We start from the raw sequence: 61,937 nt of genomic DNA on the forward strand, positions 1-61,937 counted from the left end.
CAACCAGCGCAAATAGCGACAACAGCAATGGGAACTGAAATGTGATAGCAAAGAGAAGTGCAGCCAAAACGACGAACCATCGACGATGCAACAGCAATATGAAAGCAGCAAGACAGTAAAAGCTATGAAAATTCAGCAACAACGCAGCGGCAACAGCAACGATAGGAAAGGTAGTGAAACCGCTGGCAATTTACTGGCACTATTATGGGTCAACAAAACGAATGGCGCTCGTAGGCGAAGCCAGTAGCTTGAGGAGTGCCAAACAAGAATACAAGAATGTATTGTCTACGGAGAAAAGCATGGCACACAACGAGTGTGGGGGTTTTAATTGGGAATTGTGAATTCGAAAGACGGTGAATTGTCACACGTAGCAATGCAATAAATCACACAACTTGGCACAATTGCGACATTAGATGCCTCATTTGACAGGCACTGCAATTGCCGATACAATGTCGTACAAATAGACGCCACACCAATACGATAGAGCTACACAGCCATGTCTACAAGCAATACTTATTTACACAGAGTCAACTAAAGCTTGTGAATATTTACATCAACGTGCATGCAACGCTCGTTGATATTTGATGAAATGTTGTTGTGTATGTAGTTCGCCGGCAAGAACTGATGATATCCTGACACTTTTGTAGTACGTGGCAGCTTGGTGGAATTTTAGAGCAACAACGTTGGTGCTGAAGCTACGTAGTATCCACTACACACTTGCGGTTATAGTTGTTGTTAATTTAACTGCAGTCACTTGGATGTGAAGGTGTCAGGCGTCACATATATTTGTCTGCAAATACATAAATATATACAAATCTACGAGGGCGGTACAATAATGACTTAGCCTCGTCAGCCGATAGTGCCACTATCTCATAGTAAATTCTTGTAGAAGACTAACTTCAAAATTTCAGCCGAATCGTGTCCACGAAAGTGAAATCAAAAAGCAATCGCATGCTATATACAGTAACTTCTCTCGTTTCATACAAAAATTGGTATAACGAGTTACAACGTGGTCGAATATCGAATTTTGATGAGCCGAAAATGCCATGAATTACAAAAGTAAACGATCTCGTGTCGATAATCTATATTTTTTATTTTAATTGAATATGCGCAAGATAGCTGAGACAGTAAAGAACTGTATGGATCATAGTATGAACTGTTGAACATGAGAAAGCAATTTGCAACAATCAGAGAACAAGCTACTGTCAGACGGTGGATTTAACCGGCAAACCCGCTCCGTAGAAGGCGAAGACTAGCCTGTCGGAAATGTATGCCCATTTTTCCATTAGTTTTGTTTTTATTTTGTAGGATAGATGTTTATTGGACCATCCTCGTACACTTGTGTGTTTGTGTGTGTCTTGCAAAACAAACTATCAGCAACGGCGTTGGCAGCTTACAAGCTTTCTACGATCCCCTGCTGTGTATTGCTTGCTCACCTTCTCATTTACTACAACGAGCGGCTTAACAAGTCTGTATGACAAAACATTTTAGCCTTTTCAGCATCAGTTGAACGTGTGCTTTTGAGTTTTTGTTAGCTGGCTAAGTGCCACACAACAACTGCGACTAAGTTGAAAGTGCTGTTGCAAGCGCATACACCCATTCACACTCATATGTACGAGTATGCGCTATGCTTGTGTTGCAGTTGTCACGACTGCCACATAACTGTTGGCATTTGCTGCTAATGATGACATTGAAGCCGTCGATGACAATAATAATGATTACACTCATTTGTGTGCAGTATTTATGAACGCATGCAGTCGTCGGTAAGCTGTGAATTACCAACTCGGCATCAACAGTGTCATGTGTGAGCACGACAAAACATATTAAGGGCATATTGAATAAACGTACAGTAATAATATATATTAAGCATTATTTAGTTATTATGTGTTAATGAGGTATTTCGAAATATATTAGGTTTATTATGCGACAGGTGGATATGAAAATTTTGCAATAAATTCCTACCATTGGAAGCTGTATACGTACATAATTATTTGAAAGTACACTTTGTATGAATGGAATTATTAAACCAGGAGATTCCCTAAAATGATTCGATGAGTGTCGCCTCGGCTTTGCGTCAAGATGCAGCAACTATTTGCTAATATAAGGTTGTCAAATATCTCCCTTCCGCTTTTTTGCTCGTCATTCAATGCTTTATAAAAAGTGTTACAGTGATCGGATTTAGTTAAAATATGCGCCGTTTTGTTCGATGATCTGTTTCCATCTAGACGGCAACTTCATAATACCTTCCTCGTAGAAGCCCTCTCCTTATTTGCGAAGAATTCGGACAGCCACTTTTCACAAGCCTCTTTTGAGTTCAACTTCACACCACCAAGGGCATTCGCCATGGACAGGAACAGGTGGTAATCACTTGGCGCTACGTCCGGGCTATATGGTGGATGCGATAAAACCTCCCATCCGAGCTCCCGTAGCTTCTGACGAGTCATCAACGAAGTGTGTGGTCTGGCGTTGTCCTGGTGGAACACTACACCCTTCCTGTTGGCCAATTCTGGACGCTTCTGGTCGATCGCCTGCTTCACGCGGTCCAGTTCTTCGCAGTAGATGGTAGAATTAAGCGTCTGGCCATATGGGAGCAGCTCATAGTGGATGATTCCCTTCCAATCCCACCAAACACACAGCAAAACCTTCCTGGCCGTCAATCCCGGCTTGGCCACTGTTTGGGACGATTCACCGGCCTTCGACCACGACCGTTTTCGATTGATCTTGTCGTATGTGATCCATTTTTCGTCGCCAGTCAACATCCGCTTCAAGAATGGGACGAGTTCGTTCCGTTTCAGCAGCATATCGCAGGCGTTGATTCGGTCCAGAAGGTTTTTTTGCGTCAAATTATGCGGCACCCAAACATCAAACTTTTTTTTTGTATCCAGCCTTCTGCAGATGGTTCAAAATGGTTTGGTGACTAACTCCCATCTCCTGGGCGATTCGAAGTGATAGAGTACCATCCCCCAAAACACCATTAATCACACGGAACGTTTTCTAGCGGATTTGCCTTTAACGAAGGAAAACTTTAAAATAGCGCGAATTTCGGCGTTAGTGAACTCCATGTTTACACGTCTATAACTGTTGAACGCAATATCCAAACTAATCATGCATAGCGTTGTTTTGTAGGTTATGTCAAGACCTTTCAAATTATGTATAGTGTTGCCAGATACGAGCTCTGTAGCGCTTTGTACATAGCCGCGAAATTTAAAAGACAAAAAAGCGGGAGATATTTGACAACCTTATATTTTGATAAGTCTGTGCGTGTCATTTGAGTACCAAAGACGATGAACTAAATGGGTTGTAGAAGAGAGATTGTTATGGACAAATCCATTAGGACTCTAAAAAATGTTTCAAAAAACCGCAAAATTGCACCTATGCCAACGTATTTTCAGGCATCACAAGAATGCCCACTGGAAGGAACTTTGAAAACATTTAAGAGGTAATGGCAGAGACTGAAACCTATTTTGAATCAAAAGACAAATCGTACTAAAGAATAATAACGAAAAGTTCGACAATCTCTATAATTTTAAGATACCAAATATGCTATATAATGAAATGGAGTTTCGCCAAATATATCTTTATATCGAAGTAAACAACTAATTTGTTATGTGAGAGTGATTTATCGAAAGGTTGAAACTTAATCTCTAGGTATGTCTCTTTTCGAGCTATACACTTGAAACTTCCACTGGTAATCATGTTCGCTGAAAAATTAGTTATAAATAAGTTGGAAACATCTTAACAAAGACTACTTAATACATGCACGTATATGTAGACCCTGTAGACCAACAAGAAAGATGTGTTTTTGTTATTCAGACAATCTAATGCCATTTATGATTTGAACAAAATGTCGGCCAAATGACCACCACGGCTCCGTTTGCGTATCTCCACCCGTTTACGCCAATTTGTATTGATACGGTGCAGCATTTTTTCTTAATGGAAATAGAGATCGTCCGCGTCGATTTAATCAAATTCCGGAAAGAAAAGTCGGTCACATCGTGCTATATCGATCGCTTTTAATAGTGAATTCATAATGATGCCATCATACCATAATCCGCAACAACGGTCAATATTTGGGGATGCAATTGCCTTTCATGAACCCCACCAGGATTTGAGGATTTGATTATTACGTCAAGTAAAAAGTGTACTAGTGTTACGTCGCATCATGTCATACTATACGGCGCTGAAAACGTGTTTATTCGCGCTAAAAGTTTGCCTTTGACAGTTTTTCGATTGATTTACTCAGTTCGTTGTGAGCGCTCGTCAAAGCCAAGGCGGCTGAAAATATTAATTTAGTTTATGGGCCCGAAACTGTAAACGAACGTGTAGCACAAAAGTGGTTTGCTAGGTTCCGTTCCGGTAATTTCGATGTCACAGATGCACCACGCGTCGGGAGGCCTGTCGTCGAAAATTGCGATAAAATCATGAAAATAGTGGAAACAGACCGTCACGTGAGCACTTATTTAATTGCTGAGGAAATAAAGATAAGCCAGAAAACCGTTTGGAACCATTTGCATAACCTTGGATTCAAAAAGAAGCTCGATGTTTGGGTGCCACACGAACTAACGCAAAAAAACATGATTGACCGAATTTCCATCTGCGAATCGCTGCTGAATCGCAACAAAGTCGACCCGTTTCTGAAGCGGATTGTGACTGACGATGAAAAATGGGTCACTTATGACAACATCGAGCGCAAACGGTCGTGGTCAAAGTTCGGGGAAGCGGCCCAGACGGTGGCCAAGACCGGATTGACGGCGAGGAAGGTTTTGCTGTGTGTTTGGTGGGATTGGCAAGGAATCATCTACTACGAGTTGCTCGCCTATGGCCAAACGCTCAATTCGGCCCTCTACTGCCAACAACTGGACCGCTTAAAGGCAGCACTCATCCAAAAGTGGCGATCTTTGATCAACAGAGGCCGAATTGTTTTACATCAGGACAACGCCAGGTCACACACGTCGTTGGTGACGCGCCAGAAGCTCCGGGAGCTCGGATGGGAGGTCCTAATGCACCCACTTTATAGTCCGGACCTGGCGCCAAGTGATTACCATCTTTTCCTGTCCATGGTGAACCCGCTTAATGGTGAGAAGTTAGCCTCAAGAAAGGCCTGTGAAAATTGGCTCTCCGAGTTTTTTGGCAATAGGGACGCAGCCTTCTACGATAGGGGTATAATAAAGTTGGCATCTCGTTGGCAACAAGTTTACGAACAAAACGGCACATATTTGACTTTAATCGGACAAATGCACACAAAGTTATCATCTTTTGAAAAATCCATAAAAAACCGAACGAACTTTTTACTTTACCTAATATTATAGTAGCCATAGGACAACGGGAATTTGCGTAATAATCTTGTACAATTTAAAAGCGTTGTAACAAAGTGAAACGTGACACGATGAAATGCCGAATCTTACTGAACACACTGACAAAATTTGACACAAATCCGGAAACAAACACCACCAAGCCACGCGCTGTCAAAAATACGTCATCCCCAATTAATATCAGATAGCAATATATTTATATGTAGATACCATCATAACTCAGTGTTTATTCAAAAATTCAGTATTTATTTAAAGATTTAAAACATGTTAGCCCCGTTTATAAACATGGGCTAACTTGCTCAATGCTGTCAAAAAATAAAATAGTCCCTCAGTTTTTGACTTATCGATCAGAAATTTTGCACATGTCTTTGTACCACTATTGGATATACTTGTAGCTGCCATAAAACCTGATTGATCAAAATCAAGGTCTTGTATGGAAAGCTATTTTATGTGACGAGATATTTTCACGAAATTTGGCAAAGAAAAATGTCCAAGGATATATAGAGTATACAGGTTGGACGAAACTTGGTTGGCCTCAGCAACAAATAGCACTACTAGATCCAAATTTTTTTCTCAAGTTGGTACATTTTTCGTGAGAACACACTCAAAGTTACAAGTCATTCTGTCAATTAATTCTTTGTTGAAAAGCCATTTGAAGTTTACGTGTAAGAGTATTTTTTTAATAAGGAAAAAATTTAATACCACGCAGTGGTTAGATTCTTTGTTTTGAAAAGTTTAAAACCAAAGGAAATTTATGAACAATTGTTAGTAGTGATTAAGGAGTCACCTTCAAAATTCACCGTTGATTTTTTGGCTGGTGAATTTAAACTTGGTCGTACTAGGCTTGAAGATGATTCACGCGAAGGAAGACCAAAACCGCAACCACACCAGAAATCATTGAGCAAGTTCATAATATTGTGAGTGAAGATCTAAGTTTGCCTAAGCGTGAAATTGGTAATGCCATAGGCATTTCAGACGAACGAGTACTTCATATTTTACATGGAAAACTACAATACATATGAAAAAGCTGTTTGGAAAGTTAGTGTCGCACACAGAATAAAACCGAGGATGAGATCTGGATCTACCACGATGATCCTAAATTGAAACAAGAACGTTTACAGTGGACTGAAGGTGGTTGTTCAGCTCCACAACAAGTGATTTTCTGCAAAAGATAAAACATTCAGCTTTGAACATTATTGCAGCCTTTTGTTTCAGCTGGATGAAAATTTTGTGAGAAAAGACCTGCTTTGCAGCATAAATAAAATCATTTTTCATCAAGACAATAAGGTCACAAAGGTGTTTGAACAATGACAAAATTTAAGGAATTAAAGTACGAATTGCTTGATCATCTACCGTATTCACCAGATTTGGCCTCCAGCGACCACTACCTCTTCAGAAACCTGAAGCAATTCCTTCGTGGAATTTCGGAAAGTCATTATAAGGATGGCATTATAATTAGAGGATCATTAGAATAAGTGTATGGAAGTAAAGGGAGATTATATTGAAAAAAATAAATAAATTTCATTCCAAAAACTGTTTTTTTTTATTTCGAGCGCAGCAACTTTTCAACCAACCTGTGTATAGTTTTTTATGTTATAAGAAATACACGTGCAAAGCGTATAATAATTTTGGTGCAACTGATGTTAACATTTTTGCTAGTTTGATATAAATTTATTATAGCAGTAGTTATTTATAGTTAAATTAAAAGGGCTATTATATAAGAGATATTCTAACGGCATTACACAATAATTAAGGACTCTCTGAATCTCACTACAGAAGGACTTTAGAATAAAATAGGTATCACAAAAACAAACGACGGTAAAGTTATTCCATCATTTTGGTTCTCCTCAAGTTCGTCAAAAAATGCTCTGTAAAATGTCCCCACTTACCTAAAGATAAAAACGTAGCACTATAGCCGATATATATATATGTCGGAAGTATGAAATATATATATATATATATGAAATATATATGAAATATATATATATATATATATGTTCCTTTAAATGGGCTTAGATCACACCTATATGAAGGCCGAAGGCATAAAAGAATGTAGAGAATGTCAACAGAGAAATATTTCATGCTTCCGAATTTAGCCTACTCGATTTGATGATAGTTCGAAGATCGTCTATAACAGTTAGGAACATTCATAGCGCAGGGTTACAAAATAATGGAAATTGTAGTGACCAACTTTATCTTATTTGTATAATAATAATAGTGTACATGTTTAAAGCTTTGAAAAATATATAAAAACATATCAAAAATCAATAACTAAATGCGTAAGGGACATTGTGTTTTACATCCGGATTGGCACAAGGGGGTTCTAAAGAAACCGTTGTCAAAAGTGACGATGGGCGTGGAACCGAACGCATTTAGGCAAAATCATATTTCTACGGAACTACTTAATCAATTCCAATAAAATTTTGTACATAAAAGTATTTAACAATGTCATCTCACAATGAGAAAATTAGCGAAATCGGGCTACAACCACGCCTACTTCAAAATTTAGCACAATTTTAAATGTCATATGTTTAGGTCTTTGATAACAAATCACAGAATTTTCAAACATTCAGTTGATTTTACTCCATGTACGTTGGTGATGATATGTGAGGTGCCTTAATGAAACTCAGGGAACATTTTATTCTGTTAATAGTATGTTGTATTGCCCAAAATATATAAATTCGGGGCAATATTACCCCAATCTCTCATATACCTAATATAAGATTTCAAACTTCCGGTTGGCCTTATGCCATATATAATAGTCCATATGAAAGATATCTTAGCAAAATTAACCGAATGTACAATATTGGATTTACTATAGCTTAATGTATAATATTTAATATATGTAGTTTGGTGCCGGAAATATACGAATTTCGTCTGCGAATACCCCAATTCCCAAATACTACCTACCTTGATTTTCGTTATTTTATCAAACCTTATGCCGAACATGTCATTCAATGTGTGTATTATATATTTAGAAAATTTCTCGAAAATATGATATCAAGTATACCTTAGCAAAGTAAAAATTAACACAATCAGCCCATCTTGACAAAATGGTGACACACTAAAAATTGTGTGGGAAAATGAATGAAATTTGTATAAAGATTGGCCAAACCATATATCCCTAAAATAATGAATTGCGATCCTCTGCTTGACGTTTTCACATCAACTCATTATATAAAATTTATCTTTTACAGTTGAGTTTATATCCCATATATCTCATTTGAAGATAATTTTAATAAAATTTTAGCTGACAAGAAGTAAAAAATAGTAATAAAACTAAGTGCCTATATGACCTACAAGTATAATATAATATAACTTAACAAAATAAAAAATTGATTGTAATCCTTTGACGATTTCAACCAACCAACGTAACACATGCATACATAGCAGCAATGAAGTATGCATATAAAAGCAGTTACGGGGTGAGTAGTCCGATGGTTTGACGGGAAAGTTTGGAAGGTGCCAACAATTTAAAGCGCATGTTTTGATTGGAACAGAAAGCATTTGTTTAGTAAAGTTTTTTAGGTATTCTGTTTAACTTTTTTCATACTGGTGATAGTAGCTGTGAAATAAATTCGCATTTAAGTATTTTTATTGTATGTATTTAAACTACACCTGCGGCCAAGTACAACTTCCCATTAAAAATTTTGAAGTTTTTAGAAATAAAACTATTAAAAATTAAAAAAAAGTTGTAGACAAAATCATTTGAAAGTTAGTGAGACTTACAAAATGAACTCGCAATATAAGAGACTGACACGAGATGAAAAATGTTTAATATTTTTACTCTTTTATTTTAATTTAACTTATACTATTGTATTTATAATTAAAATTCATATTTTATTTTATTTCTTTAAATGTAAAAGCAAAGTTTAGTCGTGTTATTAATTTAAAAGCAATAAATCGAACGCTTTTGTTTAAGCAGCAAAGAAAAGCTATTTGGTATTTTATTCATTAAACGAAATGAATTAAAAAATTATAATTAGGTAATGTAATATTTTTTGAATTTGCAAAAAACCCCTAAAGAACGAAAAACGCCGAGAATAATTTAAGAAAGCATGGTAAGTTCCGCGTGGCCACAGGTGTATGTATGTATACGATGTAAACTTGTCTTCTTTTAATATTGAAAATTTCTTAAAAGTACAAAGCAAAGACCCCAATGTCAAAAATAATACAGGCTATTAATATCATACATGTAGCAAGCTTTTTGCTGCCGCTGCTTCTTACAATTTGTTGAGGTATACTCGCCGTGTCCAGGGTTTGCTACAATAAATTTGTAAACTATGGGGCCTTCTATAAATCTCATTTTATTTATTGTACAATAGTATAACTTTACAAAATGGTGTCTTGGATGTTGATGTTTTGCCTGATGATCGGCCTGCTAGCTTTCCGCTATGCCGTGTGTTGCTTGCTCGCGCGTTCGCAACATGTTGCTTTAGGATGGCGTGTGTTTCTAGAAGTGGCGTGGTTTTCCCGTTGCAGACCAATACTTGTTGTGTTGTTTACGTGGCCTAATATTACTACTAATATTACTATTATTATTATATTTTGTTAATATTGCTTTGCAGAAGAAGAAGAAAGAGCGCAGCGATCAATAAAAATAAGTTGTGGAAGAATTGTTCCGTATATATTATGTAATAAAAAATCACCAGTATAATTATTATCATTATCGATACTGGAAATGACAGTAATATTACAGTTTAAATTCTACTTGCAACGATATATCGCTGAGCAAACAAGACACGCTCATTTGAAGATAATAAATGATATGTCATGTAGTGCCTGGGTGAAACTCGACGTCGAAGGATGTACACGAAATATTTGTGTCTGTAAAGTCATAAATCAGTTGGTAAAGGATGTGCGAGTATAATTTAGTAAGTAAGTAAGTAAGCCTTTGAAAAAATAAGTAACACTTAGAAGGACTGAATGTGCCGGATGATTAAATTCCCTCTTAGTTTCTATTATAATATATATGACACGTCAACGAAAACTTCTTTATAAAAAATGTTTACTGAGCCGATGTGCTACTCTTTGCCACCGAATCGCCGAACTCATTTTCCAAAGTTTGCTACCTTCCATTCATTAGTATTCTGCTGTCCATCCGATTAATTAAAACTATTTTATTCTTTAAACTGAGGATTTTAAGGGTTATGTTCTTTAAAACTCAGCAGGAACTATAAATTGTAGTGGAAAGCTAATTTGCTAAATTATATTACATCAGTTTACCGAAACTTTGTCGAGTATCACTGTTTGTTCTTAATTTAGTTCTCCATTTATGATAAACGACAAATCTCATTCGTAGTTCACTGACTGTAGGAATAAGCATCTCAAATTAAGGGAGATATCAAAAAATCGCTTTTTATTTTTTTACATACTCAGGTATCTCTCAGATTTCAATCTGTTAAATTACGAAAGTTATCGGTCGTTTGGAGGAGCGGAGTCAAGCTCGCTGGTTCGCCATGGCCTGGCGTAAACGTGCTTTTCTCAAAACCATGCTTTTCCAACTGACGTAAGTCCTTCAGGACGCAAAAATTGAGCAATCACATTTAAATTTTTTCACACGTTCATTAGCAGTTTGGTATCCGTGGTACTAACAGTTGCAAAAATATTGAAAATTGTTCATTAAAAATATAATTCATAACTATGAAGTTCTAACTTCGGGTGTAACCGAACATTTTATACTCTCGCAACTTGCAAGGATCAAAGCCCGAGAAATTACTTCAGGTGTTGACAAAATTTTATATTAAAGGAAGTATTAATCCGGTTCAACCCATTCTCGACACAAAAACTTGCTATTATCGAGAGTTTCAACACTTTATTTTATTACAAGAATTTCAATTATATTATATCTTCTACATTGACCGATATTTTCGGTAAAAAGTCAACTATAGGCGCTGGGGTCCACATATTCAGTACCTAGGAGCGTGAACAGTTTTGATTCGATTTAGACAATACTTAGTCACAAGGTGGCATACTTTAAACGCATTGTTCATGCATAGTGGAATGTGAAAGATCAGATAGAATTTAAAATGGTGTTACATGGGAAATAGGCGTGGTTGTAATCCTATTTCGACCATTACACACTATAATATAAAAATATGAGAAGAATGTTATGTACCGAATTTGGTGAAATCGGTTAAGCAGATTCCAAGATATGGGTTTTCACCTAAGCGTTGGCGGTGCCGTGCCCACTGTCTAATTTTGAACGCAGTTCCTACAAAGTCATCTCATACCATCCTAGAGATAAAATTTAATGTCTCTGACTTGTTTAGTGCTTGATTTATCGCGCTTTTAATAGTTTTTAACAATACCGTTGTATGGGAGAGGGTGGGGTTGTCACCAGGTTTCATATATTTTCACACTGTCGATAGATGTACTAAAAACGCTTGCTCCCAGTGAATTTTGTTATTGTAGCTTTAGCGGCTTAGGAGATATGCACATTAAACCTATTAGGGGGCGGGAAGACGCCCACTTTTTAAAAATATTGTAAACTGCAGATGCCCCTCCTTAATGTGATCCAGTATACCAAATATCAGTCTTGTATCTTATTGTGTAGTTTAGTGATGGCAATTTATTTGATTTGATTAATGGAGTTTTGTGGGCTAGGCAGTGATCCGATTACGCCCATCTGTAATGCCAACCGTCTCACGATACCAAGAAAAATGTGTACCAAGTTTCATAAAGATATCTTAATTTTTACTCAAGTTACAGCTTGCAAAGCCTGACGGACGAACGGACAGATAGTAAATCGGATTTCAACTCGTCTCTTAATCCTGATCATTTATATTGTATATACATACCCCTATGTATAACTCAATTAGTTTCGATTTTTTTTAAAAAGCTCAAAATTTTTGAATATTTTATGTTTTCTCCTTCGCTCTAGTGTTACGGATGGAAAAAAGTGTACAGATTGAGAAAATATTTTTTGTTTGCGTTTCAAGTTTTATTTGCGAACGCTAGGACTTCCATTAAGCGGACGAGTTGCCGCCGACCTGCCGCCATTGTTCGTTGCACCCCATTGGATCACCAAAAAAATATTTGCGAAGCTTCAATAAACTTTTTCCGATAATTGTGCAAAAACTTGATCATATTTTTCGAGGAAAAAATTCCAGAAAAAAACGCAGGTTTTTGGGGCTACAATTTCTTAATGTTGATAACAACTAAGGCATTCAAGGAATTTTGGTCGAGTGGTTTTCGTTATACCGTACAGAACCACTAACTTTCGGTATTTAAAACCGATTATAGTCTTCTATCAACAACATCGAAAAATTACAACATTTTACTAGACAATTGCTAGTTTTATGATTATTATGACAATTATTAAATATTTTAAATTTATCTACATAAAGTTTTAATTCAAATGAACACAACAGTTGTGATGCAACATTTTTGTAATTTTAACATAACAAAACAAAAGTGTTTAACAAAGATTTACTACTTGTACTTACTTACTTACTTCTTCTTTACAAACTCATCAGCAATATCTATCAAATGATAAGTTTTTATGTTGATTAGTTCATATAACTGAATTCAGTTCAGAGCATTATAAAACAGAAAAAACATTTATATGCATTTTATTTTGCCTTCACTCAACGTCGCGTTGAGAAAAAACTAAGAATTGTAGGAACTTTTGTCTTATTGCAAATCTTTTATATTGAAGCAGTAAACTAATTTTTATAGAAAGCCACGTGGAACGAAATTACTCGTAACCATCAGGGAACGGTATTTTGGGTAGTTTATTACAGTAACAATAGAAAATTGGAATCATAATTTAGCATACTCAGCTGAAAGTGGACCAAGTCGTTCAAATTATTTTGAAGTACTTTTAATTATTCATTAGACACAAAAATCAAGTTAATCGTGTTATTTAAGTGTTATTGTTTGCGAAATAACACCATGTAATATAAATTTTAAATTTTCGCTTTGCAATCTAGATTCGTTGACACAAAAATAAAATATCTAATTAGTCTAATAATCACAACGAAAATGCAGATTTAGCCGGGTAATTAAAGCTGCCGGTTATGCGCATTTTCCAACCGATTGAGCTGATACAAAATTAGCCTCGGCAATTACGCAAACACCCTCACGTGTAGAGTTAGTTGACTTTTGATTATTTGCAATTAAAAACAATTTTTGGTTAACTTTTTTTGGCTGTAACAATAAGCAGAAAGAAAAAACGAAAGGTTAATTGACTTAAATATTTATGAAAACAATTGTGTGTGTGTATTTATTTGCAAAACGTAACAGAAATTTTTTTGCATTTGCTATATTGATTGTGCAGTCTATGTATTTGCTGTTTTTACAGCGCATAAATGTTATTTTAATGTTTACCCCACCGTTAGTTAGTTGTTTAATGAACATTTAATTGTAATAATAAGCAACTCATAAAGCAAGTAAACATTAATTGTGTTTATATTTAGCGTAAAATGCAAATGATTGCTAAGCAAATTTAAGTTGCAAGTTTGCAATAAAATATTCAGCTTTTTATTAAAATGCATAATGCAATTGTTATTTTATTGTTTGGCATAGAAATTACTTTGAGTTATTTTGCATAATACAATCCCTCCTAATTGGCTGCATAATTTAATTTTAAAAATAATATTGGGTATGTACATATTATTAGTTCGACCATGTGGTGTAGCTGTCAGGAATGTCTCAAATATCTAACATCACCCGCCGAGATGTGATCGCTGTCAGAAAGAGATCATTTCTAAAACTATAGATTACAGACGGCGATGTATGTCAATCTCAGCATAAACATATGAAAAAGTCAACTCTGATTTTAGTCGCATCGTATTTAAGCAAAAATGTCTGCCAATGAAAACGAACCTTTCCATATTAGTTAGTTCCGTCATATAGTATGAAGTGGTGTGGTTTATGTGACGATACATTATATATTTTACTATCTAAGTCAAAATAAAAACAAGTAAGGAAGTTCTGGGTTCGGGTGTAACCGAACATTTTATACTCTCGCAACTTGCAAGGATCAAAGCCCTGGAAATTACTTCAGGTATTGGCAAAATTTTATATTAAAGGTAGTATTGATCGGATTCAACCCATTTTCGACACAAAAGCATACTATTATCGAGAGTTTCATTTATTTATTTTATTATATGAATTTCAATTAAATATCTTACACATTGACCGATATTTTCGGTAAAAAGTCAACTATAGGCACTGGAGTCCAAATATTCAGTACCTAGGGGCTTGAACAGTTTTGGTTCGATTTAGACAATTTTTATCATAAGATAGCATATTTTACACGCATTATTCGGGCAAAGCTTTACCCCGATACAATCATTGTTGCTTTGATAGTGAAAAGTGCAAGAATCAATAGAATTTAAAATGGTGTTATATGGGAAATAAGCGTGGTTGTAATACTATTTCGCCCACAACATGTGCCGAATTTGGTTGAAATCGGTTAAGCGGATCCCAGGATATGGATTTTCACCTAAAAGTGGGCGCTGTCACGCCCACTATTTAATTTGGAACGCGGTCCCTATAAAGTCATCTCATACAATACCGTTTTACCGGGGAGTGTCACCCGATTTCACACCGTCGATAGAGGTGCTAAAACATTTGTTCTTAGTAGACTTTGTTATTATAGCTTTAGCGGTTCAGGAGGTATGCACATTAAACCTATTATAGGGCTGGAACAAGCCCATTTAAAAAAAAAATTAACTACAGATACCCCTCCATAATGTCACATAACAGTATTGTATCTTATTTTGTAGCTTAGTTATGGTAATTTATTTGTTTTTTATTAATGGCGTTTTGTGGGCGTGGCAATGGTTCGATAACGCCCATCTGCAATACCAACCGTCTTACGGTACCAGGAAACATGTGTGTCAAGTTTCATAAAGATATATCAATTGTTACTCAAGTTACAGTTTGCACGGACGGACGGACGGACAGACAGTCACCCGGATTTCAACTCGTCTCTTCATCCTGATCATTTATATATGTATAACCCTATATCTAACTCGAGTTTTTGGTGATACAAACAACCGTTAGGTAAATGTGAGAGTATAAAAAAGGCGATTAGAAGCGACATAGTAAGCATGCATATGTAGCCGGCAAAGTATCTATCGTGTTCAACAAAAACACAACATTGTACCCTGAACTGGATATGTTAGGTTTGGCGAGAAGTTTTTCCACCTTGAAGGAAACTTTGGAGAGTATATGTCATTATGAATGATCTGAGTGACGAAGTGAGTCGATTGTCTTAATTGTCGCTAAATTTCTGTTTCTAAGAATGTGGTGGTTAAGAAGCTAGTTGAAATGTAATTTATACAACTTTGTTATTGGTTTCATTGGTTTGCGACAGGTTGTATTATCTTGAAAGTGGGCTCGCGGAAGTGACTTTGTAAAGAGTTTTTGAAGATCGAAATGTATGTGGATAATATGTCCAGGAAGTTTAATTGATAGCGTTGAATTGTCAGCGGCCCCAGTTGGCCTTATTTTGAGGTCATCCAAATTAATTATGTTCATTTCTTTTGACGTTTTCATCCGTAGGGTTTAACAAGTCTCTCAGGAATGATTGTTTGACCTGGCACAAAATCCGGATCATACTATCTATACATCAAGTCGTTTTTGGCAGCAGCAACATTTTTCTTCAACCATAACTATTGTTCCGTAATAAATATTTGAAATTCTTGCTTTCCAAAATACTAAAACTTTTGTCGATCAAAATGCCGTGTAATGTTGCAAGCGTCTTTTGAAGGTTAAGTCTAATTACAAAATATATTTTGCTATCCGAGTGAATGTTTACATTTGTCACGGGAATAAAACATTTTAAGGCTTGCTGAGCGGCTTTGAGAAGTAGTTAGATCATTCAGCCCAGTTCTCACTTGTAGGAAGGCTAACAAACACTCTGATTTACGTGGAAACTAGGTTGCACTTTAATTTATGACATCAATCTAATCATGCTCACAACTTCTAAATGTCAAAGCTACTACCAGACCTATATTTATTTTCACTTAGCGATAGTTACAGCGAAAGCTCCTGATCCCGCTGTTTACCTTTTATCGTCAAGTAAGTGAAATCAATTAGCTTTCTAATTGTGATTCAATGCCAAATTAAAGTTTTCCAGCTAACTATTGCCCAGGATATCCATGTTCAGAGGGATTGTCAAAAAATTTCCATTTAACCAGCGATCTCACATAAGCCATTTGACGTCCGTTTCAATTAATGTAATAGTATTTCCGTTGCTTGTTCGTTAAGTCTACCACTTTTTTAAATTTTGAAATATTTATAACTACCTTGACAATATGAGTCAGCTTTGTGTTAAAAAGTGTTGTAATCAAGTTACTCAAACACAAACTCATGAAGACTGGGGAATACTCCAATTTTATTGCAACAGAATTTATGAGTACGAGCATATTAGGTTGAATGCTACAAATTAATAGAACTTTATGTGCTTTCACATACACATATAATTATGTGCATATATATGTTATATATAAGCTTTGATATCACATATGGGTGTTTGCGTGGGAAATTCAGATTGTGTTGTAATGATTCAATTTAAATGCAAAACAAGAGTTTACATATACAAATATGGTAAGTCACCCACTGACTTGACTACTACTCAGTTTGATTTCAGCTTTCAACTATGTACACAGGAAAAGCTATTTCTATGCACACACACACACAAATTCATATTATGTACATACATTTGTTGGCAATTCCTTAACGACAACAGCACTAGCGCACTAGTGTAGTAAACATACATTTGTGTTAGATGAGTGTTTCACTTTAGATTTGCATGTTTAAGTGGCTTTCTAAATGAAACAACCTGTCTGCCCAGCTGACTGACTGCCTGACAGCTTGACTTATTAACAAGGATTTTTGGTTATTGTGTACATTACAACCCTTTAGACATTTCTTCCCCTATACACATACACATACAAAGCTCACTACAAATGCAGCTGTCTCCGGGTTTCGTCCATTAGCTTTATTGTGTACATTTAAGCGCTGAGAAGTGTCAGTAATTGAATACAAATATTTACCTAAGGATATGAAAACCAAAATTCAACAGTAAATTTTTCAAATATGCCACACATGTGTCAGTGTGCAACTATTCAGTTTCTTGTTTGTGGCAGTGAAATTAATTTTTGTACCAAAACAATAATAAATACTGTTGTAAATTCGTTAAGGTATTTTAATACTAGAACGTTTGTGTCGGTTATTCCGATTGTTTATACAAATATACATATGACAACTAAATAATTTAGATATTTACAATTGCAAATATGCGTATGCAAATTTTGCTCACACTTTTACTGAAGGAATTTCAAAAATACGACATACACATTTTCACAAATTCCTAAAACCAAAATAACACATACACTTTTTTTTACATGCAGCTATTGCAAGTCAACGTTGCACATTTAACACAACCGTATTTTGGCAGCATCGTAATGAACATAAATGCTCTTAGCGGAAAAACGTTCAATTTCTTGAATATTAATTTTTTATCTATATTTACAAATATTTTCAGTTCCTTGCGGTTTTTTAATTCCATTCAATAAATTTTATAAACCATCGCAGAATAAACAAATTTGTTACTGGTGAATACAAAATTCCATCAACACATTGATCAAGATGGTGATCAAAGAATTGTCTTTCCATGAATTGTCGGCCTAAATTTTGAAGTTCTTTCGACTTCAAGATTACACAGGTGCTAGTTCTAGTACAAGTATTGTATTATAGTGATTTATTTTGCAGTCTGATTACAAATTATTTGTATGAACTGATATTAGCATTTTACGAAAATAACACCCTTTTATGTGAACTCTTTCTACGCTCTCGATTTCCTCAACACTCTCAAAAATAATTTGAGCAAGCTTATCTGCCTTTGAACTTGTAGAAAATATAATTTTCTTTTGTTAACTTCTTTGGCACTCTGAATGTTTTCAACTCTCCCATAAATCACTTAGACTTTGTTCACACACGAAGATTTTTGCTGCCCACCAATGATTTATCGCGCTTTTAGTAGTTTTTAACCGTACCGTTATATGGGGAGTGGGCGGAGTTGCCACCCGATTTCAACTATTTTCACACTGAAGTAGAGGTTCTAAAAACATTTGCTTGCAGTGAATTTTGTTATTATATATTAAATGAAGGCGCATATATCGGTCGATATGTAAGCGATCCTAGCGAAAACGAGTGGAGTGTTAACAATATAACCGTTTGCCTAAAATGGATAAGATCGGGTCAAAACTTTCCCTATTCCTAAATATAATTAATATCATGATTTTCGAACATTCGGCTGACATAACTCCATATATGTATATTGGTGATGGTAAGTGATGTACCTTAATGGAACTCAGCATGTTATTAGTGTGTGGCATTTTAAAAGTACCATATACATCATATACAATTTTCAAATATCCGGTTGACCTTGTACCATATAATACAATGATTTTCGTTTTTCTAGCAAGGCTTATGACGAATATGCCGTTCAGTGTGTGAGTTATATATAATATTTATGAAATTGCTTGAAAATATATATATAATATATAATACATATAATAATATAAGTATACCTGAGCAAGGTGAAAATTAATGCAATCGTCTATTCTCTTTCTCTGCCCCCAATATCGTATGTGCATCTAATGATTTCCGACTTTCCACCTGACTTTAAACCGTGCAGGATGGTCCAAATGTGTAATATTTTAATGGAATTTAATAGACAAGTTTCTTTGATAAGTATGTGGTTTACCAATGAATATGAATAAAATTGGTTTAACCTCACATCACTAATATAAAGAATTTCGATGCTCTAGTTGACATTTGTCATATTAACTCAATATCTTAAATTTAGCCCCTTCGGTTGGGTTTGTATCACATATTTCTAATTTTAGAATGATTTTAATACAATATAATTTAACTTAAAATTAAGGGAGTACATGACTTTCAATATAAGTTAATAAGATACCAAGTTTGATTGTTATTCATTCATGATTTCGTCGAATAATGTATTTTTATACTCTCGCAACCTGTTGCTACAGAGTATAATAGTTTTGTTCTCCTAACGGTTGTTTGTATCACCTAAAAATAACCGAGTTAGATATAGGGCTATGTATATATAAATGATCAGGATGAAGAGACGAGTTGAAATCCGGGTGACTGTCCGTCCGTCCGTGCAAGCTCTAACTTGAGTAAAAATTGAGATATCTTTATGAAACTTGGTAGACATATTACTTGGTACCGTGAGACGGTTGGTATTGCAGATAGGCGCAATCGGACCACTGCCACGCCCACAAAACGCCATTAATCAAAAACAAATAAATTGCCATAGCTAAGCTCCGCAATAAGATACAAGACTGTTATTTGGTACACAGGTTAACAATATTTTTTTAAAGAGGGCGTGGTTCCGCCCCTAATAGGTTTAATGCGCATATCTCCTAAGCCGCTAATCCTATAATAACAAAATTCACTGCAAGCAAATGTTTTTAGAACCTCTACTTCAGTGTGAAAATAGTTGAAATCCGGTGGCAATTCCGCCCACTCCCCATATAACGGTACGGTTAAAAACTACTAAAAGCGCAATAAATCAAGCACCAAACACGCCAGAGACATCAAATTTTATCTCTGGGATGGTATGAGATGATTTTATAGAAACCGCGTTCAAAATTAGTCAGTGGACGTGGCACCGCTCACTTTTAGGTGAAAACCCATATCTTGGGATCTTCTTAACCGATTTCAACCAAATTCGGTGCATAACGTGTAAATAATACGTTTAAAGTATGCCACCTTGTGACCAAAAATTGTCTGAATCGAACCAAAACTGTTCAAGCCCCTAAGTACTAAATATGTGGACCCCCGTGCCTATAGTTGACCTTCTACCGAAAATACATATCAGTCAATCCACAAAGAAATCTCAAACGAGTATACCATTTGACTTTGCGAGAGTATAAAATATTAAACTTAGCCCTTCCTTACTTGTTTATATATACTTTATTGTACACCGACCTCTGTTTCTTTCTGGTTGTGCGAACTTTGTGGCCAACTGTTCAGCTTAAAATAGTCTTTAACCCACCAACTCTTCTTACGCGTGAAGCTACGCAAATCAAAATTTAACCCTCACTTCGTCTGCTAAACCCTCCAATTGAAATAAAAACTGTCTTCTTGACCGCTAAAATTTAACAGTAGTATTATTTATGGGGGTTAGCAGCGTTCAGATGGGTTGATAACTAACGTGACGATGGCAAATCTCTGCCATATCCAAAGGCGTTAAATAAATAAATACGTAATTAAATATTATTTGCTGACGAGTTATGCCTTCCAGCCGTGACCTACTGCAATACATTCTGATAAGTATGCATATGTTTTACTAAAGTTAATGCAAATTTAATGTGTGAGTTAGCGTCCTTCGAGAATAGCAAAATGAACGCTGATTGAAATAAGCAAACGCAACAACTTTAGCAACGAAAGCTACAACTATTCAGGGAGACAAGCTACACCATTGACGTAGTTTTACAATTTCTAGGTCAAATGCTTCAATAAAACTAAGCACCGCACCAACTCTACCACTTTTTAGACGAACAAAACTTCACCTTAAATTCTAGAGCACAACATCAGGCGAGTAGTCAGTCAAGCAAAAGTTCAAAACTCGAAACTTTATCGCCCTTTCACATTTTAGCTCAATGCGTCGCGAAATTATTTATTACCCGTATTGTTAGACTTACGCGACCAGAGACCGGACGGCGCACTGCGGGTACAAATGCCGCGAAAGTTGTCACTTTGTGCAGGTGAAAGTTTAGCGACGGCCATAATCCATAGAAATAAATCAGCGACAATGAAATCCATTCGCTTACCAATGCATGAAAGGGAATCCCCGCGGAGCTTTGGTAAATGGCAACTTTCAGTGAAAGTAGGACAACGATATACATTACACCCATTATGTAAGTATATACCTAATTCAGGTAGATGCGAAAATTAATGGGTTGGTACATGTGACCGAAACAGCCGAACAGACTTCGATGAGAAAGTCTCTCCTTCGAGAGCTTTGAAACAAACACAACTAGAGATTTGCAAGCATATACAAGTATTGGCTATTGCTTCAATCTTCAACTGTATTAAACATGTATACGAAAGTCAATTTCATATTAAATTAAGGGTGCATACTTGGTTAATATGTTATATCCATACAATGTTTCAGAAGGTTTTATAATTGATATGCACAATTGAATTTCAAAGGGAAAATGTGTCTTAAAGAAAAGGCTTTTCCTTGATGAGCCTCTTTCAGCCTCCGTTACTATTTTATCTGCCCCAATTTCGAAGAACAAAACCAAAACTTAAAAAGTTGTTTAAACTATAACATAGCCAACCTATTTAGTAAATTACTTAAACTGTAGTGAATGTTTATCCATAAAATACCGTTTAACATCATACTCGGTTACTTAATGGAGCGCAATGGGATTAGGCTGCATTTGTAATATTAAACAAATTAGTACAAAATTAACTACTAACTAATTTAATAATCGCTAATCACACGAATAATTTGCTGCCGACAGTTACTTCAATATACCTAATTCGGCTAATTGTAAAATAAATAATAATATCTTTATATTACTCTACATAAATGATTAGGATGAAGAGACGTATGTCCATCCGTCTGTGCAAGCGATAACTATATGTAATCGGGAAAATGGTCTTCCATACACATACGCACCCGTTTGTCGAAATTTTTCATCAGCATAAATATGCTGAAATTCATTGATGCAACGTTGAATATCCTTATTTAAAGCAAGCGTGGTTGTGAGCTTATTGCAATAGACCTGTGATTTGAACTAATCTCAGAAAAATAAATCTAGAGGTGTTAAATTACACGATCTAGGGGGCCTATTCTGACCACCAAAACGAGAGAGTGCCCGACGTAGAAATGACTCATGCAGTAATAGAAGTTTTTCACGGCTGTATGACATGTGGCACTGTCTTGTTGAAGCCACATACATATTGGCCACATCAATATCATCGTCTCGTCGGAAGTTAAAATATTTACTATGCCGGCAATATTTTGAATGAAATTTTCGAAGTGCGGCCGCCAATATTTCTGAAGTATTGTTTAATTATGAAAACACGTTGTTTAATCGTGTAACGCTTCATTTTTACAAAGCCTAAACTGTCAACTGTCGATTTGTTTTTTTTTTAGGGTTATCAACACTTTACTACGTAAATGGCGTCAAATTTGGGACAATCATTTATATTTATGTTAAGTGTCATAATTCAAGCACTAATTTTGTGAAGAGGATCATAAAAGAAGGAGGAATGTGCTTTAGTAATTAGTGATAATATTATCTCAGGTATACTTTCTTTTAATACTTATAGTACATTAAATTAGTTCGTATCTTCCACTCAATTTCATATACTACCAAAGGTTATTTGAATCTTTACAAAATACATATTAATTGAATCGGTCCACTGCGTGGTTTAAATCTCATAATCATAACGTAACATAATAATTTCCGCTCTTGTTTATGTTAGTATCGCGGTAGTAAAAATAAATAATATCGGTATGTACTTGCTTTTCTTCAGCACCAATTTGATAAATATAGAGAAAGGTGCAAAATGCAAAGGAATTTCGTATTCGTTTTGACTACAACTTTCGTTGTTGATTTACGTGAGTACCTGCCGGCGACGGCCTTACCTCAAGGTGTTCCAAAACACAGCGTATCAATACAATGCGTTGATAAGCGCCCCAAACAATACGAGCTATTTGCAAGTATTTATTTGGATACCAGTGGCAGTGTGTCTGGGACCACACTACCATCTTGGTATGATTCGAGGCCGACCTAAAACCTCTTCCGTTTTCGGGTACGGAACCCAGTTGCTTTTTGCAACTTTATTTTAGAACTGAAAAAACAGTTAGGCTGAATTTTCAGTTCTTCCTGCATTTAGGTTTCAACCACAGCCACCTCGAATCTCCCCAAAGGGGCCATAACCCAAAGAGCAGATTGGACCAAAGTCCAAGGGCTTTCTGCTCCCCGTGGTACCAGAAAGTCTCCGGTAAGACTGTGTAGCCGAAACTACTGCCAGTTAAGCAACCCATTACTCAATGACTGGTGACATTTGTCGCTCGAACTTCAAATGTCTTTTTATTTGCTTTTTCATTTAAAGTCTATAATATCAGTTCAAGCTGAGTATTATAGCACTATTTCTGACATACTATTCTGATATTACTGAGCAAGGTACATAATAACAGTCAAATGCACTATGGCTTTTAGTCGCCTTTTACGAGAGGCATGCCTTACCGCGGGTAAATTCTTACCCCTACCCGCAGGGGGTCGTTTTGACTACAGTTGAAAATATGTGTAGGTAGGTATAACTTAAGGTACAATTCAAAAGTTCCAGGACTTTTTAACCAACGCGGCTTCTAGTGACGCCATCTGTCTGAAATTGTTATCCCTCAATTGTGTATTCTTCAGTATTATCGTATAAAATTTAAATAACAGCTGACTTGTATAACAGCTGAGATATCGCGCTACATGTGACATTACATTTGTAGTGTCGGTCGGAAAATGAGCATCGAACAAAGAGCCAACATTAAGTTTTGTTTTAAATTTAATAAAACTTTTACCAAAACTCATCAAATGATGAAACAAGTTTATGGCGATGATTGTCTATCCCGTAGCCGTATTCACGAGTGGTTTAAACGTTTTCAAAGTGGTCGTGAGGACATAAATGAGAAATGAGTCGAAACCCAAAAAATCGCGCCTGGAGAAGTCAAAAGTGAAGACAATGCTGACTTGTTTTTATGATTCCAAAGGTATTGTCCACAAAGAATTTGTTCCACCCAGCCAAAACGTTAATGCGGTATTCTAAATTGGAGTTATGAAGCGTTTGGTAGCACGTATTTGTCGCATTCGGCCCGAATATCGCGAAGATGGAAGTTGGCGTTTGTTGCACGATAATGTGCCGTCTCATCGAAGTACGCATGTGGCCGATTATTTGACCAAAAATCAAATTTTAACTATCAACCACTCCCCGTATTCACCTGATATGGCACCGTGCGACTTTTATCCTTTCGGAAAACTGCATTTGGCCATGAAAGGAAACCGCTCTGCTGACGTTGATGCCATCCAAAAGGCGACGACCGCCATCCTCAACGCTATACCGACAAATGACCTAAAAAAGTCATTCGATAACCTTCTTGAACGTGTAAAACGTTGTATTCAGGCGGAATAGTCCACATTTTGAAGATGACCAATAAATTTTTCAAAAAAAAAAAAACAAATAATATTCGTTTTTTAATAAAAGTCCTGAAACTGAATTGCACCTTGTATATATAAAGGTTGGTTGAAAAGTTGGTTCCTAGCTCCAAATTTTTATTCTCACGTTTGGTACATCTGTCGTAAGAACACACGCAATTTAACAAATCATTCTGTCAATTAATTCTTTGTTTACAAGCCATTTGAAGTTGACGTGTTAGAGTATTTTTTTAATATGGAAAAAATTGAATTTCGCGCAGTGATTAGATTCTTTGTTTTGACAGGTTTAGAGGAAATTTATGTACAACTAGCTGATACCCGCGACTTCGTCTGCGTTGTTGCAAATCCTTGAATAATCTTTCCAAAATTCGTGACATTCATATTTAGTCCGTGTCAATTTCAATACAAATGATGCATAATCGTTCGTAAAACTATTACCTGTAGCTGAAACCCGCGACTTTGTCCGAGTTAGAACTATCCAATTTTTATGAATAAATTATGATTTAATAGTTTAAATGAACAATTAACGATATGTACTACCTTGTAATAATAAAGAAAAATTCTATGTGTATTCATCAATGGTACGCATTTTGTTTTTTATTATGAATAAATTAAACAAATAAGTATAAGTTAAAACGTGTTTTCTAGAGATACGTATTGTTTTTAAAAAAGTTAAAAAAAAATGTTTTTTTATTGCTCATATAATTGTTTTAATTACACAACTTAAATAATCTATACAATTTACAAAATAAAATATAAATTTTTTCACTTTCAATTAAATCTATATGCTATTTAAATAAAAACATAAAAAATATAAAAATAAAAACAAATAGATAGGATATATATATTTATAAACTTATAAAAATTTCAAAAATGATTATAATAAACTTATTATAATGCCTTCTTATAAACAATATTAGGTGTACAGTTATCATTTGTTAACATAACAATATTTGAGGCTTCACTTACACGTGAACATGCAACATATAATTGTCCATGACTAAAGCATCCTTGACTCAAATCAATACCAGTTTTCTTTAAAGTTTGACCTTGCTATTTATTAATTGTCATTGCAAAGCTAACATTAATTGGAAATTGTAATCTTTTGAATTGAAATGGATAATTTGATGGAATGATAGGTATTCTAGGTATAAATACTGTTTCGCCTTTACCATAACCAGTCATAACTACTGCTTCGATGATATTTTTTTGTAGATAAATTACTCGTAATCTCGTTCCATTGCAGAGTTTTGGTGGATTTAAATTTCGCAGTAGCATAATAGGAATACCAATTTTCAAATCTATTTGATGTTGTGGAAGACCAGGTGCGTTTATGCTATTTAAAAATTCTACCGGGTAATGCACGGCTTGTTCTGATTGATATATTGTGTTTAAAGATAAATATGTTGTTGAATTGCCAGGAATCTTTTCCATTATTAGCGTATTAAGTAACGATACTCGATCATTTCTTGGTGCTAATATAGATCTCTCGCACAACCACGAATCTTCTTTGGAGGTTAGATTGTGAATATCGTCATAAATATCTGATATTAAACTTTGAGTATCGGCAACGACATGACAGAGAGCAGATGGGATTTCAATGTCGTGGTTAGAATTTATTTCTGGATATTTTCCTTCGCCAATATCTAGGAGAATTTTACAAAATTCTGCCCCACTGGATTGTGCTCTCATATTTTCTTTTAGATGAAGCTTCTCGATATTATTCCATAGTACTGAACGTTTTAAACATGCATTAACCTCATCTGCTCGTGTGTCTTTAGCTATAACAGGTAATGTTTGTCTAAAATCTCCTGCAACTAAAAATACTACTCCACCAAATAATTGAGTATTATTTCTTAAGTCTTTCATTGTTCTATTCACTGCTTCAATAGATACTTTGTTGGCCATAGTGCATTCATCCCACACAACAAAAACACAATCTTGTAAAACTTTGGCTTTATAACTATTTTTTGATATACCACAGACTGGATTTTCCATATGGATAACTTCTATAGGAGTCTTGAACATAGAATGGGCTGTTTTCCCTCCGGGAAGAAGAGTTGCAGCTATTCCTGATGATGCTACCGCTATAGCAATTTTCTTCTCTGAGCGTATTTTTGCTAATATAAGGTTAATCAAAAATGTTTTACCAGTACCACCTGTTGAAGTTTTGTAATGCAAGAAGTGCACGATTAGTTATATCATCAATATAAGAATTTATATCAGAATCTGGGTATTGACGTTCAAGATTTCTTCTAAAATCATCTATAAAGTGACTTTTGAACTTATTACATAATTCTAGTGGATAAGAAGTATTGCAAAAAACCAATATGATAGCGAATAATTCGCGCTGCTTGATATGTTGGATATACGATACCGTTTACTGTTCTTAATTTTTCAAATGAAGTTGGACCTCTGACAATATACAATAACATTCGTAGATAATAGCATTCTTGATTGTTTGGGTGTACTGTATAAACTCTTCCAAGAGTATGCTCATGAAAAATACCAGGATAATTATTGACAGGAGTACCACGGCGTCGCCGTTGAAATGTTCTATTGTTCTTGTTAAATGTATAGTATGCTGGTACCTCTTCATAAAGTAAGGTAGTTGCGAATTCGTCGCTTTGACATAACTTGAAAAATGCCATCAATGTTGTATTTTTTGGATTGTCCATTGCTTCTTGGATATTACTTGGATCAAAGTAAACTCTTTGACCATTTTCCAAATGTACATCTAAGTGTGTAACTGGTGGAAAGCGTTCATGAATAGAAAACGATAGCATACGCCATACTGCTTCAGAAGTACTAATGTATCTTCCATTTTGATATGAAGTTATTTCATCTTTATCATTTTGTACACTGAATATAGCTAAGCCTGAACCTTTATTGACGTATTTGCATATATACTTTATAGACTTGACACTATTGCAAAGTTCGACATTGAGATGTGCCTTAAATGCTCGTAATAATACTGGTGAAAAAGGAACAATCCACCGATTGTTGATATTAAAAGTCTTCGTCGGTGACTGAATTGATGCTTGTCTGCTGTTTTAGGTGATCGACGTCTATAAAATGGGTATCCATCTTCACCTGTGACAGTTTCTGTTGTAAACGTCTTTGGAAACTTTTTACTACATATACCATTTTTCATACATGGACACTGTGGATTATGAGCGCCACATGGACCATGCACCATATGCGTTTTTACAATTTCAAATAATTCGGGATCATCTTCTTTATCTGGCAATTCTGCAGAAATAACATCATCAATTTGTTCTGCTGTCATTTTTATTTCTAACCATATTAAAATATGAGCATGTGGTAATCCACTTTTTTGCCATTCAACACTGTACATATAACAGCGGACAGAACCAAAAATTTTTCCTTTAACTAAAAGATCCATCATTCGTTTCAATTTTTGTTTAAAAGCTCTCGACACTAAGTCATGACGATCGGAAGCTAATTGTCCCGTGAATAATTCACGGGTGATTTCATCCCAATTAGGATTTGTTGTAAAAGTTATAAATAGATCAGGCCGTCCATACTTTCTAACATAACAGAATGCATCTTGTGTACGTTCATGCATGTACCGAGGTCCTCCCGTGAAAGATGAGGGCAAAATAACCAACCGTCCTAAGTTATCCGCATCTTCATTTTGATTCAAAGCATCTCGTAGGTGAATATAATTTTCGACTCTGAGTTTTTTCTGATTACATCGAAAATACAATAGTCTTTCTGTTTCAATTTTTGCATATACATCTACTATGTATTGATTAAATAATTGTTTGTACTGATGTAAATGATTGTATTCGTTTTTTCGAATCATTAATCGGTAGCTATAATATTGTAGTGCGGAAACTTTTTTATTGAAAACTGTTCTACCTGTATTGGGATTAACTTGATTAATTGTAATATGGTATCCGTCCTCACCACGAACAAACATGAGCGGATATTGTAATGCATCATATGATCTATGTGTTTCTACAATTCTTTGCAAACTGTCATTTTTTCTATGAAGTATAATATCTCGTTTATCACATTGTTGATCTACCAAGAGTATAGACACTTCGTTTGTTGCTGGTTCATTATGGCGACCTCTATGCTCTGTTGATGGACGATGATCCGCATTTATAACAATTTTGTAATTACATTCATTTGAGTCAGTTGGGAATAACTGAAGCGCCGTTTTGAAATCACGGACGTAAGAATTCGTTTCATCAAGCATTGACTGTAAGCACTCTAGCAACGAAGCATTCAGAACTGGAAAATGATGTAATCTCGTATCCCTTTGCTGCTTATAATCACTCAGAAAATATATTTGTAAGAATGATTCTCGCTGATTATTCATTGGGAGAAGGGAACCGATTAAGTGATACACTTGTCCTTGCACTTTAAACGTTGGCATAAAATTCCCTTCATTTACTTCTTTTGCACCAAATGATGTCATTTGGAAGGCAGAATTATAACGTCGAATGTTGTTAAGAAAATGCTGCGAATATATGTGATCACCGCACAATAATGATTGAAGTGGTTCAGGTGGCTGCTCAATTGGATCTAGACGTACTTTTCCTCCAGAACAACAAATACCAGTTGATTCTTCTTTCCATTTCAAAGCTTTACAATACTTGCACACGTCAGTCATTGAACCAATTTCTGCTTCAGTGGAATAAATTATATTGGGATCATATTCAAATCCGCTATTATATTTACCTTGCCACAGCCTATTACGTCCAGTAATTTTTCTTATTTGATCATTTCTAAGGCGTCGTGATCTAGATTGATCTGACTCTTGATTTCGTGTATTTGCATGTCGTATACGATCGTCTTGTAGTCGATGTTCTCTTGATTCATCTGACTCTTAATTTCGTGTATTTGCATGTCGTATACGATCGTCTTGTAGTCGATGTTCTCTTGATTCATCTGACTCTTGACTTCGTGTATTTGCATGTCGTATACGATCATCTTGTAATCGCTGTAACTTAACTAAAAAAGCAAACTGCGTTTATTTACATAAAATATATCCTATGTTACTCCCAAAGGCTTCCTTTACATGTCTGCAAAATTTCATTAAAATCGGTTCAGCCGTTTCGGAGATTACCCGGAACAGACAGACAAAGAATTTTATAGGTATAGATTGTTAGAAGTGTAAAAGGAGTCCTCACTTTCAAAACGCACCGTCGAAGACGATCCACGCGAAGGACGATCAAAAACCGCAACCACACCAGAAATCATTGAGCAAGTTCATAATATTTTGCATGAAGATCCAAGTTTCACTAAGCGTGAAATTGCTAATGCCATAGGCATCTCAGACGAACGAGTACTTCATATTTTACATGGAGAATTACATATGAAAAAGCTGTTTGGAAAGTAAGTGCCGCACACGTTAACAATTCAATAAAAACGAAAACAAATTTCTCAGCATAATTTGGAGCATTTTAAGCAGAATAAGACCGATTTCTTGCGTCGATTTATAACTATGGATGAGACTTGGATCTACCACCATGATCCTAAATTGAAACAAGAACGTTTACAATGGACTGATGCTGGCTGTTCAGCTCCAAAGCAGGTAAAGTCACAACGATCAGCAAAGGAGATTATGGCATCAGTTTATAGCTATATGTTATAGTGGTTGGATATCGGCAGTTCCGACACACGTGCAGCTGCTTGGAGAGATCAAATTTCCAGATTCCTCAAAAAGTGTAGGACTTGTTCGCGTATATACAGACTAACAGACAGGCAAACATGGTTTAATCGGACTCACCTCGTCACGCTGGTCATTTATTTATATAATTTGTAGGATCTCCGACGATTCCTTCTGGGTGACACAAACTTCGTGGCTAATTTAATATACCCTTTACAGGGTACAATGAGAGCAGAAGGGTTTGAAGGTGCCTCAGTTACCTTAAAATGAAGTAGCAATATTCTCATGCTTAACTGTGTTTTTATACAAGTACATACATTGTTTCAATACCGTTAATATAATTATAGTCAGCAGCATTTAATCCATGAGTGTTAATATATGAGCGTTTCATAGCTTACACAAACAATTATATAGAACATAAAAAAAGGATATACCTATAAATATTAGGTGTAGTAAAAATAAATCTATTATTTTTCCTATAGATAGGGATGTAGAGCAGGTTCGCCTCCGCGTGGTGCATCCTGGGTAACGCCAAATGACCTGCGGACTTTACGGCCCTGAAACTTCTGATCTGACCTTTGCTCGACCTGGACATAGCTTTGACAATTAGATGGAATCGGTTGAACCCTGGGCTGGTGGTGTCACCTGAGTATGCAGGGGTGATACCCTGCAGAAATGGCTGATGGGCTAATGCCAAGGTCGGCTCCGTCCCGTTAAAACCATGGCAGGCCTCGGAGTACGTTCCCCTCCCGTCATCATTAAGTTGGTGTGGTAGATGTTTGTTGAGATGACTCCTTCTTTGCGCTGGTCGGCTCTGAACGCATTGCCCCATAAGGGCGTGCGTCAACCCTCGCCTTGGCGTCGTAACTGAGACAACCTTGGGACCATAAAAGGCGACTACCTTTCCGGGAGACGGATAGCGGCTCTGAGTGGGGACCCAACAAAACAAAATGCAGACAAACACAAACATAAACACTAAGGACGAGGGAGGAAGCGGGTCGAAACCGACCTCCGCTGTAGCGGACGGTTCCCTGGGGGGGACACTTTCACCGAAGGAAACGAAATCGTCCCCGGTTAAGGGTGAGAAAGGTAATCCAGGGGGTGCCTGGCTTACCGTCACGGGGGGCGGTAAGGTAGGGGGAGTCGGCAGGAGTCTGCCGACGGCAACCCGGGGTGGGGCGGAAGTGCGAGGCGGAATTGCCAGCACTAACAGAGAAACCTCTGCTAAGTTCATGGGGGTCACGGGGTCCTCGGCGAGCGCTAAGGGCCCGGTGGGGAAGCGAGTGACTGCAGCTAAAAAGCTGAAGTCTGATCGTCGACTGGCTGCCAAGATTTTGGAGCGCTACGGTGACAAGCAGGCTGATCAGAAATCTGACCAGCAGGCTGGCACACTGGAGTGGTCCAAAAAGGTGCTGAGCGACGTGGGCGACGGTAAAGTGGGGCCGAGCGGGCCCCAAACCTCAATAAAGCGGCAAAGATCGCAGGAGGGGGAATCCTCCCTCGGCAAAAAGCCTCGGGTCGGACCCGCACCTATGTTTAGCGAAATCGCTAAACTCGCAAGCTCAGTGGAGCTTGGGGTGTACGACCGAAGCAGAGGAGATGGAGCCATCTCCCATGACGAGTGGAAGCGGGTAGCGGCTGCTATCTCCGCTGTTTTCATGAAGGTGGTCAGGGGAAGCCCTGGACCACCCCCTAGATGTGAAAGCGCTGGGTGGAACCTCGGCATTCACAAACTCATTTGGTGTGCCGACGAGCGGTCGGCTCTCCTTCACAAGGAGGCGGTAGCCAGGGTAGGGGAGGTGTGGAAATGAGCAAGGCTCGAGGCGGTGGTCAAATCGGATCTCCCGATGCGGCCTCGGGCTCGGGTCTGGCTTCCGGCCGAAATTGAAGAGATGTTGCGGTACTGCAACCTATCTCTCCCCACGCAAGACTGGAGGGTGATCAGGCTGGAGAGGACCGAGGCACCATATCGGCAAGCGCTGATACTCCTGAACAAGGAGTCCCTCGTCCTCTCAGTGTCACAAAGGGGGCCATAAGCTATAGCTTCGAGAGAGTCGTTCTCAAGACGCTCCCAACAGAAGCCAGGGCGGATAGCCCGCTGCCTCCTGCGGGGGTGGAAGAGAGTGGGAAAGTTCCCCTCTCGAAAATGGACGTCGACCCTGTCCTCTCGGACGCGGTGAGCACGGGGGGCGGATCGTCAAGTGATGGCGGATCCGTCTACAGTCTCGAGCATCTGTTCGAGGAGGCTGGCGTCGACGATATGGACGATGGTGCGGAACTCGCACTGCTGGAGAGGAGTTTGAAGGATGAAGATCCTCCAAATTAACCTCCAGCACTCAAAGGCGGCCTCCGCCGATCTAGTGCTTCGTCTAGGAAGGGACGAAGCCGACGTTGTCCTTATCCAGGAACCGTGGCTGAGTAGCTATGGGATATCTGGACTAAGGATAAATAGCCATAAGCTCCTGGCGGCAAGCAGCACAGGTAGAACCAGAGCCTGCCTGTTGGTCAGAAATGAACTTAACGTTTTTCTTTTACCTAATTTCAGCAACGAGGACGTCGTCACCGCTAGGCTGGAGGACAGTGCTAGGGAAATCTGGCTTGTCTCAGCCTACATGCCGCACGACGACGAGGTGGAACCACCACCGAACTTGCTGAGGATGGCTCTGGCAGAGGCCAGACGCAAAGGAGCCGCGGTTATTATAGGCTCGGATGCCAATTCAAGGCACACCGTCTGGGGGAGCTCGGACACAAACGCAAGAGGTGAGTCACTTTTTGATTTTATTTGTGATGTAGACCTTTTTATCTGTAATAGGGGAAACTGCCCTACTTTTGTGACAGCTAGCAGGGCGGAAGTCCTTGATGTCACGCTAGCCTCTAGGGAAATTGCTCCCTTGATCTCGAAATGGAGAGTTCTAGACGACCACTCCTTTTTAGATCATAAATATATTGGGTTCAGCTTGGACGCCTCGCGCCCGAAGCATAGAACCTACAGAAACTTCAGGAATATCAATTGGGTCCTGTATTGCAGGAAGCTTCGATCAGCTCTCCCAACCGCGCCTGACAGGGATTCGATCCTATCTGCGGACGCGATTGAGGAGCTCGTCGAGGTTTTCAGCTCTGTCAGCAGATCTGCTCTTGAAAGCTCCTGTCCTCTGAAAACTCAGAAAAGTAGAGGGAAACCCCCTTGGTGGACTTCGGAGCTAACGGAGATCAGATCTTCGAGTAGACGACTCTTCAATAAAGCCCGTAAAAGTGGCTCTAGCGACGACTGGGCGTTGTACAAGGCCGGATTGGCCATTTACAAGTCCGACTTGAAGAAAGCCAAGAGGGCTTCGTGGAAAGCCTTCTGCGACAGTGTAGAGGGTTGTCACGAGTCCTCAAGGTTTAGACGCATTCTTGCGAAAAATCCTACTCCGGTGGGGTATCTAAGAAATGCAGATAGCGGGTGGACTACGAGTAGCATGGAGTCGCTGAGGTTACTCCTAGATGCTCATTTTCCACGAAATCGCTTTGCTAAAGAAGTGCCACTGGGGGAGCTTCAGGAAGGCTGTACAGCCTTCTTGGACCTTCTGGATGAGCGTCATCTTACCTGGGCGCTGAAATCTTTTAAGCCCTTCAAGTCCCCGGGTCCTGATGGCATCATACCGGCGCAACTACAGCGAACGGTTAAGGTGTCATGCAGCTGGCTGGCCCCTATCTACGCGAACTGTGTTAGACTGGGCCATGTCCCGAAGGCCTGGAGACAGGTTAAGGTTGCGTTCATTCCGAAGGCCGGTAAAAGCTCTCATGTCGGTGCAAAAGATTTCAGACCCATCAGCCTATCCTCGTTTTTGTTGAAAACGCTGGAGAGACTTATGGATCTGTACATCAGGTGCAGAATACCGAGGGGTAAACTTTTACGAGCGCAGCATGCCTATATCAAGGGCAGGTCGGTCGACACTGCTTTGCATGATGTAGTGTCTTGGCTGGAGACAGCGCTATTGCAAAAGGAATTTGCAGTGGGCACCTTTTTCGACATCGAGGGGCCTTCAATAACGTTCGGCCAGAGGCAGTGGTTAAAGCCCTCGAAAAGTTTGAAGTGGAATCGAACCTCAAACACCTCATTTTCAGTCTTCTCTGCGACAGAACTGTCGTAGCGGAGTGGGGTAGTGCTAAGTCAACCAGAAAGGTAAATAGCGGAACTCCGCAAGGAGGAGTACTCTCCCCTCTGCTCTGGATCTTGGTTTTAAACGACCTACTTATAGAACTCGAGGAGCAAGGCTGTCGAGTGATAGCCTATGCTGATGATGTGGTTCTTATGGTTAAAGGTAAATTCCTGAATACCGTCTATGAGCTCACCGAAGGGTACCTAAACGTGGTATCCAACTGGGCAAACAGAAGCGGCCTAGCCGTCAACCCAAGTAAAACCGAAATGGTTTAATTCACTAAGAGGTATAAGATCCCAAATGTGCCTCTCCCCTCCTTCGGGGGTTCACGTCGTCAACCTGTTGATAAGGTGAAATACCTAGGGCTCATCCTGGATAGAAAGCTTTCTTGGAGGCCGAACATCGAGGAGAGAGTCAAGAAGGCATCGGTCGCCTTATACTGCTGCAGGGGAGCTATAGGGAAAAGGAAAACTCTCACCAAAGGTGTTGTTCTGGCTCTACGAAACCGTAGTCAAGCCAATACTGTTCTATGGTGTGTTCGTCTGATGGAAGGCGCTCGAAAAGACTACCCTGGCTAAAAAGCTTGAGCGAGTCCAAAGAGCGGCGCTCATCGGAATCTCCGGTGCACTGCGAACCACACCAACGATAGCTCTCAACGCTATATTAAATATAGCACCCGTGGACATTGCTGGTAGGTGCATTGCTGCGAGGTGTGCTCTAAGGCTCAGGGAAGCTGGGCTGTTGAAGAGATCCGAACAAGGACACTCCGAAATTCTTTCCTCCTTCACCTGCATTCCTGAAAATTTGGATCACTGCGTCACAGAGGCCTCTCGAGGCGGCTTTTTCTCTGCTCATATCCCGACGAGGGAGATGTGGAGGGGAAGAAGCCGCTGGAGAAGAGGCGCGGTGAGTTTTTTCACGGATGGGTCGAAGCTAGGAGGGAAAGTTGGAGGGGGGGTTTTCTGTAAAGAGCTCTCCGTCAATCTTTGCTTCAGGCTACCGGACCCCTGTAGCGTTTTTCAGGCGGAAGTGGCCGCGATCAAGGTGGCGGTAGAAGTACTGTTACGTAGTGTAGCTTCGTTTAGAGAGGTGAGCATTCACTCCGACAGCAGAGCGGCAATACAAGCCCTGAGTGCGCGAACCGTGCATTCAAAGCTAGTCAAAGAGTGTCTGTCCTCGCTAGAATTAGCATCAGGCTACTTCAATGTCAGGCTCGTTTGGGTGCCTGGTCACAGCGGAATCGCTGGGAATTGCAAGGCCGATGAGCTGGCCAGGGGGGGTACCCTTGCCCCGCTCACATCGGAATGGGATCGAGTTGATTCTCCACTAACGTCTTGCATTCTCGCTCTGGACCAATGGACCTCGCAGGAGCTCAGCAGACGCTGGTCGGCGACCAGCTCCTGCGCGACTGCGCGATCCTTCTGGCCGAGAGTGGAGCGCAGGAGGTCGGGGGATCTTCTCGCCTTGAACAAAGTTCACCTCGCCGCCATGGTAGGAGTTCTCACTGGGCACTGTCCAATGGGAACTCATGCGGTGTGGCTTAGAATACTACCCGATGGCAGTTGTCAAAGCTGTATGGAGGAGGGTGAAGTGGAAACATCCCGGCACTTTCTCCTCCATTGTCCGGCTTTTGCTAGGTTGAGATTGAAACATCTCGGCAAACATATTTTTGGCGGTCCAGAAGATCTGGCCGAAACAGATATTGGCCATCTCAACAAGTTTGTCATAGGCACAAAGCGCTTTGTCGACATGTAAGGGTCTATTGATCCGGCTCATAGGAGTTTTGGGTACCACAACGGACCGGCGTTTAAGCTGTCCAAGTGTGATCCTTCTTAGGATCGACCCGCTAACCTAACCTAACCTAACCTAACCTATAGATGGCGCTATTTATCTGTATCTCGCGTTGTATAAGTCCGATTGGGTTCAGCTAAACGGCGAAAGATAAGATTTTGTACTAAAAATAACATTTGTGACAGTTTTTGATTGGTTGATTTCTTTTTTTTTTGCTTGAACTGCCATCCACAGTGCATATAATAATAGAGTATTTCATTTGCTTCCTACAGCTGAAGGTATTTTCTGCTCGCAAATATCTTTGAACTTGTTCTTCAAGTGTCTTAGCCACACTCTTCGCATTTCACAAATAGAATTACCTTCTCCTCGACATGTATAATCATTCATATATAATATTATACTAAAAACCTGAAGATGTAGGCAGTCTCTCTTTTGTAATTGTCTGTCTGTCCGGCAGACAGGACAGACCTTTTTGACCATTTAGAGATCATTCAATTCGGTTTCAGAATCGATTGTATCCAAATCACTTTTATACGTTTGGCAGAGGTGCGCGGCCGTGAACTAATTGATCAAAAACGATTAAAGAATTAAAGAGAAACTCATTTAACTATGTGTAAAGCACACGTTTGCACCAGTAAAAACTATATATATAAGCTCCAGAATGTATGACCTTAAAAATACGGTAAATACCCTTTGATGACTTCTACAATGTTGCTTAGTTCCCTCCTTGCTTAAAGTAAAAGCGTTTTGGTCTGTGCATTATGAACACTATCATAGAGTACTTTAGGGGTATGATCTTTGCTGCAAGTGTTCCAAAATTTTGGTGTTTCTCTAACTTCCATTGCTAACAACAACTGTTGAAGGAGCAAATGGTTTTGGACATCTTAAGATAATTACATCCCCAGAACGAATCACATTGTCGACATTATAGTTCTTTCTATAATCTAATTTGGTACCTTCTGTTAGTACATTTTGACATTAAAGACTGAATCGTAGTCGTTTAATTTAAAGCTACTTCGGGTTCAGGGATTTACAGAAGAAGCCTGCTCCGGTTCCTATTTCACAATTTAAAACAGAATACATAAACTTCGCCATTGGTACCGTCAATAACTATACAATTGGTCCATACTCTACTCTGAAAAAGGTGTGTTTATCTTCCCATGGTTCCTTAAACAGCTCGAATGTGATACCATGCCCGGGGTAACACTGAGCTTAGGTCAAACGACATAAATTGGCTGGATATCAAAGATATCTTCCAGAGCCTTTTTTGAGATAGTTTTCCTAGCGCGCATTACCCCAGCAGACACCATGTTGCACCTGTTCTAGAGCTTTAATGCGCCACTTTTCACTATACCGAAATACATGGGACTTTTAAAGTCTTAAGATTTTAAAACCAATACATTTGTTTCACATTTGAGACATTCACAATCTCTGAAACAAATCTTAGTAGCATCGGTGAAAGTGATTCTACACTTAAATTAGAAATTTTACAACTCACATGCTTTGCCAAAAGAGCAGCGCACCAATATAATATATCGAGTAGATGTGTGGCAAATCGGTGACGGCAATAATTGCATTCACTACATATATCTGCACTGTGTATATGCAAAAAGTAAGTTATCAATTTATTTTACCAAGAGATCTACTCATATTTGTGACCCCAATATATGTGGGTCACTAGCAGTCACATTCGCTTAAATATATTATACTTGTATTCACACAAATTTGTATACAATTACGCATTGCAATCAATTTCAATTCCAAATATTAATAGCAACTCGAGGAAAAATTCAAAAAGTAATTTACGTTTGCGATAAACAAAGATCACAATCCAAACTTAAGACATCTGCCAATAAATCTCGCCATTAATTCAAAACCTTATGTCGGTAACTTCGAAAAGCCAAAAAAAAAGCAACAAATGGCAGATGTGATTTCGTTGCGAAGTTGGCGTTAAATTGCCGAGGACGCCCACATGAAAACTGTAATAGCGCAGTATATATACACACACCTATACTATATGTAGTTAGCATTTATATTTCGACAATTTGTAAATGTTGCAGCGAATTTCACGCGCTCGCGTAACATGTTGAGCCCTACTTTGAAACGTGATACCGCAAACATAAAAATTGTTGACATAAATCTATTTGTTGGTGATGTCTTTGTGTGTTTTTCTTGTTCCGCTTTTTTAGCGCTTCTTTTCTTTTGCTTGTTTTCCTTATCTGCCCAACATCGAAATCAGAGTTTTTTAGCATGCACCGAATTATAGTGATTTTTTCGGTTCTTTTTTTTTGGTTTTCTTATTTGATGTATTGGTTTGCGTAGCATATTTTCTGGCGCATCAGCATAGCGCACATATATTGCCAGCACTGTGGCTCATTGCACTCATTTCATTTCGTACGGCACATTTTGTTTTGCACAGAAAAATTATTGCTTTTCGCCCTTGAGGTAGCCGCATTTGTTTGGTTGTTGCTTGTGGTGTTGTTGTTGTGACGCTTCAATGGTTAAACGGCCCTTTTTTGCGGCTTTGCCTTGTTTTGATGATGTTTCATTTGATTGCTGGTCGCTGGTTGATATCGCGCTATTTGTTGAATCTACCGCTGTTGTTGTTATTTTTGTTGTAGTATCTGACGTCCTGCTGCTTCTGAAGATTGCCTTCACGGTTTTTGTTGTTGTTACGCATTTTGTTCAAGGCATTTCCGCTGATTTATGTCTATGTTTGTGTATACTTATGGGTATGTGCGTGTGTGTGTGTTCCTCGCTTTGTCCACGACTTTATTTATTGTTCGCCCAGTTCAAGCTTTTTGTCCACTGTTTGTTCATCGCTGACATTCATTCTGTATTTTTTTTTCCCTGTGCCTGCCTCCCTGTCCGCTTTAAGCAGCACACCCATACCGCAAAAAATGCGCCATCCAATTTTGCTTGGATTTTATTCCTTTGCAATCTGTGGGCTACTAAAATTCTTTCGAATATATCGTTTTACTCGATTTTAATCGCGGGCGGAAGGTGTTTATTTTTACTTTTTAGCTTCATGTAAAACTTTGAGGAAATATTTCATATTCATGGATTGCATATCACTTTATCGTCCTCGTTTACGAATTACACCTGCCCGCTAAAAACTAAAGTACATGCAACGACATTGAACAATGCAAAATATAAAATATCTGAAACTGAATGCTATTGAAGGAATACAAATCGAATGTTTTTTCTACAAGTAACTTGGTCCACCATAACGAAATCGGTAACATGTCTGGAGAACAAAAGCTGGCAGGACAAAATCTTCAGGTTTGAAAATATTAAGCATTTGTAAAACCACAGCGACGTGTCACGGTAGCAAAATGTATGTCGACCAAGACCATATTATAAACAGGCAACATTATTGAGCACCGAATACTAAACTGAATATTTTTAGTCGAGAAATTAAAAAGAAATTATATGAGGAGGGAGAATTAATATATATGATATACCACTATGCAAATCGCAAGAATATACAATATATATCGAGTTATCTTCGCAAATGTACAACAAACAAGTATGGGTCCAAAATACAGGCAAACCAAATATTAATTTATCAATTTTTCCACATATTTACTAACTAATGCTAGCTGGAATGGAACACAAATACATGTAAACCAGGTAAAAATACCCTAAATCAGGTATCCACGTGTGTTGATATTTACATCAAAAGGATAGACAGACTTCATATTAACGTGGCAGTTAACTTGAATGCGTTTCAGCATCTGTAAGGAATTAGTCAGTCCTGTTCTATTAGTTCGTTCACTAAGTTGTTTTGTTTTTTTAGTGCAATTTAAACACATTTTTTCCATTGTGTAACGTGAACGGTCACGTTAGACATTTGCAAACCAACCGAAATTTTGCAAACCAATTCTGGAATTGACGTTCGGCCAACACATGCTCTCCTCACATTTAACATTATTTTCGCCTTGTATATGAGGTACCTTAATGAAAGCCAGGGTGCATTTTTTAATAGGTGACATGTTAATCGTATGTGGTATTGTCAAAACTAGATAAAATCGAGTTGATACTATCCCCAACTCCCATATAATAACATACATACTTGTATAATGATTTTTGTTTTTCTAACAAGGCCTTTGACGAATATGTTGCTCTGTATGTGAATTATACACAAGTATATAATATATAAAATTACTTGAAAATTTTTTATCAAGTATACCTGAGCAATGTCAAAATTAATCCAAGACTTTCTCTATCCCCAATATACCCAATAAAATGATTTCCGTCTTTCCACCTGTCTTTTAACCGTTTAGCTTCGTCAAAATGTGTGACATTTAAGTGCAATTAAGTGGACAAATTTTCTTAAAAAGTATGTAGTTTAGCGCTGAATGAGAATGGAATTAGTCTAAACCTTGATCTAAGCCTCTTATCTCTAATACTTGTATAATGAATTTGACGTTTTCCACATCAACTCAAAACATTAAGTTTAGCCTCTTCGGTCGAGTTAATACCACATACGTATCTCTCATTTGAAGATGTTTTTATTATAGTTTTAGCTGACGTGAAGCAAAATATAAAATCAAAACTAAGTGAGTCTACGACCTATAATATAACTTAATAAAATACCAAATTTCATTGTAATCCATTCACGATTTTATCGAATGATGAATGAATGAACTATTTCGTAATATTTTTATACCAATGCAACATGTTGTTACTAAAACTAATCGAGATAAATAAGGAGTTATGTATATATAAATGATCAGGATGACGAGCCTATTTGAAATCCTGATGTCTGTCTGTCTGTCCGTCCGTCTGTCTCCGCCAAAAAACTCCATTAATCGAAAACAATTAAATTGACATAACTAAGCTCCACAATAAGATACAAGACTGTTATTTTGTACAGCGAATTACATTGGGAAGGGGAGTATGCAGTTTAAACTTTATTTTTAAAAGTGGGCGTGGCCCCGCCCTTCATAAGGGTGTTAAAATGGATGAAATCGGCTGATAACCCCGCTCACTCTCCATATAACGGTTTTGATTAAAACTACTAAAAGTGCGATAACTCATTAAATAAACAAATTAGAGACTTTAAGTTTTACACATAGGATGGTGCAATTAATTTCAATAGGAGCCAATGCAAAAATTATACAATGGGCGTGGCACCGCTCACCTTTATAGTAATTCCAAAAATAGCTAAATTCGGGTCAATATATCCCCTATCTCCCATCACTTTATACCGTATATGTTGCTCCATGTGTACGATATCTTATCAAAACTAACTCAACGTATGATATGTGTATATTATAGTTTAATGCCGAAAATATGTGAAATTGGTCCATTAACTACCCAATCTCCCATATACTACATAAAGGATTTTCGTTATTTCGCCGGTTTTGATTCTTGCCCGTTGCAAGAGTATAAAGTGTTCGGTTACACCCGAACTTATATCTTCCTTATTTGTTATAATCTCGCAACCTGTTGCTACAGAGTATAATAGTTTTGTTCACCTAACGGTTGTTTGTATCACCTAAAACTAATCGAGTTAGATATAGGGTTATATATATATAAATGATCAGGATGAAGAGACGAGTTGAAATCCGGGTGACTGTCTGTCCGTCCGTCCGTCCGTGCAAGCTCTAACTTGAGTAAAAATTGAGATATCTTTAAGAAACTTGGTAGACATGTTTCTTGGTACCGTGAGACGGTTGGTGCATAACGTTCCTTTCATATTTCTATATTATAGTACGAAAATGGGCGAAATCGGATTACAACCACGCCTATTTCTCATATCACAGCATTTTAAATTCTATCTGATGTTTTCACTTTTCAGTATGCAAATCAAGCCACAATGATTATATCGGGGTAAAACATTGCGTGAATAATGCAATTAAAGTATGCCACCTTGCTTCCAAAAATTGTCTAAATCGAACCAAAACTGTTCAAACCCCTAAGTACTAAATATGTGGACCCCAGTACCTATAGTTGACCTTCTACCGAAAATATCAGTCAATCCACAAAGAAATCTCAAACGAGTATACCATTTGACTTTGCGAGAGTATGAAATGTTCGGTTACATCCGAACTTAGCCCTTCCTTACTTGTTTTTGCTAATTTCATTCAAAAAGTTCCTGGTGGGTATGTTGAAATTGAAATATTTCGTACAAACGAGTAAATACACACATTTAAGCGAAATAACATTACATCCCCATAAATAACCATATAAATATGTATTTATGTATTGTATATCTTAATAAATATGTAATGACGCATATTTCTATATATGTTATATATAAATTACCGTTAAGCGTGAACTGCAGGTGTTGTTGGCTGCCACTTTTGAATTGGTTGGCATTTGCGTCAGAATTTGTAATTGAAATAACTGTATATGTAATTATTTCACTTTAATGCAGAAATGCTGAAAGGCTTTCACAAAATGAATGTATTTAATATTGAATGTTTAAATATTACTACGATTTGCAACGATATTTGAAAACCAGCATTATAAGTTGTTTGTATTTATAGTACTGGTGTTGCTGGTGACGTTAAATCATATTTTTTTTAGTAGTGAAAATGTTCACTAATATTACAGTAAGATTTATTAAGTTAGGAAATGGTTAAAGCAGCCTAATGAAAGTCGATTTTATAGTTTTTAGTTTTAATTGTGTAAAATGTTTCAATATAAACAAGTAAGGTAGTACTAAATTCGGGTGCGACCGAACATTTAATATTTCCGTATTGTCTAAGGTTCAAAGGTAAAGAATCCATAAAACGGATAACTATCATGTTTGATAACTTATAAATTAGATAAAAGTTATATAAACTCAACCAAAAGGCCTTAATTTATTAAGAAGAATATATGAGGAAAACCACAACCATAGAATCGGAAATTAGTATATAAGGGATATAAGGTTATGGTTAACGATCAATTTCATTCACATTCAACGCTTAACCATATTATGGTTAGGTTAGGTTAGGAGGTCGATCCCAGAAAGGGTCTCACTTGGACAGCTTATGACGCCGGTCCGTTGTGATACCTACAAATATCCTATAATATAGATCAAAATACCCCTACAAGTCGACGCGACGCTTTGTGCTTACGACAAACTTGTTAAGACGGCCAATATCCATTTCGGATAAGTATTCAGGTCCGCCAAAAGTGTGATTGCCGAGATATTTCAATCGCAGCCTAGCAAAAGCCGGACATTGGAGGAGAAAGTGCCGGGATGATACCACCTCGGCCTCCTCCATGCAACTTTGGCAACTAGCATCGGGTAGTACACCAAGCCGTACCGCATGAGTGCCCATTGGACAGTGTCCAGTGAGAACTCCTACCATAGTGGCGAGATGCACTTTTCTCAGGGCGAGAAGTTCTCCCGACCTCCTGCGATCCACTCTTGGCCAGAAGGATATCGCGGTCGCACAGGACCTAGTCGTCGACCAGCGTCTGCTGAGTGCACGCGACGTCCATTGAGCCAAAGCTAGAGCGCAAGACGCTAACGGAGATCCAACCCGATCCCATTCCGATGTGAGCGGGGCAAAGGTGCCCCCCCTGGCTAGCTCATCGGCTTTGCAGTTTCCAGCGATTCCGCTGTGACCAGGCACCCAAACGAGCCTGATGTTGAAATAGCCAGACGCTATCTCTAAAGAGGACGGACACTCCTTAACTAGCTTTGATTGCACGGTACGCGCGCTCAAAGCTAGTATTGCCGCCCTACTATCGGAGTGGATGCTCACTTCTACAAACGAGGCGGCACTACGCAGCAGTACTTCTAACGCCACCTTGATAGCAGCCACTTCCGCCTGAAAAACCATACAGTGATCCGGTAGCCTGAAGCTAAGACTGACGGAGAGCTGCTTGCAGAAACCCCCCCCTCCAACCTTCCCTCCTAGCCTCGATCCATTCGTGAAAAAGCCCACCGCGCCTCTTCTCCAGCGGCTTCTTCCCATCCACATGTCCCTCGTTGGAATATGAGCGGAGAAGGAGCCGCCTCGAGTGGCCTCAGTGACGCAGTGATCTATATTTTCCGGAATGCCGCTGAAGGAGGAAAGAATTTCGGAGTGTCCTTGTTCGGATCTCTTCAAAAGCCCAGCTTCCCTGAGCCTTAGAGCACACTTCGCGGCAATGCACCTACCGGCAATGTCCACAGGTGCTATGTTTAAAATAGCATTAAGAGCTATTGTAGGTGTGGTCGGCAGTGCACCGGAGATTCCGATGAGCGCCGCTCTTTGGACCCTCTCAAGCTTTTTAGCCAGTTTGGACCTTTCGAGCGCCCTCTACCAGACGAACACACCATAGAACATTATTGGCTTAACTACGGTTTTGTAGAGCCAGAACACCACCTTAGGTGAGAGTCCCCACCTTTTCCCTATAGCCCCTTTGCAGCAGTATAAGGCGACCGATGCCTTCTTAACTCTCTCCTGAATGTTTGGCCTCCAGGAAAGTTTTCTATCGAGGATGAGCCCTAGGTATTTCACTTTCTCAGCAGGTTGAAGAAGTGAACCCCCGAAGGAGGGGAGAGGCACATTTGGTATCTTATACCTCCTCCTGGTAAATAAAACGATTTCGGTTTTACTTGGGTTGACGGCTAGGCCGCATCTATTCGCCCAGCTAGATACCACGTTCAGATATCCCTCGGTGAGCTCGTAGATGATATTCAGGAAGTTTCCTTTAACCATAAGAACCATATCACCAGCGTAGGCTGTCACCCGACAGCCTTGCGTCTCGAGTTCTATAAGTAGGTCGTTTACCACCATTATCCAGAGCAGTGGGGAGAGTACTCCCCCCTCCGGAGTTCCCCTATTCACTTTTCTGGTTGTCTTGGCACCACCCCACTCCGTTGCGACAGTTCTGTCACAAAGAAGACTAAAAATAAGGTGCTTGAGGTTAGATTCCACCTCAAACTTTTCGAGGGCTCTAACCACTGCCTCTGGTCGCACATTGTTGAAGGCCCCCTCGATGTCGAGAAAGGTGCCCAGACCTGCCTTTGATATAAGTATGCATGCTGCGCCCGTAACAGTTTACCCCTCGGTATTCTGCTCCTAATGTACAGATCCATAAGCCTCTCTAATGTTTTCAACAGAAACGAGGATAGGCTGATGGGTCTGAAATCTTTTGCACCGACGTGAGAGTTTTTGCCGGCCTTCGGAATGAAAGTAACCTTAACCTGTCTCCAGACCTTCGAACGTGGCCTAATCTGACACAGTTCGCGCAGATGGGGGCCAGCCAGCTCAATGACATCTTAATCGTACGCTGTAATTGCGCTGGAATAATGCCATCGGGCACCGGGGACTTAAAGGGTTTGAAGGATTTCAACGCCCAGGTAAGGTGACGATCGTCCAGAAGGTCAAAGAAGGCTGTACAGCCCTCCTGCAGCTCCCCCAGTGGCACTTCTTCAGCAAAGTGATTTCAGCATCCAGGAGTAGTTTCAACGACTCCTCGCTACTCGTTGTCCAATTACTATCTGCATTTTTTTGATACCCCACTGGAGTAGAATTTTTTGCAAGAATGCGCCTGAATCGTGAGGACTCATGACAGCCCTCTACACTACCGCAGAAGGCTCTCCACGAAGTTCTCTTGGCTTTCTTCAACTCGGACTTGTAGATGGCCAGTCCGGCCTTGTACAACGCCCAGTCGTCACTAGAGCCGCTTTTACGGGCTTTGTTAAAAAGTCTTCTGCTCGAAGATCTGATCTCCGTTAGCCGTTTTGAGTTATCAGAGGACAGGAGCTGTGAAGAGTAGTTCTACTAACAGTGCTTAAAATCTCGACGAGCTCATCGACCGCATCCGCCGATAGGATCAAATCCTTGTCGGATGCGAGTGGAAGAGCTAATCGAAGCTTCCTGCAGTACAGGACCCAGTTGGTATTCCTAAAATTTCTATAGGTTTTGAGCTCGGGCGTGAGGCTTTTAAGCTGAAACCAATATATTTATGATCCGAGAATGAATGGTCGTCTAGAACCCTCCATTCCGAAATCAAGGGAGCGATTTCCCTAGAGGCTAGCGTAACGTCAAGGACTTCCGCCCTGCTAGCAGTCACAAAGGTAGGGCTGTTCCCCCTATTACATATAGAAAGATCTACAGTACAAATAAAATCAAAAAGTGACTCACCTCTTGCGTTAATGTCTGAGCTTCCTCAGACGGTGTGCCTTGAGTTAGCATCCGAGCCTATTAAGACTCCGGCCCCTTTGCGCCTGGCCTCTGCCAGAGCTCTTCTCAGCATTTACGGAGGTAGCTCCACCTCGCCGTCGTGCGGCATGTAGGCTGAGACAAGACAGAGTTCTTCAGCGCTGTCCTCCAGTCTAGCAGCGACGACATCCTCGTTGCTGAAATTAGGTAAAAGAAAAACGTTAAGTTCAACAATCAGACTCTGGTTCTACCTGTACTGTTTGCCGCCAGGAGCTTGTGGCTCTTTGTCCTTAGACCAGAGATACCGTTTCTGCTCAGCCACGGTTCCTGGCTAAGAACAACGTCGGCTTCGTCCCGTCCTAGACGAAGCACTAGATCGGCGGAGGCCACCTTTGAGTGCTAGAGGTTAATTTGGAGGATCCTCATCCTCCAAACTCCTCTCCATTAGTGCGAGTTCCGCACCATCATCCGTACTATCGACCCCAGCAACCTCGAACAGGCGGTCGAGACTGAAGACGGATCCATCATCGCCTGACGATCCGCCCTCCGTGCTCACCGTATCCGAGAGGATGGGGTCGATGTCCATTTTAGAGTGGGTCACTCTCCCACTCTCTTCCACCTCAGCTGGTGGCAACGAGCCATCAGCCCTGGCTTCAGTTGGGAGAATCCTGAGGACGACCCTCTCGAAGCCATAGCTTATGGCCCCCTTTGCAATGCTGAGAGGAGCGAGGAAATCCTTGTTTAGGAGTATCAGCGCTCAGCACAACCACTTTCCAATCTTGAGAGTACCGCAATATCTCTTCAATTTCGGTCGGGGTAGAGGGTTCGGCCGGAAGCCAGACACGAGCACGAGATCGCATCGGAAGATCCGATTTGGCCAACGCCTCGAGCCTTGCTCCTTCCATACTTCCCCCACCCTGCTACCGCCTTCTTATAAAGGAATGCCGACCGTTCGTCGGCACACCTTATAAGTTTGTGTAAGCCGAGGTTCCACCCGGCCCTTTCACATCTAGGAAGTGGTCCAGTGCTTCCCCTGACCACCTTCATGACCACAGCGGAGACAGCACCTGCTACCCGCTTCCACTCATCATGGGAGATGGCTCCATCTCCCCTGCTGCTATCGTATACCCCGAGCTCAATTGAGCTTGCGAGTTTAGCGATTTCGCTAAACATCGGTGCCGCTTTGACTCGAGGCTTCTTGCCGAAGGAGGATTCCCCCTACTGCGACCTCTGTCGCTTCATCGAGGTGTGGGGTTCGCTCGGCCCCACTTTCCTGTCATTGACGTCGCTTAGCACCCTTTTGGCCCACTCAAGTGTGCTAGCATGCTGATCAGATTTCTGGTCAGCCTGCTTGCCACCGTAACGCTCCAAAATCTTGATAGCCAGCCGTGGGTCCGACTACAGCTTTTTAGCTGTGGTCAGGCGTTTCCCCCCGGAACCCTTAGCTTTCGCTGAGGGCCCCGCGCCCCCCATGTACTTAACAGAGGTTCCTCTGCTAGTGCTGGCGATTCCGCCGTGCACTACTGCCCTGCCTTAGGTGTCAGTCGGCAGATTCCTGCCCACTCCCCCCGCGTTACCGCCCCTAGTGATGGTAAGCCGGGCACCCCCGGAATTTTTCTTCTCACCCTTAGGCGGAGACGGTTTCGTCCACATAGGTGAGGGTGCCCCCCCAGGGAACTGTCCATTTTTGAAGAGGTCGACCCGCTTCCTCCCTCGTCCTTGGTTATAAAGTTGTTAGCATTCATTGTAATTGGGTCCCAACTCAGAGCCGCTATCCGTCTGCTGGAAAGGTAGTCGCCTTTAAATGGGCCCAAGGTTGTCTCGGTTACGAGGCCAAGGCGAGGGTTGACGCACACCCTTATGAGGCAGTGCGGTTAGAGCCGACCAGCGCAAAGAAGGAGTCATCTCAACAAACACCTACCACACCAACTTAATGATGACAGGAGGGGAACGTACTCTGAGGCCTGCCATGGTTTTAACGGGACGGAGGCGGCCTTGGCATTAACCCATCAGCCATTTCTGCAGGGTGTCACCCCTGCATACTCAGGTGACAGAATACCACGACCACCAGCCCTGGGTTCAAACCGATCCATCTAAGAGTCCAAGCTATGTCCGTGCCGAGTAAAGGTCAAATCCGTAGGAGTTCAAGAAGAGGCCGTGAAGGTCGCAGGTCATTTAGCGTTACCCAGGATGCACCGCGTGGAGACGAACCTGCTCTACATCTCCATATTATGGTTAAGAAATCGACTTAAAATAATTAAAAAGTCAGACATTTCGACCTACATAAACGTTTTGAAGCCAGATATGTGTTAAGTCAGAAATAGGCACTGCGATTAGGTGAGTTACCACGCCCATTTTCCAATTTTTATACCGCCTCCTATGAAGCTCTTCCGTACTATGTAACATGTGAAATTTATTGCTTCTGACGTACTTATTTCGTAGTTTTCAACATAACCGTTGTATGGGGAGAGGACAGGGTTATCATCCGTTTTTATCCGTTTTCATAGTGTCGAAGGAGGAGCTAAATATATTTGTTCAAAGGGAACTATATATTATATATATACAGGTTGGTTGAAAAGTTGGTTGGTCTTACCAAGAAATAGTACTATTAGCTCCAATTTTTTTTTTCTCAAGTACATCTGTCGTGAGAACACATGCAAAGATACAAGTAATCCTGTTAATTATACAACTTATTTGAAGTTGACGTGTAAGAGTATTTTTTAATTAGGAAAAAGTTGAATATCGCGCAGTGATTAAATTCTTTGTTATGAAAGGTTATTAAGCAAAGGAAATTTATGAACAATTATTAGAAGTTTAATAATAATAAGTTAATATAATAATAATTGACTTATATGGTAATAGTAATAGCACACAGTATTTTCTCTATTTACGAAATATTAAATTGTAACACTTAAACTGGTTTTACGACCTTCCTCGCAATAAATACCTACAAAACCGATGTGTTAATTTTCCATACCACGTAAACGAGGAATGATGTGAATATAAACACACACCGGTAAATTACCATTAAAAGTTTCGTTGCTGTGTTTGCAAACATTGAGCTCATAACGCCTACGTTGTTAATTTTTCAGTTTTTATTGTCATTGATGCGTGTAAGGAAATTCATATAAAATTTTGATGAGCCAACTTTATTCATAACAATGGAAACTAATTACATTTTTATTGACGCTTTAGTTAGCCTGAAGGCTGCGATGCAGTTGCATAACGTTCAGTTGTGGTGCCGGCGATGAAATTTTTTCTAGTTTTTGTCAAACAACGAAAGCTAAATGAGCGTAATGTTAAGTGATATATTGTAATTTAATTGAGGGAATTTATTTTGTTGTACTTATACCTTGTGATATAAGTCTATACTAAAGGGGCTCATGTGATTACAATGAGTGGTCTGTAAAGCACTAATGCTCACCTGCAACAACTTTAATCCAGGAAATTAGTACAAACAGTCTGAAAGTTTCGGTAAAAGTTTAAAAGCCTGGTTGAGCCTTCAGAACCCGAAATTTAACTGTTATTTAGTGTCACTAGAACAAAGGCTGAGCCGAGCACCTGAAACGAAACTATTTTCGTTTTGTTAACATGCTCGTTTTATGCCGAATGAAAATTGAAGATATCTTCCTTCGATTCACCTATTTTTGGAGAGTAGCGAATCGAGCAAACTTTTCCTATTGTTTCAACCAGCTGATGGCATTCGCGATGCAATACTGCGCTAACATGTCCTCTGACGCGTATGCAATTCAGTTGCGCTTTTTTCATTGATTTACTGCAACTTTCCGCGGCAAATATTATCCTGATAATATAATTAATTTGATCATGCTAGTAGAAATTCACAATCCAACAACACTTGCGTAAAAGCAAACGTAAATGTTATAATAGTCCTTCTTAAACCCTGAACACGGCTCTGTATGATCTGCACGGAACGTTGATAGTATTATATTTTGTTGACATGTATAATAGCCTCTTTGTATTTGTAAATAAAAAAAGTGTTTATGAAATAAGCAATTCATGAGAATCAGCATATCATTATATATACTGACTGTAAATAGAACAATATTTAGACGACATCACCGTCGTTCGAGTAGTTACAATTTCGAATGAGGATTTTGGACATCGAAAAAACTGTTAGTGATTCCTAAGCATCGAACACAAGCATTTCGTGACTATTCTTACATTACCAACAGCGTCGGATCTTATGTAGACATCAATCGCTGGCAACAATATTGAATAATAAAATCTATTATTCGCGAAAAATTTGTTTTTCTTGAAAGCGATACGAACATGTCAGCCCGTCAATTATATAATATACAAGTATGGCAAACTATTGGCTTCGTAAATTTTCACATAAAATACATGAAATAACTCAAATGCCACAGCTATTGAAATTTGTATGTAGATATACCACAGTTAAATTCCACTAATTTCCCACAAATCGAATTTCTGTTACAGTTGCGCCTAACCCATCATAATACAGGCGTAATAGAAAAGTGGAAAGTGTTAATAGACCACACACACACACAGAAAGAGAACCGTTAACATAAGTAATAACAAATTAACGATCGCAAACAATTTCCCCACATTTTGCGGCCACTGCCACCGATAAGCACACGTAAATAAAGTGCCTGTCATTGGTTTGTGGACTTATGCTACAAAATGAGGAAAACGATGACCGAGGCATTTAGTGCGTTCAACTACCACACACATATTCATACCTAGGGGCTTGAACAGTTTTGATTAAATTTAGACAATTTTTGTCCCCAGGTGGCATACTTTAAACGCATTATTCGCGTAAAGTTTTACCCCGATACAATCATTGTTGCTTGGTTTGCATTCTGGAAAGTGAAAGAATAAAATATAATTTAAAAAGGCGTTATATGGAAAGTAGGCTTGGTTGTAGTCCGATTTCGCCCAATTCACTATAACATAGAAATATGAGAAGAATGTTATGTACCGAATTTGGTTGAAATGGGTTAAGCGGATCCAAAGATATGGGTTTTCACTTAAAAGTGGGTGGTGCCACGCCCACTGACTAATTTTGTACGCGGTTCCTAAAAAGACATCTCATACCATTCCAGAGATAAAATGTAATGACTCTGACTTGTTTAGTGTTTGGTTTATCGCGCTTTTAGTATTTTTTAACAGTACCGTTATGCAATTTATTTGTTTTTGATTAACATCGTTTTGTGGGCGTGGCACTGGTCCGATTACGCCCATCTGCAATACCAACCGTCCTACGGTACCAAGAAACATGTCTACCAATTTTCATAAAGATATCTCAATTTTTACTCAAGTTACAGCTTGCACGGACGGACGGACAGACAGTCACCCGGATTTCAACCCGTTCATTTATATATATATAACTCTATATCTAACTCGATTAGTTTTAGGTGACACAAACAACTGTTAAGTGAACAAAACTATTATACTCTGTAGCAACAAATTGCGTGAGTATAAAAATTAAAATGGATCATCGAAACCTCTGAAGACCTTTTGTGGATATAGACAATTACGAGTGGTAAAAGAAGATCACATTCCAGACTGAGATTTATTTAGTGGGTCCATGTACTGTATAAATATATTTATATGTATGTACCGACATTTAATGACCACTTCAAATTTCACCACATATTTAAGGTATTGTTTTTTTTCACCACCATATTTGCGAATAAATTTATCAGTTTAAATAATTCTTTTATTAAAGTATTTTTTCATTGTCTCCTATATCGAGTTGGTCTGCCTTTGTATTAAATGTAATGTCATAGCAGTTAGTCCATCAATTAATTAATTAATGTGGCTATGGAAATTGACATTATTAACATCCACAAGCAATGATGCAATAGTTAATTACATTGCATATTTTAAAATCACTTTAATTGACATTTCCATATAAGTACCATTAGAGAAAATAAAAAGTTATATTTTTTTCTTGGCAGCGCAAACATAATGGATTGTTGTTAACATAGTAACACATGAGATTGGTAACCTCAATTACAGGCGAATTGTAATGAATTAAAATATGCAACGAAAAAGTTGAATTCGTGTTTGACTAATAAATTTGTATGGAAAATAAATATAATGTCATGAACACGGAACTATGCACAATAGGAAAAACAATTTAAAACAAGTAAGGAAGAGCTACGTTCGGGTGTAAGTTGTTGGCAAAACTTTATATTACCAAGAAACAACGTTAACTTTTATTGCAACGAATCTACAATACCCTTAACAAATACAAAAGATGCTTTACAAGAACTTCATTCCGACTGTTCAGTTTGTGTGGGAGCTGTATGTTATGGTTATCCGAACAATTACATTTTTATACTCTCGCAACCTGTTGCTACAGAGTATAATAGTTTTGTTCACCTAAGGTTGTTTGTATCACCTAAAACTAATTGAGTTAGATATAGGGTTATGTATATATAAATGATCAGGTTGAAGAGACGAGTTGAAATCCGGGTGACTATCTGTCCGTCCGTCCGTGCGTGTAAGCTCTAACTTGAGTAAAAATTGAGATATGAATTTAACTTATGAAACTTGGTAGACATGTTTCCTGGTACCTTGAGACGGTTGGTATTGCAGATGGGCGTAATCGGACCACTACCAGGCCCACAAAACGCCATTAATCAAAAACAAATAAATTGCCATAACTAAGCTCCGCAATAAGATACAAGACTGTTATTTGGTACACAGGATCACATTAGAGAGGGGCATCTGCAGTTAAAATTATTTTTATAAAATTGGGCGTGGTCCCGCCTCTAATAGGTTTAATGTGCATATCTCCTAAACCGCTAATGCTATAATAATAAAATTCACTGGAAGCAAACTTAACGGTACTGTTAAAAAATACTAAAAGCGCGATAAATCAAGCACTAAACACGCCAGAGACATTAAATTTTATCTCTGGGATGGTATGAGATGACTAGGAACCGCCAAAACACAACACGCCTATTTCCCATATAACACCATTTTAAATTCTATCTGATTCTTTCACTTTCCACTATGCATATCAAGCAACAATGATTATATCGGGGTAAAAATTTGCGTGAATAATACATTTAGAGTATGCCACCTTGTGACCAAAAATTGTCTAAATCGAACCAAAGCCCCTAAGTACTAAATATGTGGACCCCAGTGCCTATACTTGACCTTCTACCGAAAATATCAGCCAATCCACAAAGAAATCTCAAACGAGTATACCATTTGACTTTGCGAGAGTATAAAATGTTCGGTTACATCCGAACTTAGCCCTTCCTTACTTGTTTCCCTAGGTATTAATCTATGTCAGATTTCATGAACATATCTTTGGCCAAATGAAAAAGTTTCCCATGCAAGCCTTTGATTTCGATCGTTCAGCTTTTCCGGGAGAAAAGAACGTGTGCAAAATTTGAGGTCGATATCTCAAAAACTGAATTAATAGTTCGCGTATATACAGACAAACGGACATGGCTAAATCGACTCAGCTCATTTCATTTATACATACATTTTACAGGGTCTCCGATGTTTCCTCATGGCTGTTACAAACATCGTGGCAAACTTAATATACCCTGTTCGAGGTATTATGATTCATTATTCACCAAAATCGTAACTGGATAACAATCACATTTGTATCTTATTAACTTATTATGGGTTATAGACTAACTTAGTTTTATTATATTTGTAATTTATTTCGTGTCGTTGAAAATAATTTTACGAGTAAAATCATCCTCAATTGAGAAATATGTGACATAAACTCAACCGAAGGAGCTAAATTTAATGTATTGAATTGATGTGGAAAAGTCAACCAAAGGATCGATGGTTCGAGAATCATTATTAATATTTACCAGGGATATGAGTTTTGGACCAAGTTCTAGACTCAATTCACATTCAGCCCTAATCCACATAATTTTTAAAATAACTTGTCTATTTTATTTCATTAAAATATCACATTTTGGCCAACATAAACGGCTTAAAGTCAGGTAGAAATTCGGAAATCATTAAATAGGGTTTATTAGAGGCAGAGAAAGGGATGGGCAAAGGTTGGTTAGAATAAAATCATTATATATATTATGAGGAAGTTGGGATCAAGTAGACCAATTTTACATATTTTTAGCCTATATCCAATTATATACGATGCGTTAATTTTGTTAAAATATCTCACATATTGGCTGATATATGCGGTACAAAACCAACCGGAAATTTAAAAATCTTATATTAAGTATTTAGTTCCTATCTACTATCTAGTATTCATCCCATTGTCGCTGATTTATGTTCTCTCAGAAATATTGAGATTCCTCACATACCACCACCTATATACTTGTATAAAGACTAAAGTCAGCCGGATGCTTGTAAATCCTGATATAGTTATATTGGTGCTAGAGCAAGTTTCTTAAAATTATATTCATTTTAGGCACATAAATACACTGTGATTAGAAAAACACTCTTTTTATTAAGATGAATCACATGATATTCGATATATGCTTTATAAAATCAACCAGAAGTCCTAAAATCCTTATATGAGGTAATATGGGGGCTTTAGAAAGTATTCTCCTGATTCAACGCATTTTTTATGTACACAATTACTATTGTCATAAAAGGAATAAATCCGAATTTCAATAATATATCTCACAGATTGACAGATATTTTCGGTAAATAATTCGCAATAAGCAATATATATACAACCTCTATATCTCTCTCTATTAGCTTTAGGTGATACAAACAACGGTTTGGAGAACAAAATTATTATTTGATAGATCATAAGCCGCTTTGAAAGAAATCCGCGAATGCAAATCACTTATCGAAGCGTTTTTTAAAAAATAAAAGTTTTTTATGGGCTTTTCGGTGGAAACACCGTATACTGATCAAACAGAGAAGTATCCTTGAACTATGTAAACCTTCATTGATTTCAAAGCTAATGAAATTATATTTATTCACTGTCCACGTCCTTTATTACTTGTATCTGAGAGTTAGTTTTTGTGATAGTTATTATGTGCGACGACACGTCTTGTGAGTAACCTTCAAAACGTTATATGCAGAAACGATTTTACTAAGATGAAATTATAACCATAATTTCAACCCTTTCTTGGTATTTGATATTTTAGGAATAACGGTCTTTAGAAGATATATATTTTAATATTCCATAAAGTTCGCTTCATTTTCATTCCGTCTGTCTGTATATGTACAAGCTAGTCCCACAGTTTTTAATCTATGGATCTTAATCTTATCTTTTGCACCAGTCCTTTTATCACTTAGAAGCTACTCATTTGTCGGAACGGCCGATATTGGCATATAGCTGGCATACAAACTGAACAACCGGAATGTAGTGCTTGTATGAAAAACTCTTTCATTTGACGAGGTATCTTCACGAAATTTGGCATGTATTAATATTTAAGGCAATAATCCAATCTCCAAAGAAATTGTGAAGATCGGATGACTATAGTATATAGATGCCGTATTAACTGAACGATCGGAGTAAAGTGTTTGCATGAAAAACTTTTTCATTTGACGAGGTGTCTTTACCTTTGTATTTGTGAAGGTGCAACCGAAGCTAATGCTTTTTCTGGGTTTTACTTAGTTTCTTACTCTGCAATATTTTTGGGGTTTGATTACAACACCAATAATTATAAAAGCGTTTTTTATTAGCTACTGTAAAAAAGATATTTTCACTCTGTTTTATATAAACTTATTAGCAATTTCGAATGGTATACTGTTGATTGCGACAGGAATTAATGAATTGAGAATGAATGCCGTACACTTTGATTTTCAAACAACACGTCAAAAGCCTGACGATTGGTGTTGTTATGTTGTGCAGGTCTCTATAGTTAAATTTTTACTAAATTGCGGATTGCAAAACTGATGTCTTGCCGAAGGAAGTAGTTTGTTGTCACTCTTGTTACATAGATAATTTATTTATTTATTTATTCCAGGATACAAAGTACATATTACATACAGAGTAAATTTAAATGTGTTTATCTCCCATCGACAACATACTGCAAGACAAACTTGTTTGATTACACGATATACCTATGCCAAAATTATCTACTGACATCTGCTGTCGATTTGGATCATTTCAGTGTCCTGTTGCTCACTGCATTGAATTTGCATCAGAAAAGTAAGAGCATTTCCGTCATTCCAGTAGACTATCAGGTATTAAATTTCACATGTAAAGTGACATTCTCAGAGACATCATCAATTAGAACCAATTGAAAAAAATAGGGTCCGCTGATTACTGTATTTCACTAGAATTTTTCACATAGAGATACGCACGAAAGATTTGCACTACCTACCGTCGTGCAGACGTTTCTCACCAGGCCATTAACCTTCACAACATTGGCAATTAAGTGCAGTAAGTAAATACGCAGTGGTCATACACTAACATATCTGCTCATTACATAGGTTAATTCAGAGTTGCCATAAAAGAGCTTTAGTTTCCTATTTGGGTTTGAATAATTTCTTTTTAAGGGACTAAAACGTTGAAGAAAGATTCAACTTTCCAAGGATATCGAATTTCTTTTAGGTTTTATTAGGGTTTGAGAGTATAAAAAATTGTACATTGACATTTTAGATCAGGGCAGATAATTTTTGAAAACTAAAAACATTATAGTAGGATGAAGCCCATCGGAAACAGAACATTTTAAATTAAAAACAAGTAAGGAATGGCTAAGTTTGAGTGTAAAAGAACATTTTGTACTCTTGCAACGTGCAAGGATCAAAACCAAAAAAAATCTTCAGGTGTTGTCAAAATTTCATATGAAGAAATGTAGCGAAAAGATTGTTCGACGAATTTGCGCATGGACTACAATCAAATTTGATATTGTATTAAGTTATATCATAGGTAATAGACCCACTTAGTTGTATTACTATATTTATCTTCTCGTCAACGAAAATTATACTAAAATCATTGCATTTTTATACCCTGAACAGGGTATATTAAGTTTGCTACGAAGTTTGTAACACCCAAAAGGAAACGTCGGCGACCCTATAAAATATATATATCAGTTTTTAATTGGACTCCAATAATGAGCGTGGTCCGATCATTCCAATACAAGCGAAATGAGCAAATAACCATAGAACGTAAACAGTTTCCGGTCATTCCAGCTGAAGGCATCACGATACATAAAATTCAGGGTGGAACACACAAACAATTTTATGTTTATCTAGTGGGTAGAGTTAGCAGATCAGCTTTATATGTAGGATATAGCAGAGCCACAAGTGCCAATGGATTATCTATAATCGGCACTTTTCTCCCCCGAAGCCATTTGGTCTGCGAAAACTCAAATTAATAGATTGAAGACAGAAGGCGCATTGACAATATGCTACCGATTTTTGGCTGAAAAATCGAAACAACACCTGGATATTTATTATCAAAATGTAAGGAGCCTGAACAACATTTTGAAGATATCAGAACAGACAAGCTGATTTGTTCCGCTGATATTCTGTGCTTTGCCGAGACCTAGGCCTTACCTCAAGAAGAATTCTCAATAGAAGGCTACAATGTTATTGCACGCCTTGGAAACAAGGTCATCCCGACAACGCCCTGCCAACGGCCTTATAATAATATATTACTACAAGCAGTATAGGTGCCCAGGTCTAACAGAAGGATCATTCTCAAGGAACAACACCGGTTCAACAAACGTTTTTTCTTGTTTTTGACATTGCCTAGGTATACTTGAGAACTTATTTTCAAACAATTTTATAAATATAATTGTATATATGGATTAAAATCAAATGAACGTTTCAAAATCCTGCATATCAGTTATATAGAGGCCAAGGCAAATTTTCATTTCATTAAAATAACTTTCACATACGCAATAAAAGAAGCTATCCAATGGATCACGTCTTCCAAGGGAAAATATGTTATCTGTACCGACAGCCTTGCAACAGTTACAGCTATTCGAAATACATCCAACAGCAGCCCTCTAATCAGTGAAATTCGGGACAAATTGATTGATAGCCGAAATAAAATTATAGTAATGTGGATTCCAGGACACTGTGGCATTCCAGGCAACGAACTCGCTGATAAGGAAGCAAAAAACGCCACTCTTAGTCCATGTATTTACGTGAGAACTAATGAAAGCAACGACATTTTGCGATTTGTTGCAAATTTCTCAAAGCTTAAAGCTAAAGCGGAATGGTATACTTACGACAACCGTTACCGGCTCGTTAACCCCGAACTAAGAAAAGCAGTATACTCCTCTACATGCAGCATCCCGGAGATAAAAATTTTTACACGACTCCGTTTAGGACACACCATCTTAACGCACCAACATATTCTGGACCGCAACATAACGCCTGGCTGCCGGCTATGCAACAGTCCAACAAATTCTGTAGAACACATACTGAACATATGTCTAACCTTTCGTCATATAAGACGGGACTATGTCGAGTCTTATCCTTCGAAACTCCTCAAAGAACCGTCAACTGCCAACATAAAAGAAATCTACAACTTCATCTCCAGAGCCCAACTAAAGCATCTCATCTAAAACCACCATAATAAAATTTGACCACAATTTTCCTATACTAACATATATTGCTACCTCTTATTTCTAAGCAAAAGCATAGACATTAGTATTTAAGTATAACCATAAGTATTACTATATACTTGTACATACATATTCATAAGTAAAATCTCATACAAAAAAGTACAAGTAAAATTAAGCCCACAGCTGAAGGCCTTGTCGCTAGTGCTGTTATATTTTATAGGTAGTATAATTATTTATAATTGTATTTCCTTTAATAAAATAAAAAAAATAAAAAAAACTTTCACATTGGCCGATATATTTATGTGGTATATATCAACTGGAAGTTCGAAAATCTTTATATTAGTTATATAGGGCCAAGGAAAGTATTATACCGATTCAACTGATTTTTGACACAAGCTTCTGAAATTTTTTAGACCTGAGATGGCATACCATAAAGGCAATATTCGTGTAAATTTTTGTTTTGATATGTTAATTAGTGCTTGATTTGTATACTGGAAAGATAAAATACAGATGGAATTTAAAGTTGTGTTATATGGAAGGTAGGCGTGGTAACTGTCCGATTTCGCTCATTTTCGCACTGTAACAAGGGAAATTTTATACTCTGGCAACATGTTGCTACAGAATATTTTAGTTTGTTACCCATAACGGTTATTTGTATCTTTTAAAAAAATCGAGTTAGATATTGTATATATAAATGATCATGATGGCGAGACGAGTTGAAATCCGGGTGAGTGTCTGGGCGTCCGTCCATCTGTCCGTCCGTCTGTCCGAGCAGGCAGTAACTTAGGAATAAATTAAGATATTGTAAGGGGTAAAAGGTAAGGACAAGTATCCAAAACATATAAAACATTTAGGTAACATTGTAAGACCAATTTCAGCTTCAGAACTATGTTTGTTTCAAAACTTTGCCGATGCTGAGTTAGCAACTTCACTTTTCTCCTAAACATAATTTTGTAGAAGCAGGGATCCGGTAGACAGTCTGAAACTTTTTGAAGTTTGACTTATTTTTACTCCTAACTTTTAATGCACAAACTATATTAATTATCGAATAGTTTCGCCTACAAATGGTCTTTTCCATAAAGAAAAATATTTTGTGGTCTTAAAAATTCTTTCTTCTTAGAAAATTTTAGTCAAAATCAGTTACTAAACTTATAAGAAAGCAACTAAAGGTGGCAACACTTTTTCATGACCAATGAAAGTGAAAGAGAAACAATACAACAACTACAAAAGGAGAACGTAAAATAATAAAAAAATAAAAATTTGCAACAGTACGAAATAAGCGAATGAGCCAATTTCAAGGGGCTCAGCTGTTGGCTGAATGGCTGGCTAAAGGTCTAGTTTACAATAAGTGCACGTTATGCGGAAGAGTGTGTGCATGTGCACATGAATACACCATTGTACGCATGTGTGAGTGCCATAAAAGTGCAGCGGGACCACGTTCCGCCGACACATATGCACTGTTGACTATGTACGATTTTGTAAAAATAATTTGTTTTGCGTGTGTATTTGTTGTGTCTGCCTGTGTGCTGGTGCATAAATAAGCGAATGGAAAAATAACGAGCTCATTTGCACGTATTTAACGCTTGGTTAAATGGCGCTTAAAGCCATAATTTCTTTTTTACCACACTGTTCGTTTTTTGCAATCTTTCCGTAACACCATTATCGTTATGTGTTTTTGTTTTTGGTTGTTGCTCGCTGTTGGCTCTTTGCTGATGGCTATTTTTCAATTAAATACATATGCTCACTTACAAGTGTATCTATATTTGTGTGTGTTTGAATGGGTGTGCTGGTGATTGTCCTCTGGGCTGTAGTGATTGTGATTCTGCAGAATTATTGCTGACTTAAATGTTTATTCACCGTTGGCTTTGTGATTGTAGGCATTTATTTTCATATGTGTGTATGTACATACATACTGGTATGTATATTTTTCGCATGATTATCTATAAATATATGCAGTGCAAAATTCTTGACGAAACGACAGAAGACAGCGTAATTAATTTTACACACACGGAGATGCAAAATATTTTCATTGCTTTAAATTTATGTCGGGTTAAATGAACATGTGAGCAACTTATATTCCGTAATTGCCCAAATAAATGAATTAATAAATTTTGTTGCGCCACAATTAAAAAAATAATATACCAACTTCATCAAAATGTTTTCACATATATGGTATATATTAATTTTGAAGCCTTTGATAACCATATCCTTATATAACTTAACTTATTCAATAAAATTTTAACATCTCCACCAATATTATAACTTCTTGTAGTTAGTATCCATATAAACATATACAGTCAAGTTAAGATGCCCGTACTTTCGATCATGATGTCACAAACTAATGTAATTTGCTGTCAAATTTAGTTTCAAAATTGCCATTTTTGTAACCCTTGGTTTGAAGCACCCCGTTTTCAAATTGCCCTCAATCTCTCTTGAATCGAGCTCAACTTCCTAAATTGTTATTGTTTAAACATTTTTGTATAAGAAAACCGCAAAAACATTGCAAACAGTGAATCAATTACGGCTAATATTAAAAGAAACAAATATGAGGTCCGGCAAATTAAGATACTTAATTTTAGCGCAGAGAACTGAACCTAAGGCAGACTTTTTCACACAATTGTTGAGCAATGACGCCCATAGTTTTTTTATCTTTGTATCCTCATTTACAAAATTTTAAGAAACAACTAAGTTCGGTTGTAACCGAAGATTTTATACTCTTCCAACGTGCAAGTATCAAAACAGGGCAAATATGTTTAGGTGTTAGGAAAACTTTACATTACAAAATGTAGCGAAACAATTCAATATTCATTATTCGACGAAATCGTAAATGGATTGCAATCAAATTTGGTATTTTATTAAGTTATATTATAGGTCATTGACTCACTTTGTTTCATTACCATATTTTACTTCGCGTCGTATATTCCCACACAATTTTTAAGATAACTTATTCATTTAATTTTATTATAGTATCACTCATTTTGTTAGGCGGATAGTCGGAAATAATTATACAAGCTATATTGGGAATAGACAAAGAAACGGGATGACTGCATACATTTTTACATAGCTGAGGCATACTCGAGAATAAAGCAATTTTATACATTAACAAGAAAAAACGTTAATTTCGATTGCACCGAAGCTATAATACTCTAAACAAATACAAAGGTTCCTTACAAAAATCATCCGATCGTTCAATTTGTTTGGCAGATATATGATATAGTGATCTGATCTAATCTAAACAATTTCTTCATGCTTATTATTAATGTA

General features: G+C 38.1%; 1 protein-coding gene across 1 annotated transcript; it reads left to right on the forward strand.

The window, feature by feature from the left end:
* Positions 1 to 31,123: 31,123 nt before the first annotated feature.
* Positions 31,124 to 58,721, forward strand: LOC138855928 (uncharacterized). The gene is made up of 2 exons (XM_070106257.1): positions 31,124 to 31,604; positions 57,955 to 58,721. Exons 1-2 carry the CDS (start codon positions 31,124 to 31,126, stop codon positions 58,671 to 58,673), a joined length of 1,200 nt encoding a protein of 399 aa, XP_069962358.1. The 3' UTR covers positions 58,674 to 58,721.
* The last annotated feature ends 3,216 nt before the right edge of the window (positions 58,722 to 61,937 follow it).

This window comes from Bactrocera oleae, chromosome 3, assembly GCF_042242935.1.
Source record: "Bactrocera oleae isolate idBacOlea1 chromosome 3, idBacOlea1, whole genome shotgun sequence".
Classification (NCBI taxonomy): Eukaryota; Metazoa; Arthropoda; class Insecta; order Diptera; family Tephritidae; genus Bactrocera; species Bactrocera oleae.

Excerpts from the sequence above, each read along its gene's own strand:
- LOC138855928 (XM_070106257.1), top strand. The coding sequence starts at position 31,124 with ATGCAGACAAACACAAACATAAACACTAAGGACGAGGGAGGAAGCGGG. Across the intron at positions 31,605-57,954 it reads GCTGAGCGACGTGGGCGACG|AGGCCAAGGCAAATTTTCAT; the intron begins GTAAAGTGGGGC and ends TCAGTTATATAG.